At 31.9% G+C, this 55,095-nt stretch overlaps 4 protein-coding genes and 2 long non-coding RNA genes across 8 annotated transcripts; 5 read left to right on the top strand and 1 right to left on the bottom strand.

The window, feature by feature from the left end:
- The first annotated feature begins 6,320 nt into the window (after positions 1-6,320).
- Positions 6,321-7,182, top strand: LOC100814909 (uncharacterized). The gene has a single exon (XM_003543434.5). The coding sequence runs from the start codon at positions 6,533-6,535 to the stop codon at positions 6,995-6,997; it is 465 nt and encodes a 154-aa protein (XP_003543482.1). The 5' UTR covers positions 6,321-6,532; the 3' UTR covers positions 6,998-7,182.
- A 3,386-nt stretch (positions 7,183-10,568) lies between these two features.
- On the top strand, positions 10,569-15,506 carry LOC100814534 (vacuolar fusion protein MON1 homolog). The gene is made up of 14 exons (XM_003541946.5): positions 10,569-11,137; positions 11,882-11,961; positions 12,071-12,142; positions 12,278-12,317; positions 12,396-12,497; positions 12,684-12,805; positions 13,031-13,163; positions 13,236-13,327; positions 13,582-13,663; positions 13,753-13,817; positions 14,001-14,288; positions 14,375-14,466; positions 14,841-14,905; positions 15,201-15,506. The coding sequence occupies exons 1-14, from the start codon at positions 10,820-10,822 to the stop codon at positions 15,294-15,296; spliced, it is 1,647 nt and encodes a 548-aa protein (XP_003541994.1). The 5' UTR covers positions 10,569-10,819; the 3' UTR covers positions 15,297-15,506.
- Positions 15,507-28,340: 12,834 nt separating this feature from the next.
- On the top strand, positions 28,341-31,033 carry LOC100814005 (double-stranded RNA-binding protein 2-like). Its single transcript, NM_001358364.1, has 3 exons — positions 28,341-28,649; positions 29,117-29,336; positions 30,009-31,033. Exons 1-3 carry the CDS (start codon positions 28,404-28,406, stop codon positions 30,722-30,724), a joined length of 1,182 nt encoding a protein of 393 aa, NP_001345293.1. The 5' UTR covers positions 28,341-28,403; the 3' UTR covers positions 30,725-31,033.
- Positions 31,034-34,266: 3,233 nt separating this feature from the next.
- LOC102659915 (uncharacterized) lies at positions 34,267-37,301 on the top strand. The gene is made up of 5 exons (XR_001384287.2): positions 34,267-35,083; positions 35,162-36,248; positions 36,332-36,424; positions 36,586-36,729; positions 36,926-37,301. It is a non-coding gene; the product is annotated as an uncharacterized lncRNA (long non-coding RNA).
- LOC112998751 (uncharacterized) lies at positions 35,881-39,172 on the bottom strand. 2 transcript variants are annotated; one of them, XR_005888022.1, is made up of 4 exons: positions 38,427-39,172; positions 37,804-38,156; positions 37,594-37,714; positions 35,881-37,514 (listed from the first exon to the last, which is right to left on the bottom strand). It is a non-coding gene; the product is annotated as an uncharacterized lncRNA (long non-coding RNA). The 2 variants fall into 2 exon arrangements; XR_003263808.2 differs by having other exon boundaries at positions 37,804-39,172.
- A 2,160-nt stretch (positions 39,173-41,332) lies between these two features.
- LOC100802276 (serine/threonine-protein phosphatase 6 regulatory subunit 3-B) lies at positions 41,333-50,128 on the top strand. Of its 2 annotated transcripts, none has more exons than XM_006594915.4 (19): positions 41,333-41,540; positions 42,408-42,511; positions 42,719-42,805; positions 42,900-42,975; positions 43,065-43,139; positions 43,233-43,286; positions 43,516-43,575; positions 43,665-43,781; positions 44,198-44,292; positions 44,370-44,578; positions 45,412-45,509; positions 46,273-46,376; positions 46,518-46,683; positions 46,909-47,031; positions 47,250-47,332; positions 47,698-47,839; positions 47,949-47,978; positions 48,109-48,179; positions 49,052-50,128. In XM_006594915.4, exons 1-19 carry the CDS (start codon positions 41,502-41,504, stop codon positions 49,869-49,871), a joined length of 2,553 nt encoding a protein of 850 aa, XP_006594978.1. In that variant the 5' UTR covers positions 41,333-41,501; the 3' UTR covers positions 49,872-50,128. The 2 variants fall into 2 exon arrangements, with proteins under 2 accessions (XP_006594978.1, XP_003543458.1); XM_003543410.5 differs by having other exon boundaries at positions 41,334-41,540; positions 49,049-50,128.
- Positions 50,129-55,095: the final 4,967 nt, after the last annotated feature.

Raw genomic sequence — 55,095 nt, 5'->3', positions numbered from 1 at the left:
ATTCTATTCAGAAGGCGAGAAAATGCCGCTGAAACACAAAGATAAAGATAAGTTAATGAAATTGTATTTATTGCTTAAAAATTTCAAAGGAGCCACCGTCCACCTAAAGAGTCATTCTCATCTTACTCGGGCAATAAGAGAACATAATCTTGGTGCACAAGCGTTCAACACGTGGTGTATTCTCAGCCACAACATCACTTAGGGTATTGGAAAATCGAAATTCATATGCACATGATATTTGAAATAGGGGAATATGACTAAACCATATATGTACTGGAATTAGGTGGGCGGCGATACACGTCAATTTTGTGTTCTTATCGCAATGGTCGTCATCATTATTTGCTCCATATATTTATTTCAATGGCAGATTTGTTGTCCATGTCCGGAGAGTGGTTGAAAAAATAAGACCATAGTATCTTTCTAATATACTATATACTATGCAAAAGATGACTAACTATTTTTAGGTCCCATTCGATTACTGAGCCTGTCATATATGACAGCGCATTGACACGCTGGAGTCTGCCAATAATTGTTGTGGTATTCTAAACATTCACCTTCTTCTTAATTAAATTGGTCCTATATATGGGCCAAGCTTTTTAAAAGATGTTCAGTGTAGTACTTGTCCAAATTGCTTGGGAACTTACGTATACCAAGCCTAGTAGGTATATCCACATCCGCCTGTCCAGCAAAACAGTAAGTGGCCAAACATCATAAGAACTTTAGATTTAGGTGAAAAATATGAACACGTTTGTTATGAATAGGGGTGAGAAAATGTTACTGGGACCTACCACTTCACTTATATAAAATTTGACCTAAATTAACTTATTTAATTAAAAGATTAGGTTTGAGTTTTTTTTAAAAACTTATTAAATTAAATAAATCAGACTTAGACTTATCAAAAAGTCTTATAAGTCTGATAGGCCGACCTATATATATATATATATATATATATACTTATGTTATTTTCTGGGTAACAATATATACTTATATTATTTTTTGAGTACAATTATTTTTTTTAAGCTAATAGACTTTGATTACACATTACTGCTCCATAACTTTCATTCCTATAATCAAGTAAGAATTTAATTACAATTTAGGTGTGAGTCATGTGCCCCTCTATATTCCTTATTATTATTTTTATTGGTTTTCCTACTTCTTTTATTATTAGGTTCTTACTCTAAAGTAAAGAAATATTAAAAATTTAGTGTAGATAAGGTATCAGGTCACGGTAGGATTTTAAAAAAGTCAGACCGAACCAAAATAAAAACCTTTGATAGGCTATAACTCATACCTCAAAAATTCATCCTAGACTAAGTTTAGGTCTTTTAAAATCTAGTCTAACCTATTTTTACCCTTAGTCATGAATCCTTCTTTTTTTAGTTATATTTTTTTTTAACTTACCACCAATTGTAATCAGTTGGTTTTGGGGAGAAAATAAAAGGGTGACTTGTATAATAATTAATAATTAATAAAGACTCTTTTTGTATACGATTTTTTCTTCTATTTATGTTATTTTATATACATGTTTTTTTCTTTTACTTTTTATATAATTAATAAATAAAAACGTTTAAACTTTAATATATTCGTATCACTTTCTACTATTTTTTTTTTTTTTACTTTTTCTCCTAAACCAAACATACACTAATCTCTGTTGTAGATGTAAATATTTTTCCTCCACAAATTAATTATTTAAATATTTTCTAACAAACAACTTTCGAGGAAAGAAAAAAATATATAATATTATAAATATTTTTTAATATCATTCTTCAAATAAATTTTATTTTTCATGATTCACAAAATGAAAGTCGGTACGATTAATCATTAAAATAAAACAAAGAACTCAAAAATAATGTTACTACAGTATTTAAGTTTTAGATGCGCATAGATACAGAATTGCAAAGGCAACTAACTCGCCACCATTACATATTAGAAATATTTATATTTTACTGAATGGATAGGATAAATAAGTTATATATAATTCATGCAAATTGTGACTTCATCCTCCTTCTTCTAGAGAGTCAATTTTTTAACCCATCAAACAATGTCACCTGACTTGAATCACCATCGCACCATCTCCTTTCTCTTTCTCGTCCCTTCTTAGCTGAAGCCAAATTTGGTTATTATACTTCACTCTCAAAACCATTTTACTTACTCTTCTTTCTCTCTTCCGTGCATCATCGATAGAACAGGATACTGACAGGGTGTTTTTGCATACACGCGTACAATTGAAATCTTATTCTTGATAACATGCTAGGGTTGTCCATTGACAGTGGCAATATAGTAAGATCAATTAAAATTATTGGCTAATTTTCACTACTCGGAGAATCCACAACAGATGGATAATCCCCTCTCATTGTATATATAAACTCATCCAATATTCATCCTTTATTATATATACTAGTTTAATCTCCATTTGAAAAGATCACAGACACGAGGTTATGGTTTGTAATTATAAATTTTTCCTCGTAATTAAAAACATAATTTTAAACCGCATGATGCATGAGCGTAAGATCCCCATTCTGTCAGAGTAGGAACGTTTCATTTTTGCAAGTGTTGATGTCTATTTAGCCTAAAAATAATTTCCATTATGGTAGGCCCAAAGGCCCAAAGCCCAACTACAGTAACGTACTGCGAATGTCACAAAAATAAGACAAGTCCAATCACAATAGGTGGTGCAATGTATGAAAAATTATTAGATAGTTTTATATTATTATCATGGTTCCGACTAATTTCTGAGTAACATTATTTAAATTTGTAAATTAAGATAGAATAATTAAAAATATGTATTACATATATAACGTAAAGATTGGTTGAGACCATAAACCAGATGATAATCAACAAGGATCACTTAATATTTTTTTACAACCTAGAAGGGGTTAGTCTCATAATTTAAAATCTTCCTTGTGTTTGTGAAAGGCGGATGGACTTGGGAAAATTTGGTCCATCATTGTGTCATTGATTATCAAGCGTCAAATATATATAAAATAATGCAACGGTTAACATGGATCCAATTTAATTAACCTGTACAATCGATTATATAGCAACAATTGTGTAGAAATTGCAATTTCGTGCATAAATAACATTTATGTATCTGTTTATTGCAAGAAAACTCCAACCAATCAAGCCTAGGTCCTATGAAGCAGACCCTAGCAAAGGGCGAGATGAATACAAATAATTCAATGAGTCTTCAATTCTGCGTTAGCCTGCGAAGCAAGTTTCGTCGACAAGCTGAGAAATAGAAAGGCATTGTCAAATGAATATTTTTCATATTTATTTGAAACTTATTTGTATTAGCTTTTTTTCCCACATGTATGTCATCTTTCCAAAGCAATCTTATGTAAAACATGGTTGAATACTAAACGAAACAACCTCTCTTGATAATATTTGAACTTAAATTCGTCAAGTTATAAGAAATTGTTTTTGACATCCGAGGGAGTACTAGCTTATGAGTAGTTATGCAAAAAGGTATTCTTTCAGTCTCAAATATATGGAAAAATATATATTTTTTCTTGATTTTAAATATAATAAAATTTCAATTATTTTATCTTATTTAACATTATTATCTCTAAAATACTTTTCACTTAGTTGATCTTCTAGTTTCAATAACTTTATTTTATCTTTGATATCAAGTTTCAATAAATGATAAGTTGAAAAAAAAAACATAATTGAAATTAGTACAATTAAATGTGATTAATTAACTTTTTTAATTAGTGTGTCATATTTTTTTATTATATTTAATACCCAAAGAAATATTGTAGTTAAAACGATGACACCTATCAATAATTTGTAAGAGTAAACTATGTTTTTTATCTTTGAACTTTTTGACACTAAAGTTTTGGTCTTTTAACTTTCTAAAGATTTGTTATTGTCCCAACAATGACACCTATCAATTATTGTTTTGGTCCTTTCCTTATGTTTAACCATTAAATGATTATGTGTCATCTTATTATTATTTTATTATGATCCATTTTCTGACTGTTAAAAATCACATGAAATTGAATAACATATTAAAAAAAATATTCAAAACTATAATTGAAATCACACGAGTCAAATATGAAATCACTCTCGATTCGCATAATCATTTAGCATGATAAATTTGTGAGAACTAAAGAAGGAATTGCTCAAAGAAAGAACCAAATCTAAAACCATAACCAAACATAACCAAACACCAGCACTTGCACCATAACTGACGCGCATCGCCTCCATCGAGGCCACTACCATCATCATGCCGCCATAGCCACCAAACTTAACCACTGTGATTAGCACCCATCACAATCGGGTAGCAACCCAACCCAAACAGCATGCACAAAGGAAAAGGTTGATTGTGGGTATCGATTTTATATTTGAGTTTCAAATCATGAGATCGACAATAAAGTCTAAGGTGATGCTTCAGTCGTTGTAGTGAGTTGGATTTGGAAATTTTATTGGTTAGCATGACTTCAATTAGTGAATATGTTTATGATCTTTTAAATAAATTACTCAAGCAATTTCTGATGATTTTTAACAGCCAAAATATGTAAAAAATAAAATAAAGAGAAAATTATAACAACATCTCATGAGGTTTACTCTAATTAGACAGGCACCCCTTGTTTTTATCCTACACAAAATGCTCTAACTTTTACATTCTCATTACACATGTCTCCCAGTGCCCCAATCGATGTTACATTTGTTAATAGATTTGTGCATGTGACATGACATGATATTTTAATGATTTTTTATTCCCAAAATATCTCCACCCCTTCTTGAGATTTCATTTTCAGAATGTGAATAACTTTGAAAAAAAATGGAAAAGCAATTTTCACTTGGTAAGCACAATTTTTACACAATGTTCCAGTAGATGGAATAAACTCTAGGTGACAAGAAACCACCAGCAAAACATCAAAATTTCACCAATGGCCAATTTAGTTAAATGAATTTTCAATAATAAATCTCCACCAAACCACTAAATAATTTGCAGCATCACAACCATGAAAACCAATACACTATATTGAGTTAAATCAACAAAGATACCAATAGAAAAAAAAATGATGAACACAATTAACAGTAAACATAATAAGAATTAACACTTACCGTGGGCGAAACCCATTAACAAACACGACAAGAACCTTCTCATTTCGTTCTTCTTCCTCTTCATCTTCTCCTTCACATTTTTCAATTTTCTAACATCAAAATACCCAATTTTCGTTGGCGTTCATGAATTCATCGACGACAACAACAATCACATTATTTTGCTTATGATTCTTCCTATCGAAGCGATAGAAATGGATTGTTTCCTTTGATGAGCTTCGACAAACATGTGTGAGGAAGGGTGTTGTTGGCGATGGTGACACGCACAATGGTGGTTATAGTGGGTGATGGGTCGTGCGGTGATATGGGTGAAGGTTGTAGGTACTGCAAGGTGGTGGCATTGAAGTTTGAATGGGTGAGGATGAGTGGGGTGAAGCTGATTGTTGCAACACCCCGATGAATCACACCAGAACGGAAGAGATTTGGAAATTGTACAGGTATAAGATTGTACAATTGAAGATAACTTAAAATAATTATTTGGTACTACCCATACTAACAAGATACATATAATTTTCGATAGTCCATCACTTAAGAACTCTATAGTTAAACATGTTTAACTTGGAGTAATTATGTGATGGTATTTGAATCATAGTCATGTTATGATAGTGCACTGAGTTGAAACAAAAAAGGAAAAATTTGGAGAAAATGTGAGAATTATTTAATTTTTAATTTTTTTTAAACATTAAGAATATTATCGTGACTCATCTAAAAAATGTATGAGAAGTTAATATTATCAAACGAGGGAGTGTAAAAGAGATATTAAAAAAAGAAAATACATGCATAATTAATTAATGAAAATTCCAAAAGATATTGCTGTAATTTACTAAAAAAAATAAGAATTTTAATATAAATAATACCATCACGCAGGCAATTAACTATGAATTTGGATGGAAATAATTAAAATACTAGACGGAAAAAATTAAAAATCAAGACCAGCCTTTAAAAGATTAAAGAACCAAAATCATAAAAGCCGAAAAAGTTTGGAGACGAAAAAGACATAATTTAATGATGAGAGAAAATGAAAGGACGAAACAAAAATCATAGGGCTCCATTAATCAAATTGGCAATTGGGGAATGATAAATATAATTTGGAAGTTTGAAACGATAAACATGGTGATTATGGCGTGTCGGATTTGAGAGGACAATTGATATCCCATGATCGTGCATCATGCCCCTTCACACGTGTCCTCTTCCTCCAACATCTCAACGGGACCACCTCTGTTCTCTTTTCTCGAACCCGCTCCAATCCTTCTCGTAACCCTCAAACTCACTCTCCTCTCATCCCAGGGCATATTGGTAATTTCCAACCACCCTTATCCAGACAAAAACCAACCATTTATTTCCCCTTTTCAAAAAGCAATCTAACCTTTATAAAAGCACATCACGGAGTATAGTTGAAAACTTGAGAGCAATTGAGAACGTTCAAACTCCACAACTAACAAAGATTATCCAAAGTGCGATTCGCATGGCCACCAACATTCGTAGAGCAACCTATCGCTTTCTCCCTGCCATGGACACAGATTCTTTCTCCGATTCCACCTTCGAATTCCACGAATCCGATCTCTACAACTCCGCGCGCGCTAACTCTCCCGAACTTGCCAAATCCGTACGCTCCTCCAGATTTCACAACTACTCCTCTTCCTCTGCCGCCCGCGTCGGTGCTCCGGCGTCGCTTCCGGTGAACGTGCCGGACTGGTCGAAGATTCTCGGCGATGAGTACGGACGGAACCAGAGGAGGAACTACGACGACGACGACGAAGCGCGGAGCGATGAGGAAGATGGAGTTGGGAGAGTGCCTCCGCACGAGTTTCTGGCGAGGACGAGAATCGCTTCGTTCTCGGTGCACGAAGGAGTTGGGAGGACTCTCAAAGGACGCGATCTCAGTAGGGTTCGAAACGCGATTTGGGCTAAAACGGGATTCCAGGACTAGACCCTTACCATAGGATGATAGGATCATAACATAAGTTAATTACCGTATTAATTTACTACTGTATTACCAATTGAAACGACTTTTGTTGAGAGGTCATTTTTAGATTTTTCATTTTTTCGATCAGCATCTATGTGTATCAGATCGGAATTTGAGATTTTAATTTGCACCGAGAGCTTTTTGTTTTACATATTGTCATTGTTGTCGTTTATTATTATCTTTCAGATTTCGCTTTATTTTGTTAGCTATCTTTTGGTTCCAGGATTATTATGCGGTGATGAAAATCGAAATGGTGAATTGGTGGTGCTATTGTTGAAGTAACACTGTAGCAGAGTAGTAGTTGTTCAATGATTGGTGAGGTTTGGGTTTGTGGGTAGTTGATATTGACTTAATGTGGGTGGGTTTAGTCTTGTCTTGGGACCAAGATGTAGGCCTATGACCCCATCTATTCACCACAATTGACAGAGACTCCTAACCAAATCAAAACAACATTTTCGGCTCAAGTTTCCCAGTATTAATTTTGTGGTGGAGGCAAAAAAAAATGTTTGGATTAAGTTAAGCCCCATTTTCTTTTACACTGAAAAATGTTTTTCAATTCATAAACAAATCTTATAATTTGAGACTTTGTTATTTTTTCTGGCATTCAATTGTGCTGAATGTGGGAAGTGGGAACCAATGGCTCCCTCTCTCCCTTGCCCGTTGTTCGCCTTTTCTCGTTGGTTGCTTCCTCATTTTAATCATCAAAAAATTGTAATATTGAAGTAGCCAATTGCTGTAAAAAAAAAATAGACAATTTTTACTAGCAGAGATTGACTTTAGTTAAAAGAAATAGTATCTTATAATACAGTGAATTAAGATTGGAAGTCTTGTCCGAAGGAGTTACGCAATGAATTGAATTAGGATTTTTAAGGATTTTTTTTTTTTTTTTACATAAACAAGTTCTTTTGATTTTAAAATATTTTATAGGAATATAATAATTTTTAACATTTTTTTAAAGACTTTTGTAATTAAAATTTTGTAATCTACATTTTAATGAATTTATAAAAATATAAATTTATAGGATTTAAAATAATTTTATAGATTTATAAAATTTTAAAGGATTCCATGAATCATCAAATATTATAACAATATGTATGATAGAAAGTGAATCCTGACAATAATCATATTCAGGGCCGATTCAAAATTAATTTGATTTAGTGTTGAAATACTCTACTGTTGAAGGTTGAAGTTGAATGACCTGAATATATTTTTTGTTTGGTGGAGTTTGGTGCTTAACGTGTCTGAATAATATGGGTGGGGTCAATGGTTATGATAAAGGGTGGTTTATTATGGGAATATTATGTTTGTGGAAGATTAGTGTGGTTACAGAATTGTCACGAGCAGGTGGTGGACATTGTAGTGCAGTTACAAGCAGAATCAGATTTAAAATTTCACGATAAGGTATGTTTTATTCATAAGTTGCAAGTGGAAGCTTGGGCTCTGTTAAAGCAATGGAGATTTCGCAGAAGCATTGCAGTCCCTTTCCACAACAGCTCGGAAGTGCCTTCGAGGAAGACATAAATAATGTCATGAAAAAAAAAAAAAAGTCAGAATAGAAGAATAGAGAAGTCTCATCAGTTTTGGTGAAATTATTTAATGGGTGTGATATTTATATATACAAACAGAAAGTCATACCAAATTCATTAAAATCCAATCAATAAAATAGTCAATTGAATTGAATATCATATATTTTTTAATTGTAGAAAATTTCAATTAAATACCATTAGATTTCATTGCACTAAAAAAAACTTCCATAGTCTTGATTAAATATTATATGATTTTTTTTAATATTTTAAAATCTTGATGAAATATTACAAGACTTTTTTATATTAAAAAAGTTCTATTAGAATATAATTAAATACATCTCCCAGAAAAGTGTATTTGATTAAAATTTTAAAAGATTTTATAGAAATGCAATAACTTTTAAGATTTTTTTAAAATAAATTTTATGATTAGAATTTTATAGTTTAATTTTTAATGGATTTACAATGAGTTTATAAGATTTAAAAAATCTTTATGAATTTATAAGATTTTAAAGGATTTTATGATTTAAAAAAAAAACATTCAAATTTTAACAAATAAATGATAAGTTTTGAATTTTTACAAACAAGTTATGGTCATGGTTGAATGAAGAAGTTATGAAGACATTTATAAACTGTTGAAGAAAAAAATTCAGTACGCGCAAACTGTCACAATAAAAAGAGAAAAGAAGGAGAAACTTATGACTTTAAAATGATAGAGTTGTCACAAATTTATTCGCTCTATGTTAGTTTTGTTTAGAAGCTTGATGTTGTGTGTCCAAGCTAGAAGGCATCAAGCTCTATGTTAATCTCTTCACTTCTCAAGCAATGGACCTTGTTTTTCAAACAGGTACCTTTTTTTATTTCTTTTGGTGGCAAACAAGGATGGGGGTGCACATTTATTTGAGAGATTACTAATAAGAGATGAATTTGAGAAATATGGGCAAGGAAAAAGAGGGAGAAAGAAAAGGAGGAAGAAATTAGTAGAAAAAAAAGTCTAAAAATCTTAAGAATTCAGATGAAATTGTTTGATGGATGTGATGTTTATATTTTTTTTAAAAAAAATTTTATAAAATTCAATCAAATCTATTTTTGAAAAAGTTTATTGAAATTTGTGGACTTTTAAATAATAAGAAATTTTTATAAGTTATAAAAAATCTCAATTAAATACTTCTTTGAAAAATCCTAATAATCTTGATTAAATATCAAATAACTTATTTTATTATTTAAAAATATTAATTGAATAGCACAAGATTTTCTATATAAAAAAATCTTTTAATACACCCTCTTAGTCTCAAACATAATTATCTTTAAATCATAAGTCTTTTGAAAAACCTATAAAAAAAAGAAAAAAGTGAACAATATTTATCAATGTATATTATTGTAATTTTAATTCATCTTTAACATAATTAATATAATTTTATTATTGTTTAATCAGTACTTTAAAAATATTAGTTAACCAAGATTTTTTTTTGTGGATATTATTATTTATTTACCCTTATAAGAGATATCAATGTATAATGTATAGCTAGATATATCAATGATCGCCACATAATTATTTAATAAATTGTTAACTTGTTATACACAATGGTAACAATGATTTATAAGAATAAAAGATAATGTCAAAAGGCATTTAGAATAATTCATACACTTTGTTTTACTAATTAGAGACAAATCTATGAACTTATTAAAGGGGGACTGAATTTTTTTTCCTTCCTTCATAATTATTTAAATGTCTAATTTTTAATAAGTAATAACTTTTAAAAAAGTATTTACTATTTTTATACATGAAATTAAAACTAATTTTTATTTTAAATGATAATAGTCCTAACCGTTATCATAAAAATAATAAACACACAATTAATTTTATACAATTTTAACAACTAGGATCGGCTTAGTGGTGGAAATTTGAGGTAGTATGCATGAGATGATGGGTTGAAACCCATAAGAGATTAAATGCTAAACCTCAGTTTGCTAAGGTCATTTGGGATCCTTAACTAACAATGTCAATGGTATCAGAGGGAAGCCAAGATTGGAGGTGCATGAAGCAGTTACCCAGATGTAGGAGTGGCTAATTGCAGGCTTGGGCCTTGGGGAACATGTTAGGCCGCCGGCCCACAGATGGCAGTGCGTGGCGGGATGCACCCTGGACGCATGTACTCAGACTCGACTCCGCCAAAGCAAGCAAAGCACCAGCGTCCAGCGACTCAAATCTCTCTCTCTCTCTCTTCATTATCTTCACAATCGAAGAATTGCAGTGAGTGAGATGAGTTCAGCGGATCATGACTCCGACCCTCCCATCCGACTCGACTTGCCTCCGCTCTCACCGAGCCTCTTCGATTCCGAACCATCATCGGAGCTCCAACAACAATCCAACGGATCCGCCGCCCGACCCTCCTCCTACCCCTCCAGCCCCACTAGTAGCGGTTACGCCGCCGAAAGGGGCAGTAGCAGCACCGCCTCAAGCATCTCCCAGGTCGATGACGTCCTCCACCACGAAATTCAAGAGATCACCATCCACGATTCCCAACCTCAACCTCCCTCTCACTCCTCCTGGCTTCCCGGAAAACGACACGCCGATGAGGTATTGATATATATATATACGCTTCTCGCAATATTCCTCGCTATTTCGTGTTAGTGCCGTTCCCTCACTGTTATGAACGAAACAACTGATAATTGATCTAATGATTAGATTTGATCTCGTGATAATGCAAATACGGCTTGCCTAATGAGTAATTAGGAAACCTACATTTGGACATTTGTTCGTGCTCTGCTTCCCTTGCTATCATCCACTATTATGATGAAGTAGACGCAAACCTGGAACAAAGAGACTGATGAATTTGAAACTGCTTTCTTTGCGTTTTCAGTTGCTCCTTAGATTTCATCGGTGAAGATTAAATGCTCCTGTATAGGGTTTATTCCGTAGACTGTTCCGTTATTAACTTTACACTCATTCAACTTTTTGTGCCAAGTCTATGATGATCAAGATTGAGTTTATTACATAAGTAGAACCTGTGCTGAGATAAGCTGCGGTGTAGAATCATAAGTGTGCAGTTTCGCTAGTCACAATTAAATGCATGAAAATGATAAGAATTTGCATGGAAAAATGGGAAACAAAAGTGAACAAATATTGTTTTGTTTTCAAGCATTAACTTTTGAAATCCAACAAACTGTTGTTATAGATATTATGAGATATTTGGAAATTCCAGTTAAGTACTTTATTTTTTCTGATACAGACGTTTATTTTTTAAATTCAAGCAATAAGAGGGCATTACACTGAATATATGCTGTAATATCATATTCTGTTTGATTAATGAATAAAGTGCAGGATGATGCTTCCATTTCATGGAGGAAAAGGAAGAAGCATTTTTTTGTTCTGAGTAATTCTGGCAAACCAATATATTCTAGGTTAGTTTTTATCAACTGCTCACACAAACTCCCCTTGATTGCTGTTCATATCTCTTTCTCGGATTGCTGCCTAAAACAACATGACTCATTCCTCTATTTCTTGTTTCAGGTATGGAGACGAACACAAGCTTGCTGGTTTTTCAGCAACTTTGCAAGCAATCATTTCCTTTGTGGAGAATGGGTATTGTAGCTGTCTTCCTTCTGGTTAATTATAGCCTGATAGTTTCTAACTACAGCAATATTCCTAATTGCATTTGATTCTTTATCTGACTATAATTTGAGTAAATTTTAAAATGGTTATCTTTTATGTTTTCAGGGGTGACCATGTCAAATTAGTGAGGGCTGGAAAGCATCAGGTCTGATCGCACACCTTTCCCTTGTAAAAGGTTTTTTTTTTTCATGAAGACATTGTTTCATTTAAAGTTATGCTACAGGTGGTTTTTCTTGTAAAAGGACCAATTTACTTGGTCTGCATCAGCTGCACAGAAGAGCCTTATGAGTCACTAAGGGGGCAGTTGGAGCTTATTTATGGCCAGGTATAATTGGGTTGGATGCTTGTATGTCCCAATAAAAAAAATGGATTTGCTGTTTGCTTGCTCGCTATTCCTGTTTCTTCAACTTGTGTTTCTCAACTTGCTATTGTGTCTTTTTTTTGTCATTCAGATGAACTAGTTATGTTGCAGCAGTGTTATGATACATCCCTGTTGTTGGTATGTATGCAGATGATTGTTATACTAACAAAGTCAGTAAACAGATGTTTTGAGAAGAATCCAAAGTTTGATATGACACCCTTGCTTGGTGGAACAGACATTGTCTTCTCTTCACTAATCCACTCTTTTAGTTGGTTTGTTTCTCTGCTCTGAGCACATTTTGTCTTTTAGTTTCAAAGTAGAAATACTAAAACGTTTTCTGTAAGATAAAGGGTGCTTTTTACTGTAATCTTCTGTGCATTTCTTTGGTGGGTTGGGGTTGGGGACCGATGGTCGGTTGTATGTTTAATGTCCCTTATTTCCCAATATCTTATGTTATATTTGGGTGATAAATGTTGTTATTTTTCTGATTGTATCAGGAATCCAGCTACATTTCTTCATGCCTATACTTGTCTACCTCTTGCATATGCAACCAGGCAAGCTGCCGGTGCTATCTTGCAGGACGTTGCTGATTCTGGTGTTCTGTTTGCTATTCTGATGTGCAGACACAAGGTTTAACACTGAATTTGTCTAGTTACATGCTAATATAAAATGATAAAATAATTCATTAAAGATTGAAGGCAGGTTATCAGTCTAGTTGGTGCTCAGAAAGCCTCTCTTCATCCAGATGATATGCTGCTCCTGGCCAACTTTGTTATGTCATCAGAATCCTTTAGGCAAGCAGAACTGACACTATTTTATCTTTCAGATAGCTTCTCAGAGATGGTTTAATAGTACAACTTACTTTTCATTCAGTCTAGACTTCTAGTTGATGTTTGATGGTATAGTTTTCTATATATTCAGTCTGCTTGACACAAGCAGTAAAACTTTTTAAATGCAGTGCATTGGCAAATCATTTGGACTTTGGATTTCTTTGCTTTATGGTACATTTTTGCATTTTCTTACTCCTTCTTGGGATTTGACTATGCAGGACTTCAGAAGCATTTTCTCCCGTGTGCTTGCCAAGATACAATGGTTTGGCATTTTTGTATGCTTATATCCACTTTTTTGATGTGAGTCGGAGTTGATTGCACTGAAATTTGCTACATGATTTACATTTTATAAACGAGAGAGGTCACAGAGCTTTACATATGTGTGGCAGGATGACACATACTTGATGTTGCTGACCACTAGTTCTGATGCATTTTACCATCTTAAGGATTGCAGGTAAATGATGGTTTAATAATCTGACTGCTGTTATTGTTGGGTTCATGATGTTTTATTTGGGAGAAAAGAAGAAAATTAAAAAGGGGAGAGAACATAATGATTCATAGCAAAGAGATCCTCAGTCTCTACGTAGCAATATCTTTCTTGGCTGCTTGGTTCAGAATCTTGTTTGCCAATTCACAGGATTCGTATTGAAACGGTACTTTTGAAGTCAAATGTCCTTAGTGAAGTTCAGAGATCCTTGCTAGATGGTGGGATGCATGTTGAGGATGTACCGCCCTTACCTAGTTCTGGATCATCTCCTCATTTGAGCCAGCATAGGCTTCCATCAGATTCTCCTGAAAGGGAACCTAATTGTCACATTGGTGGTGTTGCTGGGTTGTGGCATTTCATATATCGCAGCATTTATCTGGATCAATATATATCTTCAGAGTTCTCATCACCGATTAACACTCCTAAGCAGCAGAAAAGGTAGCGATTTTGTGGATTATGTTGCTGTAACTTTTTTTATGCATTTTTGTTATTGTCAGCAATATAACCTGTCTCCGTTGTTACAGACTGTATAGAGCTTACCAGAAACTTTTTGCATCCATGCATGATAAAGGAATTGGGCCACACAAAACCCAGTTTAGAAGGGATGAAAACTACGGTAACAAATATTGTGATTCTTGTTTTGTAGTTATAATACATCCAAGAGATTGATTTGTGATATTCTGAGTATGTAGTTATGACCTGAATTGCCTGATGCATTTATTTATGTTGAATCTATGAATTACGGTTTTCTTCTTATGGGGAAAAAGTGGAGGTGGTAATAGTCCTTTTTTGCAGTTTTAGTCCTGGATCTGGATGTTTCAGAAGGAATGATTCTATCAATAAGCAAACCCCTTATTTTCTGTGAGATGCATTTAGAGATTCATACCAATAATAGACAAGCCAATCTATACATGTGGGATATAGTTGCACTATTATATTTTGGATGCTTTGATGAACTCTGATCAGACTTGTAATAATTTTATTTGGCAGTTCTGCTCTGTTGGGTAACACAGGATTTTGAGCTTTATGCTGCATTTGATCCCCTTGCAGACAAGGTATTTTTTTTGCTTGCCTTCATTATTTCTCAAATCTCAATTATTTTATCTTGCACAAAAACGTTAAATGTCCTATAGGCTATGACTACTATATTTTCTATCACTAGCCAACTGTATATTCATAATTAACATTCAATGAAAATCTGAATAAAAATTTGTTAAGTTTGAAATCTAGCACTGGGTATCTTGTTGTTAGCCTTTCTTCATTAAGATTACCGCAGTTGGTAAAAAAAATTCTTTAGTCCATTTGTTTGGGGAATGATAGTAAAAGAGTTGCATTTATTTTTGTATGCAGGCCTTGGCAATAAAGACGTGCAATCGGGTGTGTCAGTGGGTAAAAGATGTGGAAAATGAAATATTTTTGCTGGGAGCTAGCCCCTTTTCATGGTGATTTTCAATCAATTACTGTAAACATGCGAGAGTGTTTATTTAATAAAATTTCTATAGAATTTAATCTTTCCTGTTTTTTTTCCTCGTTATGTTCTATTAAGAAAGTATCTGATGGAAAATCTTTGTATTAGTGTTTACAGCAGAACTGCAGTTTGCTTGTAACTATTCAAATACTATTAGTGCTGTAGTTTATAGGTCATGTTTGGATAAATTTATCCATACGTAACTTATAGGAGAAGAAAATAAGAAAGCCAAATAATACTTCTTGGATAAGTTAAAATAAACTTGATACACTTGATTTTTTAGAAGTTTTTTTTCATTTAACTTCTATAAAAGTTAGAGTGCATAAGTTGTTAATTTCAATATATTTTACTTTCTTATTTTCTTCTCTTATAAATATTTATGAAGTTTATCCAAACAAGGCCATAGACTGGTTGGTTGGTGTGGTGGCTCCAGTGGGCTATTTTTGAGGGATGATGTTTCATCTAAAGCTCATTATGTTAAAAAAATTATATCTGATTCCATTGATAGATGAGAGAGCTTGGAGGGACGATACATACATTCATCTTTGCTTGGTTTTGTGTCTAAATATCGATTGAAGATTTGAGTGTAAATGCGGTTGAGGCCCCATGCTTAGCTTCTCATTCACAGAGGTGTAGGCATTAGGTTTGGTTCTAGTTCTGGTTTGGGCCGAATTTGAGCTGCAATCTGGGAAGTGGGGATGGAATGTGAATTTGAAGAAAGTGACAGAGTCTAGCATAACATTTACTCTCCATGAAATAATAATGTTTACTCCAATTCATAGAGGCCACGAAATTGGGAATGGTTATAGGGGTATTTGCGGGCTGATTTGGGTCGAGTTTGGTCAGATTTAGGATCTAACTCAATCAAATTTGATGGGTTTGGTTTAGTTTTTATCACATTTTTTTAACGGGTTACTCATTTAAATTTAATTTGTTTTCTTAAAATTACTATTTTATATCATGATTCATTCAAATATTCAATACAATTAATATAATGCTATCAAATATCTGAAAGTAGTAAAAGTGATTATTTAATACTATCAACATAGTATTTTAAAATAGATTAATACAAATTAAAATAAAATATTCTTTAATGAGATTTACTATAATAATATAAATCACAATTATTTCTTACAAACTCATTTCTTATCATAAGTTTTGTTACAACTTGATTTGTTAAAACAGATGAACTAAATATGATTTATTAATATTATAAACATGACAAAAAAAATTATGAAAAAAGGTGATGTATATGAAAGTAATACATTAAGAAGTTTCAACACTAGTAGTCTCAATGCGAGTCCCAATATCAACCATATTTAAAGCCAAATCAAAAACAACTCTAAAAAATTTGATTGATTTTGATCTATTCTGTTCGGTATTGATCGGATTTATAAATCTAAACTCGTGACTCAAATCCATACATGAATGATTTTGATCGGTTCAATTCGATTTTGACTTAAATACATAAATGATCGAACCCAAACTATTTGAATCGATCTGAAACAATTTAAATTCACAAGTGATTCATATCGTCAACAACCCTAAATGGATAAACCATTCACCTAAAGGATGTCGTGTTTAACTTTTTTTTTCTGTTATGTTATGGCATGTGGGCTTGCTCCTTTAAGAGGACCTTTTCCAAGGATAGGAAAACAAAACATTTACTAGGTCATATCACATGGTAGACAAATAAAGGCTGAAGTTTCCTTCAATCCATATAGTATTTTAATTTCTCCATTCTTTTTTTTCCTGCATTTTTATTTTGATATATAAGGAAAGGTATTTAACATCGTCAGTACTTTATTATTTTACTTGCAGAAAGTGATGAGAGTGTTTACACATTAAAAATGTGATTTTGAGACTTGAGTTGGAACCGAGATGCAGCTTAATACTTTGTACCTAAAATTATTTAAAAGTATTTGAAAGACTTTTATAAAGTGAATTTGCATGTGAATGTAAGTAAAGATGTATTTAACTTTAAATGTTAATGAGTTAAGGTTATGATATATTCAAATAATTTACATTCAAAATATTTTTAACTTCCTAATATAATATTCACTATTATTTCTCCAAATTATAATAAATGTGTACAATATTTAAGAATCAGTTAAAGATAAAAATATGTTTGAGAATATAATAACTAATAGTATCTTCAACTTTTTTAAATGGAAAAATATATAGGAACAATACTTTTTATATGAAAGTGGGAAGATAAAAAAAAGAGGCTATAAACTATCTTATTTGGATACCTGAGAATATCGTTATTTTTCAGTTTCTATATTCCCTTTTTACCCGTCTCAGATTTTTTTATCTGTTTATTTAATTTTTTTTAAAAAAATACTTTTTAATTACCCTATTGTCTTTATCTAATTCTTAAATACTTTACAGATTTTTCATAAATGAGAAAGAAATAAAGAATTTATAGGAAAATAATAACCATTTTAGTTTTAATATAAATAGAGGAATTTGTTTTAGCTACGTTAAACAGAGATATTCAATGTTATATCCAGAGCGGATATACATAAAATGAAACAAAACAAATTAATTTCATAAGTAAATTTGTTTTATTTATAAGTTGGGCTTTTATTATGTGTCCATTGGTATCGGGGTGATAATAGGTCACATTAGGTTTTTGGTTAAATAAATTAGATTAAGAATTTTATAAAAAAACTAGCAGAGAAATATAGGTCTTGTCGTCTTGTGTATTCACATTTCTACTGTGTTATATTATTTTTATATTTATCATTTTTTTAATTGATATGTATATTAATTTTAGTTCAATATATTTTTTAATACATATTCATTTATACGATTTTTTATATTTCTTATATTATTTTTTGTGCATTACACATAGTCTATCCTATTTTAGTAGTACTAAAAAATATCAAGTTTAATAATCAGTGAAATAAATAGTTACCTTAATTTTTTTATAAAAAAAAATTCTATAAAATAACATGAAGAAGAAGAGCATAAGGTAAAAAAAAAAAAACCTATAAAGTGTAAGAGTTTTTTTTTTCGTGCTTGCTTGACAATTTCTTTGTTCTATTTTGAGAATTTTCTTTTCAATCTTTGTTTTCTAAAACTCTTAAACTATCGACATTAACCACTTACGTTCCTTTAATGCTTGTCTCATTCTTTCTGTAAAGTAACTCATAAGTGAACATGATAATCAGTTTTTATCTTGTTAACTATTCGTGGATTCAATCTTCATAAATAAAGCGCTTGGGAACATTTAGGTGGGAGGATAATGTCAGAATCATAATCATCCACATATGATATCTCTTCATAGTTGTCAAAACCGGTATTGCAAACTGTCACCTAACATGTAGTAATGTAGTAAGCCATACATTATTCTTCTATACCCAAGCCAAATATTTCAAAATATATATAAAATTGCAAACTTCTCAAGACCTTGGCATTGAGACCACCCTAGTTAGAAAATCAAATAAGAGTCTTACTCATGTTTCTATGTCATATATAACAACTATGCAAGAGCTCTTCTTGTGAAACTTCTAGTACCCTTTTTCTATAAGAAAATATGTAATCAAATGGCCTACAATATGGATATGTAGAGAAAGAGAGAGAAAGAAACAATTGCATATATCAGTAAATAGCAGTCACCTGTAGTGGAGAGTATGCATTTCTTTCTATATGCATACTAGGTAACCTGGTATGGGAATTTTAACATTTCTAGCTTAGCTGCTAGGAGTCCCCTATAATAGAATTCAAAGTTTTCCAGACATCGTCCTAAAAAACTTTAGCATTTAAAGGAATAAACATAATGATTGAGCTTTACTTGCAACTTAAAAGAAAATTCCTTTGCCAATTAAAATGGCCAATTTGATTACCATTTACCATCTCTTCCAACCATTTCATCTAATAAAAATAAACTTCTTCTTATTCTTATAATTACAATCTTGATGTGAGATAACCATATATTAAAATACTCAAAATTATCCTTCAATAGTAAACAAAAACAAACCTTCATGTTGCTTGTGGTATACACTTAAAGAACTATTGGGATTCTATTATGAACTTTGTCTAATGCATCATTGCTTAATGGATAATAACATGAGGCAGTGTTTCATTAACCTTTATTGTAGGTTCAAGACTGTAAAACCAAATAATAGCATGTTTTATAGCAAATGGGATGAAGAATAAAGGACTACAACAAATTAAAAGTCATTGCTTCATTAACAACCCTCCAGCTTAGGTTGGAAATAGTTGTCCAACATGACATACACACCACAAACTGTCCAGATGTTGGACTACGCATCCTAGGATAAGCAACATCAACTGCCTCAAACATTGATTAATTGAATCATATTCCTCGATCCTTATTCTTCGTGTATATCCAAGCATTTGATTGAGAAACATATAGGAAAAAGAATTTGTATCAAGAACTCAGTCAAAATGTAAATCACACTTTGGGGTATAATTCTACAAGCTCTTATTGGTTTTCACCTCATAGCTTCTGAAAAGCAATCTCCCCATTAGATGAGTCCATTTGATATAGGTGACTACTATTTAACACTCAACTTATTAAAATGCAGTTGCTCAAGCAAAAACCCAAAAATTAAGGAAATAAATATTCATTATAGTATACTATGATGAAATTAAAAGTGAATTGAAATATAAGGCTTGTTGGAAAAAAAAAAAACAGGAAATGGGAAAGAAAATGGTATATGCGAAAGTTTAAATATTGGCTTATCTTAAGAATCGATTAATCAACTGATAAGTTATTGCAATCAATTAACCGGTGCTCTATGTCCAATATTAGAATAAAGACTTGGGCAAATCAAAAAATGTTTTAGCAGGAGCAAAAAAATAACTTCCAAGGATCATAAAGCATGAACATTTTCGTATCTTTTCTGAAACACACACACACACAAAAAAAAACATTTTATATGCAAACTATTAAGCAACAAATTGTAATACCCAGAAATTGATAACAAAATTGAGCCAAAAAATAATCTGAAATTGAGTAGATAACAGGAGGACCATTTAGCAAGAGAGAAAAAAGAATAGAATGAGAGATTGAAAAGAGGGGTTAAAAGAATTTAGAAACAAGGAGCATACAATATAACCTGGAGTTCAGTTTTGGCCTAGGCTCATCAACAAACAATGAAACCCCTTTCCTTTTCTCAAGTGTAGGCTTAACTTTCCTTCCCAAATTCTCAAAGAAACCAAATTTAAAATCTATATTTAGCCCTTCACATGCTTCAGTGAGTGAGGATAAAAAAATAAATAAATCACAAAGATAGAAAAAGAGAAATAAAAAACAATCATTCGATTCAATTACAGAAAAAGAAAAATCAAAATCAAAGAATTATCTCTACAAACACATTCATACTGAGATTTCATTCTCCGACCAAGATATGAGGATTCCATGTATTTAACCCGAACAAGATTTGAATGAATCGACAGAGTAAACATGCATCATCTTCCACGAACCTGTTCCCAAGAATCCAAAATAGATTAAATTTTTATGAAAGTAAAAGATGATAAACAAACAAAGAAAAACATACGCAACATCATGCATGTACGAAAGAGAAATCATTAGAATGCAAATGCCAAATAGAAGAAAGAAACTAAGAAAATGTGTGAATTCTAGAATCATCATCATTTTTGCACCATATAACTGCGACCCATCATGGATGAGAATGATTGGATGTTGAGAACAAAAAAATAGTGACAATATGAATGAGAGATAAAAATATAGCATAATTGGAAAGATAAAATGGTGGAGAGATAGGAATATATGGGGAGTTGAATGGAAAAAATGTTTCCAACACTCTCTGTTGGGAAGAATACATAAAAGAAGAGTGAGTGTTAGTTTTGTATGTATCAATTTATTTAACATTCCCTATCATGATTTCAAAAGAGAGAAGATGATTTCAAAACAAACGTGTACTTTCCTTGAATTTGTATAATTTTTAAAAATATTTAAGGGTATAATTGTCTTAAAAATATAGTAACCAAAAAGTGGTTAACAAAAGGGATATCTTTTTTTTATCTATTATTATAGATGTATTTGGTCAAAAAAGCTAGATTTAGGTCATTAAAAAATCTTTAGATATAACAATATCATATGTAAATAATAATAATAATAATAATAATAATAATAATAATAATAATAATAGTAATAATAATAAACTATGAGAACATAAACAAATAAGAATATATTTTTAAAATGGACAAATAAAAAGAGTCTAATGTAGTATTTATGTTCTCTTTCATTTATAAGCTTCAAAGGAAAAAAATTCTCATCTTTTTAAGAATTAAAATAACAGTAATAATTGTTTTTTAATTATGTAGTTACCATTATTTAATTTTAAAATATTTAATACATTTATGGTAAATGAAAGAATTTCATAATAAGAAAACTAATATAAATATATTAAGAGAAAAAAAGACTATACATTGATAGTATAAAATATAGTCATTCAATCGTAATTTATCATATATGATAAGTTTGATTTTTAAAATAATTATTTCAAAATAATTAAAATGATAATTTATAATTTAATAACAATGTAAAATTATTTTATGCCGATAGTGTATAGACATTAAACTTATATATTAATTGTATTCAATGTACCAAAATATTAATAGAAATGCTGACAAATATATATCAAACCATGATTTTTGTCCAAACAAATTTTGCATTTTGTTAATTACAATAATATTTGTTACAAAATTGATATAGCATTGATACTCTTTTTACTAATCAATATATTATCTTTTGCAATGTGGTTAGGTTAAATGTGTTTGTATTTATGATTGGATATTAGATTTCCAGAAATATTATTTTTAGGAATAATATTTTTAAAAAATCTTTTATATTTATGTTTAGTATTTTTATATAGTTGAAAATACATGTCCAGTAATACTTGATGATGATAAATAAGATAAAATAGAATGATGAATGAATGTTTAGGAATAAGCTTTCTCTAACAATAATATTTTCTACAATAAAATATAAGTTTGGTTTCCTATTTTGTTAATTTGTAATTTTGATTCTTATCCATGTAAAATTAGTCTCTCACCAAGTAAGTTAACACACCTATGCTCTCTGAAAAAAAAAAATCATTATTTTGATTTTCTTATTTTAAAATATAGACATTCGGTCCTTCAGTTCTTGAAAAGAAAAAAAAAGTATTTTTGATCCAATCCTAATTTTTTATCTATATTTATTTCTTTATTTCTTAAATAAATATGTTAAGACTAAGGTTCAATTATATCAAAATAAAACATATAAAAATTAAATTAAACAAAAATTACATCTTTTTTTAAAAATTAGGGACTAAATATTTCTATTTTAAAACTTAAGTTTAATTATTTATTTAGTTCCTATAATTTTCAAACTTATCCCTTTTAGTCTTAGTCTTTGTAGTTAATAGGTAGATTTTTTAGATCTTGGAGTTTACATTTTAATTCCTAAAAAGTTTGTCCTCATTAGTTAAAGAATTTTAACCGCAAAATCCTTTTGAAAATTAAGATGTAAACTTCATTAATTAAAACTATATGGACCAAATGAGTAATTAAATATAAAACTTAAAATGGGAAACAAAAATTGCAAATTGGGTAACATAGGAGACCATTTTTTTTATTTTAGCTTATTTTAAAACTTGAATAAATTGTTTGAAGATTTTAATGGTCACTCTTGATATAATAGTTAGATTGTTGGTTATCATAAAAGTTATTTGTTGTATCAATAGAATGCTAAGAAACTCTCACATATCCTTTTGTCTCTGGTGCTAAAAAAATGAAAATAGAACAAAAAATATTAAAGAATGATCTAATTTTGCTATTTGTAATGACCTAAAAGTAGCTTTGGTAATAGCACACCACAATGTGTTTTTTTAAATAGGCGTTGGTAGCAATAGGATGTTCGCCTCCGATGAACAAGCATGTTTGTTAGCTATCACACACAACAAGAACAAATCATTTCTTCATGGGCTAGATTTGACTATTCAAATTATCTAGGCAGTGTTATAACCATTAAGTTTAAATGAAGGTTGAGAATGGAAATGCAAATTTTGGATTAAAATAAAATTATGAATTTTCAAAAATTAAGGACTAAATGTTTTTACTTTAAAATAAAAAAAGAAAATTATCTATTTGACAAGATATGAGACAAAAAGTTATATTTTAACTCATTTTAAAACTTAAATAAATTATTTTAAGATTTTTATACTACCATCAAATTATAAATAATTGTTGATATAACATTTAAAATAATTATCATAAAAATCAATAAATTAATCATACATGTTGAACTATAATTAGAGAATAATATAAAATTATTTTATAATTCATAACCTATTTTTTTTATTTAAAACATACACCTCTGTAATAACATTTTATTTCTTTCAAAAATAAATAAGAAAAATAATATAATTAATCTGCAAAGACATTTAAATTGTGATTGGTATGTTATATTTATTTCTTGTTTAAATCGCATTAGTGCATTACAAACTTGGATTGATGTCCGTTCCACCGGGGTGAAAAATAAAATAAAACTGAAGTACACGGTGCACGCAATAAAATATGCAATGTGTTAGACGCACTTCACCTACTTTTTATGCTTTGTTTACCCATTTTAATTACCGAGACAAAATAACCATTACTCATAGAATGATAGAGTTTGGATTATTAATTAGCACACACAAAATTAGACAAGTGTAAGTGTAAGAATAATATTATCTTTATTTCATATTTATAATTTTTTTAATTTTCTCTATAGTCTATTGCTCTATCATGTATTTTTTGTCACTTCTCCTTATATTTCTCTTTTTGTTATAAAAATGCTGTAAAAGAATTAGAATAATGTTTCTCTTCTTCTATTGATGCTACTATATTACGTATTTTTATAAAAAAAAACTTTTATCGCTCAAACTGACACATTTCAGCACACTAAAATAAAGACTTATAAATAATAGTATTTAAAACACTTAATGAGTCGACACTTGTCGATATATATATCCTTAATTATGCAAAAATGATAGGAAGTTCATGTGTTTGTTCATTCCATTAATCATATGTTTGTCATGGTCTCAATCGAGTAAAGTTTGCATGTTTTGCGAATCAACAAATACATAAAACAAAATGAGAGAAAAAAAAAAAAGAAATTGTAGTTAGACATTGTTGTTAAGAAATGGATAATTGACTATAATTATTTACATTGAATGAGATTGGCTAGGACCTTTATTTTTTTTTAAAAAAAAAAGATTGACTAAGACCTTTTGCTTAAAAAAACACTCAAATGTTAGTGTTTTAACATTAATTGAAAACTCTCGTCCCAATATCCCATCCTCCTCAAACCATGGATAAAAAAGATAAATGTTATCTGTAAAACAAATTAGCAAATTATACAAATAAAAAAGAATGAAGTAAGAAATATAATAAATGATATATATATATATATAAAAGTAGTGTTGTATAAATTGTTATAAAACTAAATAATACATCAATTATCACTGGCGTGTTTAAATCCTCGAAACACAGTTTTCACACCAGGAGTTGCAAGTTAGTTATAAACATGAGATTCTAACAGAATTACGTAACTCTTGCAGAGAATTCATGAGTTGAAGGATTCTTTTCTTCTCATCTTGAGACTTGAAGTTCAGGGCTAGGGGAACTAAGATTTGAAGCACCAAATTTACGATGGATTAATCAGTTATGCCTGTTGTTTTGTTTTCTCCATATTTATAAGGTAGACTTATAATTCTGTGCTAGTGGACGAGAAATCCTAACTTAAATTCTTTATAAACTGAATTTTCATTCTTAACTAAGTTATAATCTTGTATTTAATTATTTGTTTCTAACCATAATGTCTTTATAAATTAGCAACTCAATTATTTTTTCACCTTTTCTTACAGTTGAAAAATTGGAATAATAGTAATTAAAACTGAAGCAAAATATATAGCATAACTAATGATGTTATAGGGATCGAGATTAAAAAAATTACGAGACACTTGAATTCTCAAATCTACACTTGCTCTACTTATTTTTTTAAAAGAATTTAAAGTTTCTAATCAGGAAAAATGGTTAAACTATCTAGAAATTAAATTTCAACCATTATTGTAAATTTAATCTTCATTTGCGTTTTAGAACTTGAATGAGAATATCATTTTAGTTGCTTGAATCGAGGGTCTCAAATATTCATAAAAAAGCGAGGGTCTCAAAGCATCATTACCATGATGCCACTTACATAATAAGTTATGGCCCATTGTAGTTTAGATCTAGTTTTACTTGATTATCCTTTCACTATCACTTTAATTTTAACTTTTATACTCAAAGCCCTCATATTCAAGGCTTAACTAAAATAGCCATAATTTTGAAATTTTTTTATCTAATTTCCAATTTCGAGACAATATTTTTTAGGGGTCTTCTAAGGTTGAATTTAGTTGGATTTAATTAAATTGGCTAGTTTTTTTTTTGAAGTAAATTGAGTTTGTGCAAAAAAAAAAATCCCATCTCAACCCAACCATAAACCGATTGTTAATCAGGTCTCAATGTTTACAAATTATTTTTTATTTTGTAAAAGTTAAATCTTTTTAGAATAATAATTTATTTTTACTTAAAGATTTATCAGCATGTAATGAATAAATATATTAAAAAAACAAATTATGATAATATTTGACTAATATAATTAATTATTTTAATGTTAATATGATATTTTGTTGTATATAATGTGTTTTTATTCAATAATTAATTTTTATATAATAATAAATCTAATTATATGATATGAATTGTGTCGGATTGAGTGAAGTTTTTAAATAATAAAATTCATTATCCAATCTGTATGTAATAAAACCTTAATTAAATTGCATAAAATTTGATTTGAATACTTAAAAAATTCAGTTTAATATAATTAAATCGTGTTAAGTCACGAATTAACCGTCACCCATAAATATCCTAATATTTTTACCAACTTTGTATTACTTGTTATGAGTAAAGTACTTTGTTGAGTAATACATAAAACAATTTTAGTACAGTGTATTACATTTATTTTCTTGAAAGATTACATATTATTTTCCCATATAATTTTAAACACTTATTTTTATATAATCAGGAGGTGGAGGTGTAATTTTTAAAAATACACTTTTTTCTTGCAAGAGATTCAATATGTTACAGTACAATCAAATTAATGCGAACAAATCTCTTGAATGTGATAAGCAATTAGGATCCTATTAGGATTGTTTTTTTCATAAATATTTATAGAGAAGAAATTGAAAATGTAAAATAAATTAAATCTTTCTCATAAGTTATAATCAATTTATCCTCTTAAACTTTTATAGAGACTTTTTCATTTATCTTCTCTAAAAATTAAAATGTATAAGTTGATCTTAATTTATAAAAGATTTTTTTTTTATTTTACATTTTATTCTCTTATCCTATATAAATACTTATTTAAAAATTTGTCCAAAGAGAACGAGTGTCTTCAAAGTTATTTATCTTTTATATAAAAATTTAATATCATTATGAATTTGAAAGATTAAGTGAAAATTTAAATATTATCATTATCAATTTTGAAATATTGTTTAGAATTTACATTTTATTTTCAAAATTGTAAAATTAATAATAGTAGCTCATAACTAGTTGATGTTTAGCTTTTCAGGGTAATATTAAATATTTTTTTTTATTTATATCTCTTATAATATTAATGATGAACAATAAAATTTATAAATAAATTAATAATAATATAAGATTAATTTTGTAAAATTATTTCTTTTTTTTATCTATTTATTATTTTTTCTTTGTATATATAAAATAATATAGGACTAGTATTATTTTGGGACAGAAGGAATAATAATTTATATATTTAAACATATCGAAACATAATACAGATAGTATTAATACATTTAAAAATACATATTTTTAATTAGAAGAAAAACAATGCAATTTAAATACATATAAAAAAGAGACTGTAATTTACTGAACAATTTAACCAACATATTTATTGTCTCTTAATTAAGTACAAAAGTTTATTTAGTTTTGTAAGATGACTGTTGGGCGCAAAAAAGAATATGTAATTTCCTTTTTCAATTTTTCTGGGTTGATTATACGCCTTTAGACGTTTATAACCTGCTTTCAAATTCTTAAAACAATCCGAAGCACATGTAAATTGATACAAACATTATTTAACTCTCGAATAATAAAAAACATCGAATGCGGTCCAAAACTTCACACTATTAATTTGTTTTTAAAATGCAATACTTTATGAGAGAAAAATATAATTTGACCAAAACGGAAGTTCTCAAAGTCTGGTTTGTCGTCTAAACAATACTATACTTAACGCCTTAACGCGATGCGAGGAGAAAGTTTTTAGCTGACCAATGCCACCACTATAAAATTAAAGGTCCCCTCGACGAACTCATAAGATAGTAGTATTATTTTGGATTACTGTAAAATATTTATTAATAATTTATTTTTATTAAAAATTTATAATACAGTAATAATTTTTTTATTAAAATCTAACTGTCTATTAATTTATTTTTAATAAAATTAATTTTATTTTATTTTGGTTTAGATCAAATATATTTTTTATTAAAAATAATTTTATTTAAATCAGTTAAGATAATTATTATGATCACATATATTTTATTTTATTTTGGTTAAGTTAAAATATAATTATTAATGATCACATATATTTTATTTTGATTAAGTTAAAATAATTTTAAGTAATTTGATTTACTTGTTTGGGAATGTTAATTTTATTTTTTTAATCAGCATTTAAAAGATATTACTAGTAACGGTTATTGAAGATGACAAAAGATACACTGTACTAAGACGTTGTAAATTAATAAGTAATGAAGTTGAATAGAAAGAAGAAAGAGTGGGAAGCAAATACTACTAGTACTGGTCATAAAGTATAGGAAAAGATCACATCCATGCAGTAGTGGACTGCAACCTAACGTTTGAGTTGACTCAGAACAAGGAAGCAATAAATAACCTCCCAATTTTATTATTATTATTATTTCCCAGAAATCACTCTCTTCTTCTGCACTTGGACAAACCCTAAAAGCCCATTCAGCTGTGGTTACTGTTTTCTCTAGAAAGAGAAGCTGCTGGAAATGTACAAGAACCAGCTTCAAGAGCTGGCCCAGCGGAGCTGCTTCAACCTGCCTTCCTACACGTGTATTCGGGAAGGTCCCGATCACGCGCCAAGGTTCAAGGCCACCGTCAACTTTAACGGCGAGATCTTCGAGACCCCTCACTACTGCTCCACTCTCCGTCAGGCCGAACACTCCGCCGCCGAAGCCGCTCTCAATTCCCTCTCCCACCGTGGCCCCTCCCATTCCCTCGCCGCTAAGATCCTCGTGAGTCATTGCCGCTTCTACTTCTAGGGTTTCTTTTTTTCTTCCCCCCCAAATTCATGTTTGGCGCACTCTTTGCTAACATGCGCCTTCTCATGAACTTATTAATCTCTTTTACTGCTTGACTGATGCTAATGTCTTACTTTTTTATATTTATGCGCAAATGTTGCTGGTAGTTATAGAACTTTGATCTTACCTATCAACCTAAGATTATAAGCTAAAATTTGCAGTTAACATATATAAATAATCATCCGGAAGTCGAACTTGTTTCTAAAATTAGAAGTGAACTTTATAGCTTGTGAAAAGTTCACTTGCTGTAAACTTTTGTAGTGCTTTTTTTAATATCTATTTGTCGATATGAAAGAAAAATGTGTAATGTTTGAACCACACCGCATTGCATGGTATTATGTCTTGATTGTACCTTTAGTAGCTTTTTGTGCACATGCTTATCGTGCTCTCAATTTTTTTAGGATGAGACTGGAGTGTACAAGAACCTTCTACAGGAAATTGCGCAAAGGGTAGGAGCTCCATTGCCTCATTACACAACGTACAGGTCAGGCTTAGGACATTTACCTGTTTTTACCGGGATAGTAGAACTGGCTGGAATCACGTTCACTGGTGAACCTGCCAAGAATAAGAAACAAGCTGAGAAAAATGCAGCTATGGCAGCTTGGTCCGCTTTAAAACAATGTAAGTGGCTGCCAAACTTTGGGCTGGAAAGTTAATTGTTTTTCCTTAGGAATGTATGACTTCATGTCAATTTGTTCTATCAGCATAGCATTATATGTGTCGTAGATCACAAAATGGGACAATGGAAATACCCAACCCAAGCTTGTTTCCCTTATTTTGTCACTCTTATAACGCACATGGTAAATGAACCTGGCTGATAAATTTATCTTATGGTTAAGTGGTGGTGTTAGGCTTTGCTATTCTTAGCCGGTCCCAAGCCCGGATAAAAGGAGAGGGTTGTGTTAAGCTTTCGACAGCCAACGTAAAACTTTGTCGAATCTCTATGACATGGATCAATTAGTTGATCCATGTAGCCGACCCCACCTAGTGGGATAAGGCGTTGTTGTTGTTGTTGTTAAGTGGTGGTGTTCTAACCACTAACAATCGACACCAAAAATTCATGTGCTACTGTAATTTATTTGTGACATGGGAAGATACTAACTAGCCTTTTTAGATGCCTTTTACTCGTCTATTTTAGTTCCAAGATAATTTGCTTTAGAAGATATTATGTGCCAGATAATTTACGCCTGTCTTTTTACAATTAAACCACTTTTCATCTCCTGTGTATTGGAGTCTGATTTAGGATTCCTGTGTAAATGGCTGAATATGAATGGACAATAATTTTCTTACCAGTGGCAAAAGAGACTGCAAGCTCCTCAACTGAACCAGAGAACAATGACGAAGTGGAACAGATTACAATAGCGCGGGCTTTACTGAACTACCGTTTGAAGGAAAAGATGACTATGTCTAATCCAAATGCTCCCCTTCCATTTCATGAAAGGTTTCAGATTCAAAATCCAAGGCCAATCAGTTCTCAACCGCCCCCAGCCACTTCATCAAAGATCCTTCCCCTAATTTGCCAGAAGACAGCACCTCGAAGTAAGCCTTCATTGGCAACAACAACAACAAATGAAAGTCCTGGAAGCAGGCATCCACAGGCAGCAGTGGCAGTGACCAGTGACAATTCCAACCTGCCACAACAATCTTGTTCTCTAGAATGCCGAGCGACCCGTCCCCTGAAGTTTCCTGCAGCAGGAGCAGCACCTTATGTTCCCATTCGACAAATGAGACCATCTTGCCAACGGATTGCACCTCCGGTGACTATAAGGACAGTTGTACCTGCATTTGCTGCACCACCTGCCTCGGTGCCCCATCCTGTTATACGGGCTCCTCCAGTACGAGTTGCTCCTCCAGTCACTATTCGACAAGCTGTTCCATTATATGCTGCTCCCAAACAACAAAAAGATCTACCAACTGCTAATGCCTCGGGCCAGCAAGACAAACTGCCCGTTAAAATTCAGGAGATGGACAAGGTTGAGAACATTACACCAGAATCAAACTATGCGTAGTTTGGAGCATCTGAGAAATTGAAATTTACTGGAGTTGGTCTAATCCATGGGAACGCTGTCATGTTTTTGTACTTGATCCTATAATCAGTGATGATCCCTTCCTTTTTCCTGTTAAATGTGACAGTTGGCGCAGGTTGATTAGCATCAGCAGTTCAATATCTGTGAAATTCAAGAGCAGTTTGTCTTTAGATTTACTCATGTTTTTACTTTATTCAAAATCTTCTCATACCTTGTCAGCAAGTCTGCGAGCTTGATCATTGCTCGCATTTTCAATGTTTCAGTACTGCTTCACTCTGGAGTGCGAAATTGTTGTTTTTCAACATGGTTGGTAATAGTTATTTCAGAATTCAGAAGACAAAGATTACACATATCTCACAAACCGGGTAATAGTAAGTGGTTTTTTAAAAAATAAAAAATAAATTGAATTATTTACATATTTTTTTCACTATTTGTTTGATCATCTTAAATTTGAAAATATCTCTGGCAAAGAACAAGAAAACACTGTCCCGCGCTATTTCTGTTATAAGCCTTAATTTTGGAACGGACTACACATGACTTAAGTGTTCCATGATTGTTTGTTATCTACATATCTTGACCTGTTATTGTTAATTTAAAAGATTTCTTTAAGTGAAGAAATTATTTCTTATGGTTTCTTTTTCATTTTTCATTGGAGTAAATTTATGTGATAAGAAGAGTTTTTTAAAAATAAGATTTGTATCTTCTACAAGAAATTATAAAAAAAATGTTTCTTAACAATAAAAAATAATATTTATTTGACACATAATAATATCATAATTAAATTATAATTAAGTAAAAATTAAAAAAATATAAAAAATGAATTTTTTTGAAGTTTTTTACCATGAGAGTAAAATTATATATGAAATTTTTATAATGATATAACATTACAAGGACTAAAAAAATACTATGAGAATTATAAAAAATAACTTAAGAAATCCTCATTCAAGATACTCTTAGAGTTATATGTGTAGAAATATAGAATTAAATCCTTGTGCAGATTGACTACAATTAAATGGAACAGTATTTGGTGAAGTAAGTAACTCATTGGTCAGTATAATACGTAAACTATATACCTGATCACACTTGAACTATTTTATACATAATTACATACCCACATTTATTTTTTTAATTTATTTTATTATTTTTTCTCTATTTGGCCGTGATTTTAGTTGAGATTTTATGTTCTTCCTTTTTACCCAGTTATCCTTGTCAAGTTCTATTCAACTAATTAAAACATGCACTCTTAAAAGTAGTTCCAAGTGTGAGGCTGCATTAAATCAAAAGAAACAACTTCTCCACATGTGAGGTCATTTTCATGCTATTGTAGAATTACAAACCTAAAGACTTTCTTGTTTAAGATGAGATGAAAAACTATTCAAATACCTTTTTTACTATGCAGATCACCGGGATACAACAATTCTCAGATTCTATATTTAAAGAAGCAGAGCCTCAGACTGATAATCTGGAACCTATACTGTGTCAGAGACTTAAATGGACTGCATAAAGACTTACTGAGGGCTTGTTTAAATTGGACGAAATTTTAAGCTGAATCACTTTTCTTCCCAAGTTAATAATTATATCGAGACAAATCATCTTTTATATAACCATAACGATAAGAAAGTGCAATATTTCTCATGATTTGAGTCCAAAGATACCCAGAACATAGGCAGCGCTTGTTTCACAAAATTTTGATGGAGTGCTGTTAATATCAACATGAGAATATATATTTTTATGTTTGTTAGAAGATAATAAACAAATATTTTTATGCTTTTTTTTTAATTTTATTCTCATTAAAGGAGATAGGAATGTGGATTCCTGTGTGATAAAAATCCTATTTATTGGGTCTTCAAACTTATCACGCTTCATGTTTAGTTGTCTCCAAAAGTCTTTTTTTTTTACCAACGTTTCACTCCAAATAGAGTTGGAAGTATTTATCCAATGGAAATATTAAGTAAAAGTACTTTTAAATAGTTTTATTCAAACAAATTTCATTTTACTAACATACTTTTGAACACAAAATATAAAAACATAAATCGCATTATAGTAAACTCATTTTCTTTTATCAAAATTGATTTATCAACATACTTTCAATTTAAGATTATGTTTACAAACTTTAATCCAAATATACACTGAGTTTTACAACTTATTTTCTTAAAAAAATTAAGAGTCTAGAAGATGTCACATTCAATCAACCCTTATTCTATAGACAAATTTACTTTTATTATTTCTGATATTTTTAGTTAAATTATAAATATTTAATTCTAATTGGAGCAAAACAAATTAAAATTTTATATAATTAAAAAGTTGAAAATTTTTATTGTTTTTTTACACTCGAATTATGTTTTATTATTTCACTAGCTTATCTCTTCTCTTTTCAGTTTCGTGCAAAAGGCCTAAACTTAAATATAAACGGTGGATGGCCTACTAAGTCCAAGCCAATAAAAAAAAAAAGTAACAGCATGGCATGAAAATGGGCTTGGCCCGTATGTGTGGTAGCCTAGTAGGTGGCTTGGTCCCAAATTTGATTCAGTAGGGATGACAAGAAGAAAAAATTCAAAAAAAGAAGAAGAAATAAAATAACATAAGAAAAACGTTGGTAATTGAAAAAAAGGTGCTGGGTGCCTTGGTGAGGTATCATAGACTTATAGTACTTGAATTTGTGCTTGAAAAAAATATTTATATTCGGCCTCATATTCGTTCAAATAGCAATTTTAATATTCATATCGGTACTGTATTCGTTGGTACTTATATATACCTGTTACCCCACTTTATTTAAATTTAAAATAAAATAAATAAAACGACTTACGCGGGTGGCATTTTGGAATTTAATTTTTTTAGCTTTATTGAAATAAAAACTCTTCTTACCTTTTCTCCCCTTTTTTCTCTTATGCTCTTTTTGAATGAAATTGTAGTTTCAAAGCTTTTTCATTCACAATGGAGATTTTACTTTTAGTAAACCAAACTTAATATTATTCGGAATAATAATTTATTAATTTTTTCGGCTAAGTTTGAGTTTAAATGAAAATAGACATCTTCCTCAAATAATTTTGAACTTGATTTAGGAATAGACCAACATTTAAATTCAAAAATGAAAAATCATTTTGATTTGGAAATAAATAAAAATAAAAGTATAAAAAAGATTTCTATTGTTTTGAATTTGATTTATTATGATTAGATAGCAAAACGTTAAAAAGATTTTCCTTATTCTGAATTTTATTTCTTAAGATTAGGTAAAAAAGATTTTCCTTTTTAATTTAATCTGATTTCTTACTATTAGATAAAAAAATATCTTGATTTTCCATTTGAATAATATCAGACATTTAATCTTAAAAGATATATAAAAAAAAAATCTTTCCTTTTTCTTGAATTAGGTTTCTCCCTACCGAGAAAAAATATCTATCATTGTTTGATCTTAAGATTAGGAAAAAAAACAAAAAAAATAAAAGTTAAGAAAATTTTTCTTCCATTATTTTGATTTGGGTTGGACGGCACTTATAAAATCCACTGTATTCGTGGCATGTAACGAGGATCAACACCTTATCTAACGAGGTCTTTTCTTCCAACCGTAGATGCTGTTGCAACCTGCGTTCTCTCCAAAAGCGTGCATGATCTCCATCAATCTCTCCAAAGAATCCGCCTTAGATGTTACATTAAATAATGTTATCATATTGCAACCTGTAATCCTACAACTTTCTACCAATTGGATACCATTATCACTGCTGTGCAACACAGACTTGAACACCTTGATCTCTCTCTACCTTATATAAACTTACCCTCTGTCGTACTTAGCTGCAAAACTCTCGTGGTGTTTAAATTGATGCACTCACGTTTGAAAGCTTTTTCCCCTGTTAATATTCCTTTGCTTAAATTCCTGTGTTTGTGTCATGTTACTTTCACAGAATATAGACTTCTCGCTGAGCTTCTTTCTGGGTGTCTTAATCTTGAGGACCTGGAAGTCACTAATATATACATTCTTAGCCATGAAATTGAAGCAAAGTTAAAAATTTGTCCAAATTAGTCAGTTTCTATGGATAAAAATATAATTCCATTGGAAGTTGTTTACAATATTCAGTTCCTGAGCATAGAACTGGTACTGACTACTTGTTTTGCTTGTTCTTTCTTTCTATTTTGAATGAAGATGAGAATTTATGATATTTTGTTGTTGGGATGTACCTCTTACATACGGATTTCAACGAAGTCGAAATCATTGAAGAATTGATTCCCGAATTTTACAATTTAACCAGCAATGAATTCGGCTATTTGGAACATACTAATGACTGGCTAGAGGTGTTGAAAGTGATCAAGCATTGTCCAAAACTTCAAAATCTTGCCATTAATCAGGTTTGCTCGAGCTTAATACCTTCAAGAATGATTCATTTCTTATGTTGACTAATTTTACGTCATATATATTGTTAACAGGTTGAATCCCGTCCTGACGCTGATAGGAGAGAGTGGCAATATCCATTATATGTTCCTAAATGCATCCCTTCACACCTTAAAACATGCCGTATTAATAATTATGGTGGCCATGAAACTGAGTTTGAATTTGCAAGATATATCATGTAAAATGCAAGACTATTACAGGACATGACAATCTGCATTTATTTCAAGACAAATGAACGGGAAAAGCATTAAATGATAAAATGTTATCCTTGTGCACAAGGTTTTCTTCAATTTGTAAACTTACGGTTAATTGTTTAGATGATAATGATATTTGGGTAGTTAGTTGCGTTATGTGATTCGTGTGAAGAGGCTGCCGTGGAATTTTAGGGGCAACCATACGATTTTCATTGATGGATTGCTTTGGGATGTTCATAACTGGTTTTTCAACCATGCTTCTGGGTATGCTGTGTTCATGTTCAGGACCAGGAGTGGCTTGGATAGCAGATTGTGGTTGCAGGAGAAGATTGCTCAGAAAGATAAAGATAGAGTTGAATTGTCCTTGTTGATCTATGCCTGTAAGAACAGGAGAATAAAGTTAAGAATCTTGCGAATGAATAGAAACCATATTATTCTACCTTGTCCTCTACAATTTTGTTTGTAGTTGTTCACTATAACGTTGTTCCTTACAATCTTGCGAATAAAGTTTTTTTCAAACTTCTTTCTGTTCATTTGCCAGTGTTTTATAAAAAATGCTATGTTACTAGTACTCCACCCGTAAATGCATAATTTAGCACTTTCATAATAAATGCATTGTCTCATAATTTAGCACCTTCTTAATATGGTAAATGAAGGAAATTTCTTTGTTTGAATTTGGTTAAAGGGACATGTTGGAATTTTTTTTTATAGAATACCATGTAGTACAAAAGCAGCTAAATTTATTAATTACATATTGACTGATTTTTTTTTTTGTATAGGATAACATGTTATCGATATAAAATATGACATAATAAATGTTTTGTCTCATAATTTAGCACCAAAACAATACGATAACATGTGGAGGAATTCCTGTATGGTTGAAGTACATTCCTGCATAAGCTTCAGAATGGATAATGGGTCTTTCAAGGTTGGACTTACAATTCCATTGACATGGTCTCTTCTATTGACTCAAGTCTGGAATAATCTGACATTGTCGGTTTTCATTCTTAGGCGGCGATGCAAGGTTTCACGCATAAAATTTTCCAGATGATGAAGAACGAGAAGTTGTTTCAATCTCATGGTGGTCCAATCAATCTCTCTTAGGTATGCAATTCCTTTCATTGTATGGCATAATTGAAGAAATACTAAAAAAAAGGAACAAGAAGATGATCTGGAATTCACGGGCTTTCATACCAATGGAATCACTACTAGAAGAGAAAGTCTCGATCTTTATTTGTTTTTCCTCTACCTCTCGTGTTTTATAGATTGAGAATGAGTACGGACCAGAGAGTAGAGGAGCTGCTGGCCGTGCATACGTAAACTGGGCTTCAACTGCAAGTATGGCTGTTGGGTTGGGTACAGGAATGCCATGGGTGATGTGCAAGGAAAATGATGCCCCACATCTTGAGGTGTGTCCTCTCATTCTCTTGTCTCATTTCATTCATTATATTTTTATTGAGGGTTGAATATGATCTGTCCAAATTCTCCATTAATTACCGCGATGATTTCTATTTGATTCTCATCATGTACATGGTCCATCATAAACACAATTGGTCATGTGGATTCTTTTGTATCTAAGTCAGAATATATGTTCACCTGCATTAGGTGAGGAGGAGGGACCTGTTATGCTTATATGTTTGGTCGTCAAAGTGGTGACAATATTATTGTGACTTGAGAGATTTTCTACTCTATGAGAAGCAAGAAGGAGAGGAAAGGATGGATGACGATCAAAATTGACTTTGAGAAAGCTTATGAGGATTTAGTCCGTGATACCTTGCATGATGTGGGCATTCCAGAGAATATTTGGGTCCATGAAAGTTTTATGGAATGCCAAGGCTTTGGAAGATTTTACTCCCTCTAGAGGTATTGGCTAGGGAAATCCGTTCTCCTTATTTCTTTGTCATGTTTTTCAAATAATTAATCTAACTGTGTGCCGGTGGAAACCTATTTCTTTGAGTAAACATAACTCTCCCATTTCTTATTTGGCGTTTGCAAATACTCTTCTAATTAATTAAATGTTTCAGTGGCTGAACCCGAAAAAGCTGCTTTTGGAGGAACAATTGTGCATTTAGCCAGTGAAACACAATTTTTCAGACTGCACTGAAACATTCAGTTGTCATTTTTGTGTTGTGCATCATAATCAAAGGAGATATAAGTTTCCATTATAGACAAAATGACATACCTGCATGTAAAACTGAGATGCAAAATTTTCATTAACAATACATACATAAAATTAATAAAATGAGAAGGTCAACGAGAAAATTGTTTTATACCTCACATTTAAGAATATCATTCCATGGATTGCCAAAAAACTACTGTTGATAGGCCACCTACTCCTGAACATACAGTCCGACCCCAATTTTTAGCTAGTTCTATTACTTTGTAAACCACATTCTGCAACATAAGAAAAAAAAAAGACAAAACTCCTCGTTAATTGACAAGCATGCATACATTAGGAAAGAAGTGTAAATCTAAATACATACCTCCCCTCTATTCACAGTGTATGGGGGTTGAAACTTAGTCCTGTTTACTCATCAACTTTCTGTCTTTTAGGATGAGGAGAACTCTTAAAGTTCTTTATTTCAAGTTTTAACATTTCCAATTCACTTATAGCATCTCCCTCTGGATTGCTCCCTTTTCACATAATATACAACTTCAGGTCGAAATTGTTTTTCCTTCACCTTTGCAATTAAGGAGTAAGTATTTTTTGGGCCTCCGAAAATGTCTCTTACAACTTGAAAGTCTGCAGTTCCCTTTGGGCCGGGTGGAAACAATGGAGCCCAGGGACACTTATCACAGCATGGATAGCAGCTGTTGTTACAGGCCCCACACTTTCCTAAGCACAAAGATATATTAAAAAATATAACTAAATAGAGTCTGATCAAATAGCATGTTTTCAATTGAAGCTACTATGGAGGGAAAGTGAACATCTTTCAAACTTGACGAATTCTATGGTGGAAAATAAACTTCTTTCCCAACCACCATCGCAGTCACCCCCAAAACCCTTTAACAATAATAATGGAATCACCATCTTTTTAACCGTAACAGCAATCCCTCCATCACAAACAACAACATAAAACTAGATCCACCATGAACAAAAACTCACCTCGTTTACATTTGCAACCCCACAACCAAACAATTAAAGAAGAAAAATGTAGAAGAGGAAAAAATCGTATAACGAAATCCCTCTTCTCGTTCTTCTTCTTCTTTTTTTTTTACTCCTTTTGGTCCCATCTAATCTCTCACTCACGCACAAATCCATTTTCTTGCGGCAGAGGTGCGACGGAGGTGGTGAGGGAGGAGGCGCATAACCCCAATCACATAAATAAACCAACAATCAACCTAAAAAACAAATCAACACCAAAACAGTGATTGAGTTCTCATCGTTAAACTCTTCCTTGGTTTCATTATTTTTTATTTCTGGGAACGATTGATCGGTTTTAACTGTTGAGCGTCGCAACGCGTGCAAGGGTTAGGGAAAGGTTTCTGGTTCGAGACAGAGGGAAAGGGGTTAACTTTGTGGGGTTTGGTTTTGGGGAGGAAAGTGTGGCTGTGGTGGCTAAGGCAGAGATGGAGTGAGGTGCGGTGTGGCCGTGGTAGTGAGGTGGTCTGCGGCGGAAAAGAAGGGAGAAGAAGAAGAAGTGAGAGAGAGAAAACAAATGTTATGTCTGAAAAGACGGAAAAAAAAAAAAGAACATATTGATCATTGATATAAAACTACTCAGATCCGACGGTTGAAATTCAACTTTCGTATTGTGAGAAAGATCTTTCCTTTCCCACACTAGAATTCTTCTTGTTTATATCCATAGAATCTAGTCTAAGGCTAGCTGAAATATAAATTCCTTTTATGCATCTTGGCCATTTTCATTATTAAACACATTAATATTACTGATTGAATATTTTAAAATTTTTTTTACATATAAGAATAGAAGATAAGGATATGACTTTTCAACAACTCACATATCATATTCAAATCCAATTAATTGAGTTTTTTTTTTGTTTTTTTATAGGAATCAAATATATTATGAAAGAATTTACAATATCTTATTCAATCAACTAAGATTATATTTAATCATAAAATTAGTTGAAAAATTAATGGAAAGTTAAAAATTAAATGATAGCTAAAAGTTTTTAAATTATCTTATTAAATTATAAATATTAAATAAAATTAAGTAATTGAAAAATATAAAATGAGATGTTATTTTAAGGATAAAAAAATAAAATATAAAAAAATTAGAAGTTAGCATTCTAAAAAATACTTAAAAAAATTTACTTATCAAATCATAAAACTTACTTTTTAATTAGTAAAAAAAATTAAAAGTTTAGTGAAATAACTTGTCGAATATCGAATATAGTGTAAGTTACTTTCTGGACTAACAAACCAATTGAGTTTGGTAATATTTATTTTGTTTAATACATTAATTCATTAATTATTTGCTTACATATTTAACTAATTAATTCTCAACCAAACAATACTATACACATTGACTTCATTAATTAAAATAATTAAACAAAAAGGTCGCAGATTTTGAGCATATAGTCGCCCTTAAAATGAAAGGGTGAAAGATATACGATAACTTTCGATATTTAAGTTTAAGGGTAGATATGTTTTCAATTTCTCCACAATAATTTAAGACAGTATATATATGAAGAACAGTGTATTTTAACGGGATGAATTTATTTAGGATTTTAAAAGATATTTTTATTAAAAAATTTAAGATATTTAATTAAGATTTTTAAATAATAGAAATAAATTATGTGATATTTAATTAAGATTATTATAATTTTTTAAAAATTTAATAAAGTTTATTGGTATTCAATTAAATTTTTTAAAAACTTTAAAAAAGTTTTCTATTATTTAAAAGTATAAATTTTGATAAATTTTTTCTTACGATAAAATTTTAAAAGATTTTTTATGAGAAAAATCACATTAAACAATCTCATTTAAACTTTTAAGATTTTATTGGATTTTTTTTTAATAAACATTGATATTTTTTCTTTATTCTTTTGATCAATGATTAATATGTCCTCAACATATGATATGAGAGATTTCTCAATTCTTTGAATTTGAAGAATATTTTAATGCTTATAAGTATAAATGAATGTAAATATACATGAATATGAAAAATATATAATTTTAATGATCATGAGAAGTTGATTCATACATAAATGAATAAATATATAAATAAGATTTAAAATTTAGACATAATTTTTGTTTGATGAAATCGTTATTACTTACAAGTATTCATATTAAGTATTCATATTAGTAACACATTATGATATGTAATTTTTATACAATTAATATAATTGGTAATTGAACGAGAATAAATTTATTATACCTATAAATATGTCAAGGGGATTGATTTGTTACATAATATGTTTTAAATTTTTTATATAATATAAATTTTATTTAAATCGGTGAATAAAATTTATGAATATGTATTAATAATTTTAAATATTTTTTTAAAATTTATGAAATTTTTTAAAATCTTAAAAATTCATGATGTCTTTTTAAATCTTATGAATTCATATTATGTAAATTGATTGATATATGAATTATAAAATTTTAATTATAAAAGTCTTTTAAAAAATCTAAAAAATCATTATATTCTTATAAATTTTTTTAAAATATGCATAGTTCTTTTTATGACAAAATAATTTTTAAAATTGTAATCTAATGTAGCTCCTAATTTGAATGGTAGTCTTAATATCCACGATTGAATGCACGGAGACATAACGCTGATCCCATATTTTACAATTGAAATTCAAATGTATGAGTTGACGGAGAAGCGAGAATGTGACAGTGACGAGATATATATGGCCATGGCATGTAACATCATGAGATGTACATCCATGTATGTAGTATATTCATTCATATTTCATATACCTAGGCATGTCAAATACTATGTAACAAAAAAGAAAAAGCCATGTCCAATACTATATTGTATAAGTTTAAAAATTAAAATAATAATAAAAAATTAGTAAGCATTATGAAGCGTGGGATAGGTGGTGTGTGTGGGTGGCAATTCCGTAGTTCTATGGTTTGTACTTTAGCGCTAGCGATTATTTTGGGGCATTCTCTTTCTCTCTCTTTGCTTTCTCGTATCGATCTTCACGGCGTGGTTGCTTTTCGATCTCTCCTCCACAACATTAGGGTTTAGACCTAGATCCGGCCACCTTCATGTTTTGGAAGCTCGCATCCCTTTCTGCTTCCTCCCCCGTGAGTTTTCACTTCCATCGCGCCAATTCTGCTGCATTTAAACCAAGCTTCAATTCTTCTCTCTCTCCCTCCATAATTCAAGCATCACTTAGTTTCATTCGAATGCCATTTATTTACCGTTGCTTTCCCTTTTTAATTACCAATTGATTAATTAATTCATTTCTAACTAACCATGTTACTGATTAATTCCGTTTCCTGGATCGACCTTCTCTGTTCCGAGTTTCCGCTCTTATATACAGTAACTCATAAGCGAACCTGTTGCTTATTTTTATTTTTTCAATCTGCTGTTTGTTTTTATTGAATCTACTTTAGCGGTTCACTTTGTTAGGAGGATCTCAATTAGAGACAGTTGATGTGTTTTAGCAAGTTAGTTAATATATTTTTCCCCTATAATTACCTCTTTGTATTGCCTTTTCAGCTACGGGTATTTTGAATTTGAAGGTTAGGAATTAGGATGTTAATACGTGCTTGCTAATCATTGAAAAACAGTTGAGTTGAGCTTTAGTTAAAGCAAACTCAATTTAGTGGGAATTTGTGAAGAAGAGAGCACAGGATTCATCTGGAAAATTTTCCTTACTTTTCTCGATAGATTTGCATTCAAAGTTACTATCAGTTTGTGACAAGTTGCTTTACTTTCAAGACTACAGTGTTTCTTTTTACAATTATATATAAGGATGCATGCTTACAGTGGAATTTTATGATTGAATGCCCTGTAATTGATGGCTGGAAGTTTTAAGAGGACAACTGAATTGGTAACCAAAGTCTCAAGTAGCTTAAAGCTTGCGTAGCTTATTTTCTTGCTTCCTCTCCGTGGTCCTTTGTAATAGTTGGTATGAAGTGCTTTTATATGTCGATGGTGTTATGCAGGTGGAGGCAATATTAGACAAGGAGAATTTCACTTTGGAAGAGCTTCTGGACGAAGAGGAAGTGATCCAAGAATGCAAGGCCTTAAACAGTCGTCTTATCAACTTGTGTGTGTCTGTTTAATTTGAAGCAATTCAGTTTTCATTCTCCTAACAAATCTCAGAGTTTTATGTGTTTTTTATTTTTGTATTGTCCAATTTCTATTTTTGGTGATAATTTTGAGTAAATTAAATACAAGCACAGGCTGGATATACAATTATATAACTATTCAACAAAAAGATAATTGACAATTTGCTACTTTTTTCCCCTTTTAGTTTGAGAGATCAAGTCCAGGTTGAGCAATTGTTACGGTACATTATTGAAGAACCACCAGAAGATGCTGAAAATAAACGGGCCTTCAAGTATGCAGCTGTTACTTAAAATTTGCTCCAAATGAACTTTTTTTATTATTTTTCAACTTTCTTGTAACCATCTGATTGTTTGTCTGTAATTAAGGTTTCCATTCATTGCCTGCGAGATTTTTACATGTGAAATTGATGTCATTTTGAAGACCTTGGTTGATGATGAAGAGGTTTATACTGCATCCTGTTTGTGAACCTTTTTTTTAGCTTCAAGTTGTACACCTTTATTGATTTCCCCTTTGCATTCTTTTAATTTCAGCTGATGAACTTATTATTCTCTTTTTTGGAGCCTAATCGCTCACATAGTACCTTGTTGGCTGGCTACTTTAGCAAGGTATATATAAAATTGGAAATTTAGTTTGCATGACCTTTTTGTCAATGTGGCCTATCTGACTTGCTTGATGCTGGTTTCTATGCCATTTTACAGGTTGTTGTTTGCCTAATGATTCGAAAGACAGTGCCACTTATGAATTATGTTCAAGTAAGTAAAACAATTGGCTTTTCTAGTAGAGTAGTAGATTGCTTATTCAATCTGATATTTACAATATATTGGAGAACAAAGCTTGATTTACTTTTAATCCCTTATTCCCTTTTATTCATGGAACCAAACCTTTATATTAAACAGTTTTTAGTCTTTACAATGATTGGTGTGCATGTTGCATAGTCTCTTTGTGAAATCCTTCATTCATGATTCAGCATAATTTCTGCAGGCCCATCAAAATGTTTTTCGCCAACTGGTTGATTTGATAGGAATTACATCCATTATGGAGGTAAACTTTTACCATTTCAGTAGTTATTATGACAATTCTGAGATCTTGCTGATGTATCAAAATGGATTCTGAGATAAGTTCTTTGACAGGTTTTGGTTCGATTGGTAGGCGCTGATGACCACATGTATCACAATTTTATAGATGTGATGCAATGGTTGGCTGAGAGCAACCTGCTTGAGATGATTGTTGATAAATTGAGTCCATCTGTAAGTGAAGCATCTATTCAGGTTTATGTTCCTTTAGCCTGCATTTTCCTGTTTGCTAAGTGATGCTTATGCACTTAGCTTCATGCCTTCCAGACAGACATGTTAAATGAGATTGAATGTAGCTACATTCTTTGAGTTGGAAATTTTCTATTCTACAAGCTTGACATTGGCCATGCTAATGATTGCTAGTGGTGTTGTGTTTGCCCCCCAAAATTTGTTTTCTGGGACATAAAAGATGTAATTGATTAAAAAGCTCCATTTAGTTGCAAATTATCACCTTGCATTTTGTTGCAAATTATCTGACAACTTTTTGTTGCTTATTATCTGACACTTTTATGTTTAAATTTATAGGCTCTTTATCACCTTGCATTTTGTTGCAAATCATCTGACAACTTTTTCTCCCCTATTTAAACCAGAGTCCTCCTGAAGTTCATGCCAACGCGGCTGAAACATTGTGCACAATAACTCGAAATCCCTCATCTTCTCTAGCAATTAAACTTTCAAGCCCAAGGTCTGTATTCTATGTTTTTGTGTTCTTCTCTAATATGTAACTCTGAAATAATTGTTATGTATATTTTATATATGCAGTTTTGTTGCCAAAATTTTGAATTATGCACTGGAAGATTCACAATCGAAGTCTAGCCTTGTGAACTCAATTTCAGTGTGTGTTTCTTTATTGGATCCCAAAAGATCTGCTATATCATCTCCCCTTTTTCATTCATTTCGAAGTCAACACATGTATGAGCCACCAATTCCTGTAAACCCAGACACTATTGGTGCTATGCTACCTAAACTAAGTAAGTCCAAATTCATGTGTTTTTAGCTCAATGTTATTCTTGTCATCATCATGGTTTTCGATTGAGTTATATTGTTATTCTGAATGTTGTGAAATACAATACAATTATTTGAAAAGATTAAATGTTTTTTATTTTTGAAGTTAGTTGTATGACTATTTTGATTTAATTATAATAAAATTTGTAAAAAAAATACCAAGTAGGTGATTCCAAGTCCCATGTTTACAGTAGGTGTACAGAGGTGAAAAGAGCCCTTGAGAAAGGGTAAAATGTATTTAGTATACTGTGGTTTTATATCATTGCCATAATGCTTTGGATTTTAGAGGTTTGAGACATTACCATTTAACTTTTCTCTGTCCTGGTAAATAAAGTTCAATTGTGAGTTATGTTTTTGTTAATAATATTAGGGTAATCCGGAGTTTGCCTATTTAAAAGGGATGACTACTAGAAATAAAATTGCTGGAGGTCTACCAATAAATAAAACTGGTTGTAATGTGCTTGTGCTTTAATTTCATTTTTATGGACATGTAAATATTAGACTTTATTTATGTTATTGCTTCCACTATATTTTTTCCTGCATCTCTTTCTCTTCCCAATTCTTTGTAGTCATCAATAAATATCAAAGTACTATTGGTTAAGATGGTGTGCACTTCAGTTCTTTCAAGGTTTTTTAGGTTGTGATGGTTGGTAGTTATGTGTCATATGATTATGAATGTTTCACAATTGAAGGTTTAAAGAATGTTGTGACTATGTTTTGTTTGGTAGATACAAATCTGTCAAATTTTGTTGAAGTATCCATATCACATCATCCTTAAGATTTTTTTTCTTGTCTGCAGGTGAATTGCATATGCTTTTGAATGTATCATCTGATGAAAAAGTATTACCTACAACATATGGAGAATTGAGACCTCCACTCGGGAAGCATCGTTTAAAGGTTAGTTGTTATGGCCATCCTCCCCACCAATTCTAGGGGAGTTGCTATGGTACCCATACCTAGGGTGAATTGTTAAACATTTTGTTGGCTGTTGATATTATCATAAATGTTTGCAAATTTGTTATATATAATCAGCAAGTAATGAATGATTGACAATGTAACTTGAAAAAAAAAGTTGGATACTTTAAGGTGTTTGACAATGAATGTTTGCATTTTCATTTTCTGTTTTTATTTCTTGTTTTCATTTTCTGAAAACTGTTTTCATTTTCAAAAGATTTAGAATTTTGAAAACATGTTTGGTTTGACTTCTGGTTTTCTGCTTTTAAGAAATAAAAACATTGAAAATGCATTTTCAAAAGGAAATGCATTTTTAGATTTGCTTAAAATTACATTCCTTGCCACCGCGTTTTCATTTGACCCAAAATGAGGTTGAAAACGAGATTTTATTGTTTTCAGTTTTTGGTTCGTTTGAGAAAATATTTTCACTGAAAATGTTTTCAAAAATCCAACCAAACGCATTTCCATCACCATTTTCTATTTCTAGTGAAAATGAAAACAGAAAACAGCCAAACCAAACACCCCCTTAGTTATGTCCTAAACTAGGTTGCAGTCTGGCTAGTAGAGGTTGAATTCTTGTTCCAAAAATATCTTTGCTGTCTATTTTGAAACTATTTTATGCAATTGTTCTATTCTTATGCAAGGTATTGCTAATGCGAACTTTGATTATCTTTTATTTTTCTGACCTGTCTGCAATTTATTTCAGATTGTTGAGTTCATTGCTGTCCTTCTGAAAACTGGAAATGAAGTGGCAGAAAATGAAATGGTCAATTCAGGAACCATTCAACGAGTCATTGACCTCTTCTTTGAGTAAGCAACTATTAATTTTCTTTTATGTAGATGTTCAGCAAAACCTTAACATTTTTTTTTATCTGTGTGGATATAGCATTATTGCTTATCTTTAATGCTAACTTTTTTTAAAACTAGTCTGAGTATGCTCTGCTAATACAGGTATCCATATAATAACTCCTTACACCATCATGTAGAAAGTATCATATTATCTTGTTTGGAGAGCAAAACTGATGCCATTGTTGAACATCTTCTTCGAGAGTGTGATTTAATTGGAAGATTTCTCCAAGCAGACAAACGTTCTATTCTCTCTTCTGACATAAATCTGGTAAATGGATGCTTTAAACTGATATATTGGATGTTTTGTCTTGGTCACAACTGTATATCGGTATGATCAAGTCATCATGTTTTTTCTTCAATGTTTTATTGAATTAGAAGGGGAAAAAACATACATAAACGTAGTGATAGGACCTATATGAAGTGAATATTAGATAATCTCTACACTGCTATCAAGTCTATTAGAATTGCTTTATTAAATTGTTTTATCTTGCAGCCAACAGTAACTGCTGCTGGAAAACAGGCACCACGGGCAGGAAACATTGGGCATATTACTCGAATTGTTAACAAACTTGTTCACCTGGCACATAATCGAAACCTCATACTGACATGTCTTCAGGTTTGCTGTGTATATCATAATATTTCTAGCATCAGAAGAGGTTCATGGTTTTTACAGTAATTTTTACCGTTTATATAAATTTATGAAGATCTGTGAATTATGCCTTAAATTGTTATCTTGAGATAATGAAGCTGAACTTACATGTTGAAGTTGCGTTGACTGTTGAGATAAGAAACTTTTCTCTGAATACTTCAACCTTGTGTGTTTAACATCTGCAGGAAAATAGTGAGTGGAATGAATGGCAAGCTTTAGTTCTTCAGGAGCGTAATGTAGTTGAGAATGTTCACCGTTGGGCTTGTGGGTAAGCTGTTAACTGAATCTAAATACTTGCAAGAGTTTTATTGGGAGGATAGATTCTTCCCAACATAAAGTCTGTTAGTGGGGTTGATTTGGTTGTGGTAATATGATTGCAAGGTGACAAGACCACGTTACGTGGCAGTCTTCTGACCACAAGTGATGTTATCTTGATTAATAAGGGCTTGGAGCATACTCATTAGTATACCTAAATGGCTTCTCTTCAATAGTCAAAAATCAAAATAGTAAATCATAACACTACAATTACACCCAATTGTGTCTTTTATGTTTCTGTTATATGTTTACTTTGTTATGTTGGGGGCTCTTTCCCATTTTGATTTATCTGTTTATTTTTCCTTTTCTTGTGTACAGACGTCCGACTGCTTTACAAGATAGGATGAGGGATAGTGATGATGATGACCTTCATGACAGGGACTATGATGTTGCAGCTCTAGCAAATAATTTGAGCCAGGCTTTTAGATATAAAATTTATGGGAATGAGGATAATGAGGAGGTTTGTAGTTGTTGGCTCCTCTTCCTCTCTGTGCATGCATACTTGCTCATTTCTGTTTGTGTATTTTTAAGTCCTTTCCCTTTATATGTTTTGATTGTCTTGGTTGCAGGAACGTGGCAACCTTGATCGAGATGATGAGGTAGTAGTTTTGTTTACTCTTGGTAACTGTTGTAATTTAATGTGATTTATGTCTTGTCCATCAACCAAAATATCTAGTAATATTTTACTTTCTTAACTAATAGCAACTTTGTCTGTTGTATGATCTGCAGGATGTCTACTTTGATGATGACTCTGCTCAAGTAGTCATATCATCCCTCAGACTCAGTGACGATCAAGGGAGGTGAGTCTATTTATTGTTACATGGCTGGTAATTTTGTTTGGATGAATCTGTCATGTGGGTTAATCAAACAGCATGACTTATTTTTAAATCAAAGTTTTGTGTGTTAGAGTGTATGCAGAGATAATGAGATAATCTGTGTATTTGACAAATAAAATAAGTGATATAACTACTAGTATTCTATGATCGACATATATCTTTCCAGGTTATCCTGTACTCCTGTATGTTTCATCTTCCACCACGTGGTATCCATTCTTTCCTTGACTCTTTTAGGTACTTCTCAAGATGACAATGGAGTACTGCAGGTTTTGTAGGATCTAGTTGCAGATTAGGAAGAGAAATATCCTTCAAAAGCAACTACAGAAGAATAAGATATGCACTAGATATTTAAGAAACAGCATACTCTATCAGCCTTCTTTACTTTGTGAATTGCTTATAAGGGGATTTCTTCATTTTCACTAGATCCTCATCCTTCCCCTCCCCCCGGACTGTTGGGACTGCTGTTATTGATTTAAAAATAGAATGAGTTTTCATTTCTTTAACCCCGAAGATATTTTGGTTTTGATTTCAGTTTTCTGCCTCATGGTGTTGCACTGTCACTATGCCTCCTTATTCAAATCTTCCATTATATACACAAATAGTGTGATAGAAGTAGAGATAGCACAGGGACCTAAGTGATTAACGTCCCCATTGGACATCTATGTTTTTGCTTTCTTGTTGAATATAGAAAAGTAGAAAATATTCAAAAAGCTTCATTTGTCCTCCTATTTCTGTTGTCTGGATGATATTGGAATTTTATGGAAGTCCATCAGGGTTTCTGTATTTAATTAATCACTATAATGTCAAATAAGATTTTTTTTTGTCTTTTGCAGTAGTCTGTTTACAAACTCCAACTGGTTTGCATTCCAAGATGACAGAATTGGTGGTGCAACTGGGGGAACATCATCGGAGATGATGGATGCGATAAACTTGAATGGTGCTGCAAATGGTGGCAACAGTAGTGATGATGAGGTAGTGGTTGGAGAGGATGAAGAATTGGATGAAAGCAAAAATAATCTGAATGGTACATCTAGCTCAAGCACAAACTTAAATGGGATAACTGGTAGTGATTCCATGAATGGAGACACCTTGAACTTTGAAAGCAAAAAGGCAAGCGCTTCACATGATATGGGATTCTTCAGGTTTGAGGCATCGGACAATGAAGAGTTGTTTGGGGACAGGCCTTTGCCTGACTGGGTGGGATGGGGTGAACCTTCAGACATGCAAGATGCCGGGTCAAGCAAGAATCCATTTATAGATCATGATGATTCTTCTGGTAGCAACCTTTCTACTACCAAACCTCAAATAGGTAGCCCTAATCCTAGTCCTCCTTCGAATGGGGAATCTGTTCCTTCAAACAGGTCGCCAACTAAAGATTCGATTGATGGGGGTGTTGATTTGAATCAAAGAGCAGTAGCAGTACCATCACTCTTTGAAGAAGATGTTGAATTTGTAGGTGTAGAATTAGAAGGTACTGAGAAGGCTATGGAACAGGCTCTGAAAGAAGGGATAGTTGGGGAGGCAGGACCATTGAAAAGAAACATGGTCTCTAAAGTGCCAGAAAAGGAAAGTACTGACGAGGGTGGTCCTGGAATAAAGGAATTCAATGATGCAAATTACTGGAGGGTTGACCAGGAGGTTGCTGTTCTAGAGTGACGGATAGTAACTCTTGCTTGTTTGTATCAAAAGTTAGACCAACACCAGTGGACCCTATTCTTGGTTCGCAGGAGCGACTGCAGCACATTAATGTACAGTATATTTTTGTTTCAATTATGCCTTCTTTCTGTTGTTCACGCTTATTAGACATTTGCGTATTAGAGATTAAGCTTGTTTTTAATTCTAAGTTTTGCCCCTTCCTGTAAGTGATTTATGGGTTTTCCCACATTTATGGAATTTAGTCTGCTTTTAATTTTGATGATACCTTGCTATCAGGGATTTTTAAATTCGTTACGAGGACGCTCTGCTTAATCTGTGTATCGTAACTGAACTGTGGTGTAGTGAATTCTTTGTCAGTGTCTTAATTGTCTGTAAATTTTATATTTTCGACTTAGTGAATTTTGCTGACTCTGCAAACACCTTGGTTTCACCAGCATGTTTTTGTTATATATAATTTTTTTTAGCATGGCTCATCAATTGCCAGCTACTGTTACTATGCAGCATCACAAGGTTTTGAATAAATTGGACAACTGCTTTGAGTATTTTTGTTCATTCTCTCTAGTATTGTAATTTCTGACGAGTTTGATGTAAAGGCTCAGGAATGAAAAAATGGAAATTGTCAAATAAGAAGTAATTTTTTAAATTTCAAGGTAATAATGTTTTAAGTTTTTGTTACCAAATGTTCTTATTGATTAGTAAAACTCGTAGTATACATTAAAAAATCCAGTTCTATGACCTTGGGTTTCATACACTTTATTGTCTTTTTTCTTACACTTTATTGTCTTTTTTCTTACACTTTATTGTCTGAACATTAAATAATTGATATATTTAATATTGTCTATAGTCACTTTATTAATTGTAAAAATGGAACAATAAAAATGATCTCACTTTATTAATTGTGAAAACAAACATTTCTCATATTATTTGTCGAACTAATCTAGTTTTATATAAACAATCAAATTCCACCTCAAGTACATACAACACATGCTTAGCTTTCGATATATACACATTTTATTATTATTTAAAAGTTGTTAATATTTTATTATTTTGCTCAAACAATTTTTCATTTCCCAATAAGAGTTGTATTAATAAAAGACCCGTATTTTAAAAAAAAGTAAAAACCAAAAATACAATATAAATGTTGTACTAATTCATATGGAATTATGGATGGTTAAACACAAAATAACACGTTATATAAAATAAAAACATTATAATATTTTATTTTTTTTTGCAAATAGTATAATTTGGTGTCCGAATAGAATAGAAGGGAATGACATGCAGAAGCCAGAAGGTTCAAAATTTTGGGCCAGCGAAATAAATAGTTAATTAAGGTGAAGAAGACTCGAACAGGTACGGCTTTGAAAAGGTACGGTTGTGTTGTGTTTCGAATAGATGATAGAAGTGGTGCTTAACGAGGATGACACCATCGGTGACTCGAAGAAGCTGGTGGCGGCACAAACAGGATTCACATTCCGAAATGGTACACCATTTACAAGGATCACAGCACCCTCAGACTACAACTGAATTGAATCAATCAACTCCTTTGTAGTTTGTATCTATCATGTCCAATAATCTTATCTTATATATAATATATAATATAATAATAGTACTATAGTCCTATCTATGTGCTTCAATTAAGTGTTGTGTACTTGTTTTTAACTTCTTCCAATTCCAATGCCTGCTTTCCCACAAATTCGGACCGTTTTTTTATCATATTCTCTGCTATCACTAAAAGAAATGCTAGTAATTAGAGAGGATATGAGTACGGAAAGGATAATATTCGCTCTGCTAGGGTTTCTAGAGAATTGACGGAAGAGGAAAAGGACTTGGTAGACCGAAGCACAAAAAAGATTAAAGGAGTGGCGCATGGTTTCTCGGGTGACTCACTTTTGGGAGGTCACGAAGATGCTTATAAAAGAGCTGTTTGGAACATCATGACGAAGATTTTCAGAGGGCGTTTTTGGGTCAAGAAGATGTATGGGTGAAGCTGTTGGGGAGGAAGATTAGGTTTAAAGTTTTGGAGAATAGGTTGAAGCAGATGTGGGTAAGGAAGGGGATTATTCATATGATAGATGTGGGAAATGATTTTTTCTTAGTCTTGTTTTCCCATCCGGAGGATAAAGCTAAAGCTCAAATGGAAGGTCCATGGCTCATTTATGATCATTATCTGGTGGTAAGAGAGTGGAGCCCTAATTTCCACCCTTCTTCGAAAGCCATAGAGAAGGTGGCAGTTTGGGTAAGGTTCTTTGGTTTACCCATAGAATTTTATGATGATAAAGTTTTTGCATGCTATAGGAGATCAGATAGGAAAGGCAGTTAGAGTGGATAGGAATACATTGACTCAAGAGAGGGGCAAATATGCAAGATTATGTGCGGAGGTTGACCTTACAAAACCATTATAGGCCCTGTTTGAATTGAATCAAAGATATTATAAAATTGAGTATGAGGGCCTTCATTTTCTTTGTCTTATGTTTGGAAAATTTGGGCACTATGCTGGGGGGTGTCCTGATAAAGGCAAACAGAATAATGGACAGGGGAAAAATAGGAATAATGAAGGGAAGCAACATACAAATGGCAACACAAGTGGCCATAGTGACCCACTCTCAGGGGCCTTGGACTGTTGTGAAAAAACCAAGGCACCAGAGGAAAGGTAAGGAGAGGGAGTTTCAATTCACAGGGAATCATGTGGAAAAAGGAGGTCAGGGAGGCTCCCATGCAGCATCGCGATCGAGGTTTGTTTCTTTGCATGAGGATGAGGGGGACCATGCGGTTGTGATGGAAGGAGATCATGAGGTGGAAGTTAGGGGGAAGGAATACGAGAAGTAGGTTTTGGATAAGGATGGAAATGGAGGTAATAATGGTGGTAAGAAAATTCAAAAGAATGGGAACAACAACAAAGCTATTGATCATAAAGGAAAAAAAATATTAATATGAGTGGTCCCAACAGAGTTACTGTTTAGGGAGCTGGGGTGTTGCATTTAAATACTATTAAAACGACAAAGGTTGGTGGGGAACAGGGGAGTACTGTTTAAGAGGGAGAAAATATAAAGGGGGATAAATTTGAAAGTATGAATATACATCAACAACTCAATCTTGTTGATGGTGGTTCTCATGGTGAAGCTATGGGTCACCCAAGTCCAGATCTGCATCGAAATACTAATTCCAGACATGGAGGGGTGGAGTTCTTCATCCAACTCGGCCTCCAGATACTCATGGTGTCATAGATGCTAAAGAAAGCCCTCTGAATCTCCTTCTATTCGAGCTGAAAAGGAGCAATCGGGGGTGGAGGAAATGGAGGTAGTCATGGAGACAGCCCCTGGTTTGGGGGTTGAGAGGCTTCAACAATAATTTGGTGTTTTGATGATGACATCAAACAATAAAAATTTTGTGCGGAATTGTAAGGGAGCTGCTAATGTGACTTTTTAAAGATATTGCAAGCAGTATTTGAATGCTAATAATCCTGATATCATGATCATTCTAGATACGCATTTGGAGTCTAGTAAGCTTCTAAAGACGGTTTATTTTCTAGGGTTTGATGGTTCTGAAGCGGTGGAGAGACAAGGTTTTGCTGGAGGCATTATTTTAACATGGAAGAAGGACAAAGTCAGAGTTCAAGTTCAGAGTAGAAATTTTTAGTTTTTGCACGTCAAAATTAAGCTTAATGATGATGGTCATCATTGGTGGCTCACCTCAGTTTATGCTAAGTCCAAATGAGGCTTAGAGAGCTGATTTATGGAGGGCTTTGCTGAATATAGCTAAAAATATGCAAGAGAGTTGGCTTCTGACAGGTGATTTTAATGACATTGTGTCCCAGCAGGAGAAAAAGAGAGGAGCCCCTGTATCCTTGCGTAGATGTCAGATTTTCAAGGATCGCATCAACAATTGTAATCTGATGGATTTAGGAGCTTTGGGGCCTCGATTTACTAGAAAAGGACCTTTATTCAATGGGTATCAAAGAATTTTTGAAAGGTTAGACAGAGCTTTTAGTAATAATTCCGGGAGACTTCAGTTTCCCAATGTTATTGTAAAGGTTTTGTCTCGAGTAGATTTCTTGGATCATCATCCTCTCACGATTTCTTTGCATGCTGACTATAATGGGCCAGGGATCAAACCTTTCAGATTTGAATGTGCCTGGTTGACACACCCATCCTTCATGGATGTCACTTCTAATGTGTGGGAAAATAATGGGCCTTTCCATGCTAATTCAGAGAAACTCAAGTCTACTCTGCAGCAATGAAGGAAAGATGTTTTTGGGGAGGTTCATATAAGAAAAAGGAAGCTTCTGGCTAGAATAGGAGGGATTCGGAAGGAGATGTATGGAGGAAGATCTAATACTTTCTTGCGAAGGCTTGAGAATCGCTTCAGCAAGAACTAGTTCTTGTTCTTCACCAAGAAGAGTTAACTTGGTTCCAGAAATCCAGATCTCAATGGCTTCTTGAAGGAGATCGGAACACAAGGAACTACCATGTTAAAACAGTGAATCAGTGAAGAAGAAACAAAATTAGCATGCTCCATGATAGTGAAGGTCATTGGGTGAATGAGGAGGATCGTTTTAAGGAGCTAGTGAATATTTTTTATCAAAACTTATTTGTTGAAGACATGCCTTAAGGTTGGTGCAGGGATACCCCTTATTCCTTTCCCTTTATTGAGCTTGAAGATTTGACTATGCTTGCGGCCCCTTTGCAACATGAGGAAATTAAAAAGGCTTTGTTTGACATGAAACCGTGGAAAACCCCTGGTCTTGATGGCTTTCCAGTGGGTTTTTTCCAAAATGCTTGGTCTATTGTTGTGAGGATCTTTGCAATTTAATTCAAGAGTGGTGGGATAGACCGAAGGAGATTATGGAAGTTAATGCCACAAACATTTGTCTGATTCCCAAGGTGGAACAACTAGAATTTGTTAGTCAGTTTTGTCCTATATCTATGTGTAATGTGGTTTACAATGTTTTGACAAAAACTTTGGTGAACCACCTTAAAGCTTTAATTCCTGAGTTGATTACTCCTCAGCAGACTGGTTTCATCCCTTCAAGGAGCATTCATGACAATATTGTAGTGGCTCAAGAAATGATGCATTCCATGAGGCGTATGCAAGGCAAAGTGGGGTACATCATTATCAAGGTGGACCTCTCAAAGGCCTATGACAAAATATGTTGGTCTTTTGTGGCAAAGATTCTTAAAGAAGTTGAACTTCCTCAGAATATGATGGATGTTATTATGAGCTGTAT

Source organism: Glycine max, chromosome 13 (genome assembly GCF_000004515.6).
Source record: "Glycine max cultivar Williams 82 chromosome 13, Glycine_max_v4.0, whole genome shotgun sequence".
NCBI lineage: Eukaryota > Viridiplantae > Streptophyta > Magnoliopsida > Fabales > Fabaceae > Glycine > Glycine max.
Note: the sequence above shows the minus strand (reverse complement) of the source record. Positions and strands in the feature narration are given on the sequence as shown.

What these genes read in the sequence shown, in the direction of transcription:
- LOC100814909 (XM_003543434.5), top strand. Translation starts at nt 6,533, where the DNA reads ATGGCCACCAACATTCGTAGAGCAACCTATCGCTTTCTCCCTGCCATG.
- LOC100814534 (XM_003541946.5), top strand. Translation starts at nt 10,820, where the DNA reads ATGAGTTCAGCGGATCATGACTCCGACCCTCCCATCCGACTCGACTTG. An exon ending in ATTTCCTTTGTGGAGAATGG is followed by an intron (nt 12,143 to 12,277) that starts GTATTGTAGCTG and finishes TTATGTTTTCAG; the next exon opens with GGGTGACCATGTCAAATTAG. An exon ending in TTGATCCCCTTGCAGACAAG is followed by an intron (nt 14,906 to 15,200) that starts GTATTTTTTTTG and finishes TTTTGTATGCAG; the next exon opens with GCCTTGGCAATAAAGACGTG.
- LOC100814005 (NM_001358364.1), top strand. Translation starts at nt 28,404, where the DNA reads ATGTACAAGAACCAGCTTCAAGAGCTGGCCCAGCGGAGCTGCTTCAAC. An exon ending in CCCTCGCCGCTAAGATCCTC is followed by an intron (nt 28,650 to 29,116) that starts GTGAGTCATTGC and finishes CAATTTTTTTAG; the next exon opens with GATGAGACTGGAGTGTACAA. An exon ending in TTGGTCCGCTTTAAAACAAT is followed by an intron (nt 29,337 to 30,008) that starts GTAAGTGGCTGC and finishes TTTTCTTACCAG; the next exon opens with TGGCAAAAGAGACTGCAAGC.
- LOC100802276 (XM_003543410.5), top strand. Translation starts at nt 41,502, where the DNA reads ATGTTTTGGAAGCTCGCATCCCTTTCTGCTTCCTCCCCC. An exon ending in GAAAATAAACGGGCCTTCAA is followed by an intron (nt 42,806 to 42,899) that starts GTATGCAGCTGT and finishes TCTGTAATTAAG; the next exon opens with GTTTCCATTCATTGCCTGCG. An exon ending in CTCAGTGACGATCAAGGGAG is followed by an intron (nt 48,180 to 49,048) that starts GTGAGTCTATTT and finishes TGTCTTTTGCAG; the next exon opens with TAGTCTGTTTACAAACTCCA.